A 72089-nucleotide genomic window follows, 5' to 3' on the forward strand; every position below is an offset into this window, starting at 1 on the left:
AACAGCTTTTGAACCATCCTTCCATTCCCATTTATACAGGTGGTTTGAAATCGGGTGACTGTGGGCTCTGCCATAGTTTGTTATGGTTGCACACAGGATCCTTTCTATAGTTTTTTTCTATTCACTGTACACTATTTCTCTTGCCCTGGATCATATAGAAGCTAAGCAGTACACAAACTTACTATTTATACCGACTCCCTTAACTCTCTACTGGTCCTGGAATTACTTCTCACCCTGTTCTTAACGATACTCGAAACCAACTGACTCATTTCTCTTTATCATCCATCTCTATCCAGTTCTGGATACTGGGCCACATTGGTATTTACAGGAATGAACTTGTTGATATCACAGCTAAGTGTATCTGCTCTGGCACTATCACTGCCGTGTCTGTTTCGTACATGGACTATGGTTCTGTATTCAAGGCTTGACTCTGTGCCAGTTGGCAATCGACTTGGAGTTAGCAATGTGGTAACAAGTTTTTTGAGATAAAACTATCTATTGAACTTTGGTCATTTGGTCATCTTGTTTCTGTAAGGATTAGAAGTTGTCCTAACTAGGCTGCACAGTGGTCACAGTTTTTAACTAATCATTTCTTCATCTGCGACTGACCCACCAATGTGTGACACTCAGGTCACAATAGCCTACATTTTACTGTCTTGTCATCGTTATGACCATGAGAGATTGAACCATTTTAGACGTGGTTTTACCCCTGACATTGTCATAGTTGATGATCACACTGTCCACCTTACAGATGGTGTTCATGTTTTTAGGACTATTGTAATTTTTAATCGTATTTAAGATTTTATCTGATATTGGCTACTGTTTTTAACTATAATACTCTCACGATTGTTTGGTGCAGATAGTGTAGTTACTTTGTACCAATAAACACCAAACAAATAACCCACCAACTGTTAATGTGATTACATACAATACTCAGTGATAAGACAAACTCTATAACTTTATTTCTTGTCTGTTCACACAAACTGTTATTGTGATAAGTTGGAAGTGGCAGTAGTGTCATGTACATTTAGAAGACAAAATTGTCATGCGGCATGTCTACGTCACCACAACTAACTTGTAGCTTGTGTTCTACATACTTTAGAACTTTTAGTTTATCCAGAAGTGTAACTTTCTGATTAATTGAGAAGGTTTAGTATATCATCATAACAGGAACTTATAAACTCAAACATCTTCAAGACTTACTGGTTCTTACAAAGTACTTGTTTCGGGGTTACATTCAGATGTCCTGACGGTATTTACCTTTTAAAGAGTTAGACGGTCCATCAAAGTATCTTTACTTAGATTCTCTGTTTTTCAATTCTTTATAAAAAAAAAACATTATTTTCAAACATAAATATTAATTTTTCAGAGAGAAAAATGTTAACCATCTTTGGCAAATGGAAAATTAAAGAACAGAAAGAAAGTTGGAAAATATAGTTTATTAAATAAATACACTGTATATCATCAGGATATAAAATATAGTTTATTTAATAAATACACTGTATATCATCAGAATATAAAATATAGATTATTAAATAAATACACTGTATATCATCAGGATATAAAATATAGTTTATTAAATAAATACACTGTATATCATCAGGATATAAAATATAGTTTATTTAATAAATACACTGTATATCATCAGAATATAAAATATAGATTATTAAATAAATACACTGTATATCATCAGAATATAAAATATAGTTTATTAAATAAATACACTGTATATCATCAGAATATAAAATATAGTTTATTAAATAAATACACTGTATATCACCAGGATATAAAATATAGTTTATTAAATAAATACACTGTATATCATCAGGATATAAAATATAGTTTATTAAATAAATACACTGTATGTCATCAGAATATAAAATATAGTTTATTAAATAAATACACTGTATATAATCAAAATATAAATAATTTTTATTTTTGTTAAATAAGTATTTCTAGAACTCTAAACATGGAGGGATTCTAGAGATGATCGTTTGTAGTTTTAATATTATTCAATATTCGACGTGTTTTATTTTTGAAAAAAAAAATGCTGAAGTGGAAGTTGAGATAGTTATAAGTGTATTGAAGGATAAAATAGTTATAAGGGTGTTGAAGGGTAAGATAGTTATAAGGGTGTTGAAGGATAAGATAGTTATAAGGGTGTTGAAGGATAGTTATAAGGGTGTTGAAGGGTTAATCTAATGATCTTTAAAATTTTTTATCGGACATTTCGGTACAAGACGTGTATAAATTATGATTGGTTCTTACTGTTTTAGTTACTATTCATGGATATTTCATGATATCCTACATGAGTTACAACTAACACTGTAACAATATCCCACATGAGTAAATAAGTTACAACTAACACTATGTAACAAAATTCTTACTTTTTCTTGTTCCTGGACAGAAAGTGTTATTTCCCAATTGCTTATGTCTAAAGTAAATAGAAAAGACTTATTTGTCTCTTCAAACTTTGTTTTTGTGACCTGGGAGCGTATAACGAAAACATGATGGGAGACTATGTTTGAGGGTTGATAGGTGAAAGTGATTTATATTATAGTCGCAAATCTCGAAAAACTACTCACTTCTAAACATTTTTGTATAACTTTAGTATAAATACATGTAAATCTTGATTCATATGTTGTTTTATTCAGACCTTATGTAAATGAAAATGTTCAAATTTACCCGTTTTTACATATAAAATAGGTTAATTTTTAAATTTCATTATCCGGGTCACAAAAGTAAAGTTTGAAGGGAATAATGGCCATTTTCTGTACTTTTACAACATAAGTAATTAAGAAATAACACATACTATCCAGGAACAAAATTTGTGTTACGTAGTGTTATTGGTGTAAGTTCAATATTAACATCTGATCAAAGCAAGCTACCTACACATAAGATAAACTCTGTGAGGTATTACCAACTGAAAGAAGCGATACAAGAATAGTATGTTTTAAAGAAACGCTATCATTGGTATATACGTGATTAGAGGGTTAACTCCATGAAAAGTCTAATTAAAAATTGAACTTAACATTTATACTATGAAAAAGATGCCTATTTCGCATGAAGAAATTTCCACAATGTACTGCAGTGATGTGAACAGATAAAATGAATCACAAACAACTACTGTAAACCACACACTAATGTTGTTCCCTGAAGGACGTTATGTGTCAGTTAACCTACTCGGATTGTAAATACTGATTACGTGACAAATTATTTGAAAGCTTCTGGCTTTGGTGATTACAAATGAACTTTAACATAGGCTGCAATTTTCCTCTTTGCCCGGCATGACGAGGTGGGTTTAGGCATTCGACTTGTAATCTGAGGGTCGCGGGTTAGAATCCCCGTTGTACCAAAGATGCCATTTCAGTCGTGGGGGCGTTATAAAGTGACGGTCAATCGCACTATTCGTTGGTAAAAGAGTAGCCCAAGAGTTGGCGGTGGGTGGTGATGACTAGCTGCCTTCCCTCTAGTCTTACACTGCTCAATTAGGGACGGTTAACGCAGATAATCTTCGTGTAGCTTTGCGCGAAATTAGAAAAACGTTTGCCTCACTAATTGCTGCTGGGTTCATACATAACTTACGTAGACTTTCATTCAATATTTTATCACTAGGTGTTTTAACAAATAAAATGATTGTCATATATGAAGGATATTTAATGTTGGTTGTAGTAACTTATTTTGAGTTAATTTTTCGTGGCTGTTTAGTTGTTTTAATAATAAGATAGTTAAAAGCAGACGATTATCAGAAGTTGTGTGTAAATTTTTGGTGAAAAGGTTATTGAACTTTGCGTGCAGTCCATTGATGTTGAGTACACAGAGGTTTTAAAAATGTCTAAGTGACAGGCGTATAAATAGCAGCAAGCAGTCGAAGAAAAAAATAATGAAAGAGAAAATCAGAGTAACTAGTAGTCCAACAGTTAGCATATGTTAACTGTGGTAGAACTAGTAATCCAACAGTTAACACAAAGTTAACTGTGGTAGAACTAGTAATCCAACAGTTAACACAAAGTTAACTGTGGTAGAACTAGTAATCCAACAGTTAACATAAAGTTAACTGTGGTAGAACTAGTAATCCAACAGTTAGTATATGGTAACTGTGGTAGAACTAGTAGTCCAACAGTTAACACAAAGTTAACTCATGAGGCAAAGAAAATTATACATCAATGCTATTATGATAAAAAAAGGAACAAGTGAATAACACAGTTACAGTGTTTAAAAACAGTTTGGCTTGTCATCTGAATTCTTAAACAATTTAATTTGTGTAAGGGAATTTTTGACAAGCAAAGACAATTGTATACTATTTAAGATACAACTATGATATACATTGCGTAAAGAATTTTTAATACATGCTTAACTTGTTTTGAATATATTATTTTAAGATAAACAGAGTGCGTGCTGTTCAATTATCGTCGATTTTATCGCCAACAAGACACAGACACCTACCGTAAAAGAATCCTTGACAGAACATACTCATATATATTAATTTACTATGTATATGTCGGTATTACATGAATGTTTGACAAATACGTTTAATCTAATGCAATTATTGTTGAATTGTCAACGTCAAAAAACAGGGTATGATTGCATGGAAAAACTCTTCAGTTCAGGTATATCATCATTTTGAACAATGCGTAAGTATTTTTAATATGTGTGAAACACGTGGATTAGACACTTAGGTTATCAATACTTAAAGCTTAGTAATATTGTATTGTAACGTAGGACAGAGCTGACCAGAGGAGTGACAAATGGTAAACAATACATGCCGTCTCTCTGGCTGTTCCAACTAAAAACAGGACTATCTTCCACAGTTACAAAGTCTCCACAGCTGAAAATACAACTACCTTCTACTGCACATCATATTTTTGACCTTATGGTCTACAGTCAAGTATGCTCCAAAGAAGTGCAAATTTCTGTTGTATGGACTTGTAACTATTCCACAGATGTCAGGAAATGACTGAGTTGATACATTTATTAAAACACTATATATAATAATTTATGTGCAAGTTTTAACATCTTACAGTCTACTAAACCGTGTAAGCAGTACCATAAACTTGCAAGTGGTAAATTTGTAGCTGAAGCCATATTGATACAGCCAATTACATCCGAACATAACCAGTCACCCACTGACTAGATATTTTGAATGGCCAGGTACTTAAGGCACTCGACTCAAAATCTGAAGGTTGCGGGTTTGAATTACTGTCACACCAAACATGCTCACCCTTTCAACCGTGGGGGCGTTATAATGTGACAGTCAATCTTACTATTCGTTGGTAAAAGAGTAGCCCAAGAGTTGGCAGTGGGTGGTGATGATTAGCTGCTATCCCTCTAGTCTTACACTGCTAAATTAGGGACAGCTAGCGAAGATAGCCCTCGCGTAGCTTTGCGCGAAATTCAAAACAAACCAAACATATTTTGAACACCTGCAATGTAGACAACCAATGTTAACTTCTTGCTTTGTAATCTAGATGGACATTTAAACACCAATATTGTAGAATTTTAATTACTGACTTTTTATATCGTTAATAAAAAGGTTTCATTCAATATACGTAATAAGTTTGAAATTCATTTTATACACATTTATACACAAGTGTATGTACAAAATAAATAAGCAAAGCCTAACTTGGTACGATCAAGTACTAAATAATTAAACTAAACCTGTTTCATTTTCTTCCACAAAAACATTTATTTTTATATAATAACATGCGTTTTGGGACAACATGGAACTGATTTGTCTGTCTTGGCTGTTTCATTATATAAACTAAACTAATGGTCAGAGGGTATGGGTGTTCGACTCGCTATCTGAGGGTCGCGGGTTCGATTCTTTATTCTACCAAACATACCCTTTCAGCCGTGTGGGCGTTATAAAGTACAGTCAGTCCCAGTATTCGTTGGTAAAAGAGTTGGCAGTGGGTGGTGATGACTGTCTTTCCTGTAGCTTTTCACTGCTCAACTAGGGACGGCTGGCGCAGATAGCTCTCATGTAACTTTGAGCTGAATTGAAAATAAAGTAAACTAAAGTTATTAATAAATATATATATTTATATATGTAAAGGAAAGTATAAAATATTAAAACATATAACAAAGGAAACAACCAACTTATAAAAGTTGTTAGACTTAATAGAACAAAGCGTCCACCAGAGGGACAGCTGTAAGTCGTCAGATTTGTTTCTTTATGCTAAAGAAGTGTAACTAAAATATTGTAAATCTAACTGATAATAATAAGAAAAAATTACTGAGAAGGACAAGACTTCCTGCTAAATCGTATTGTGACAACTGGTGGAGAATATCTAAGTTATTAATATAAATTATTTATACATTAAAAATGTTATATTTATTAATTACATTATGACTTATGGAGAGTACCTAAACTATTAATATAAATTATTTTTAGATTAATTATATTATATTTATTATCAATGTAAATAAATTATAATTACTATAAATATCGAATTTTGTCAATAAAAGTATTACGGGTTTTTCACAGCTAAATAACAGGTTGTTTGCGTGATACTTTGAGTATCGATCTATGATTTTTTTAAATATTTTTAAATACCCTCAATTTCATTTTGGAGAGGTGGGAGAATTGAAAAAAAAACGTTTTAGAGTAAAACAGTCCAAACCTTATAAACTTAAATAGGTCTAGTGTTCAGCTTCATGGTTCATACTTTAACTAAATCATTTATATTAAATATTATTATTTCTGGTGTCTTACACAATAATGTATTTAATTTAAATAATGATAAGTTGTTTGCTCGTGTTCAACTATTTTGTTGACTTAAGAATATCAAAATGTTCCCTTGAGTGACAACCTCTTCTGATATTCACGAGTATTCAAATAATTGTTACAACTAAAAGAAGCGCCATCTATACAGTTTATACAACATCACTAAATCTCTAATTATGAGATACAGTAATAAACTGGTATTCACTGAAGTTGTTTGAACGACATTTGGAATTTTTTCTGGTTATTTTAATTGAAATTTCGAATACACATTGACTGAAGAAGACAACATTTAGTTATGCGTTATATAATAATTAATTAACGGATTGGATAACTTTATTTTGTTGTTGTTTTTTATAATAACACTGCTTTGTACTAATAGAGAATTAATTATTTAAAAACTACGTATAGGGAAATTTAGCTTGTCGTCCTATAGTTTTCTGAGTAGTACCACGATAGAGATCGAACCCCGAATTTTAATATTGTAAATCCCCTTGCTTATCGTTTACAAAATTAGAAGTACTATATTTCACCATTCCTGGTATTCAACAGCTGATAACATCCGCCGTATAGACAGCTACGTGTCTTCTAATCGTATAATTAACTATCGCTTATAATGCAACCTTATTCAAAATTGCAAAATGTGCTTTAATTCAGGACTTTATAACATGCATAGTGGCATGCTAACCATTAGACCACACCAGAACTAGAAATACCGATAAATATCTTTAAACCATCTTAATAAAGCTATTTGTTGTTATCGCTCAACAACAGTTACTGGTTTTTACAAGTTATATACAGTTTAGGTCACGCAGTTTTACTCATAACCATTGTGGGCCCGGCATGACCAGGTGGGTTAAGGCGTCAGATTCTTAATCCAAGGGTCGTGGATTTGAATCCCAGTCGTACCAAACATGCTCGTCCCTTCAGCCGTGGGGGTGTTATAAGTTCAGTCAATCCCACTATTCGTTGGTAAAAGAGTAGTCCAAGAGTTGGCGGTGGGTGGTGATGACTAGCTGCCTTCCCTCCAGTGTTACACTGGTAAATTAGGGACGGCTAGCGCAGATAGCCCTCTTGTAGCTTTGCGCGAAATTAAAAACAAACAACCATTTTGAAGCGAATTGTTTGGTTGTTGCCTAATGTAAAGTTCCTCAAGGCTTAGCGACGATCTTTCTTCTCTTTTCCTCTTATTTACATTAACGACTGGGCAAACCAATTAATATTACATAATTTATGGGTGTAGAGGCAGGGGTGACTTACTAGGGAAACGACATAGAGCCAATTTAATTTTCTGCAACATACACTCATATTTTTACATTAGATACAAGCTATAACGTGAAAACTCTACACTTGGTCTTAGCAACTGAAAGTACGACAATGGACCAACAAAATAATCTCTCTTGTAACTTCCCGTGACTTCACGTGAAAACTTTGCTTTGAGATCAATGGCCTGTCGCCCATCTACTTGGTTTGCAGACGACGTTCAGTGATACATAGAGAAACCACGAACGCTCGCGAATTGAACGAGATTATACGATATTTTACAGTTCGTTCAATGCAAACGAATTACTCGATACTCACCAGAGCTGGCACTAATTTTACGAAGTTTACTGGAGAAATAAAGGTCCTTAAATATTTCCTTCTTCTACATACACGTAAGAACAATCTATTTATTATTTTCTAGAGACGTTAAATACCAGTTTTGATTATAGAACTAAACAATACTGTACTTGTATAACTGTATCTAATGGTTAACTGGTGTGTCATAATTAGTAATGATAATATTAGAATATATTTTCTTTAAAACCTCTGAACCGTTAATTACAGCTATAGTCTGATAAAGTGTGTTTTTAAAACTTTCAAGGACAACCTAACTCCAAGGTGTATCACACGCATACAGTATGGACACCTCATCAGTGGAATTCATCGATTACTATGGTTACGATATGGATCACGTAGAGATGTTCTTGGATCCAAAGGACTCAGATTTTGCTCCAGAATTTCAGTCCGACAGCTTCGGTAAGTTCTGTGTTTAATTTTACTCTGAACAGATATAAGAACATAAATTTATATTAAATGATTCGTTGGTGTGAGATAAACAATTGAGGTTTTATCAAATAATCTTGTCTTGACGTGGAATAACAGGTTTATATATAAAAGTGATTTTTCCAGCTGTTGCCTGGAGATCCGAAATTCTACTGTTATAAATGACGTCATTATTATTTAATGTTTAGTCGCATCACTAAACTGAAACCTATATAAGCTAACTTACCTTTATTTATTCTTAGATTTTAATCTTTTCTTGTGAGAAATATTTTAATGTGCATTCCTTCACCGCAGAAAGTGTGCAGGTGTTTAATTACGATGTATTAATAAGTATATTCAATCAATTTATGCTGACTTTTTTTAATTGATGTTCTTAAAGATGGTGCTTCTTTACCAAGAAAACACACCAGAACATGATGCTATGTACCTCTGAACGGACAGTCTGTCTAACAGTGTCACATCATGACAAAACAACATACCAGAACATGATGGTGTGTACCTCTGAACGGACAGTCTGTCCAACAGTGTCACATCATGACAAAACAACATACCAGAACATGATGGTGTGTACCTCTGAACGGACAGTCTGTCTAACAGTTTAACATCATGACAAAACAACATACTAGAACGTGATGCTACGTACCTCTGAACGGACAGTCTGTCTAACAGTTTAACATGATGACAAAACAACATACCACAAGATGATAGTGTGTACCTCTGAACGGACAGTCTGTCTACAGTGTCACATCATGACAAAACAACATACCAGAACATGATGGTGTGTACCTCTGAACGGACAGTCTGTCTAACAGTGTCACATCATGACAAAACAACATACCAGAACATGATGATGTGTACCTCTGAACGGACAGTCTGTCTAACAGTTTAACATGATGACAAAACAACATACCAGAACATGATGATGTGTACCTCTGAACGGACAGTCTGTCTAACAGTTTAACATGATGACAAAACAACATACCAGAACATGATGATGTGTACCTCTGAACGGACAGTCTGTCTAACAGTGTCACATCATGACAAAACAACACACCAGAACATGATGGTGTGTACTTCTGAAAGGACAGTCTATTTTGAAAAACTAGCGACATTTTCGAATTTTTGCGTCATCCATGTTCAACCAATGCCTTACAATCTATCAACAAATTCGAGAAAACCATTTTCAAAAAGTTATTGAACTATAACAAGGATGAAATATTAAGGTAATCGTGAATGGTATTGATGCGCTTCCAATACTCGACAATTCATTTACCATTGAACAAAGACTTTGTACTGAAGAGATGCGTTAGTTTAATATGTATATCGTAAGCCAGGTTTCTATTGGCACAATATACTTTAATTAAGCAAAATATCTTACATTTAAAAGAGCGAAGGCCGAGCACGGTCAGGTGGTTAAGGCACTCGACTCGTAATCTGTGGGTTGCGGGTTCGAATCCCAGTCAACCAAGCATGCTCACCCTTTCGGCCGTGGGGGCGTTATAATGTAACGGGCAACCCTACTATTCGTTGGTAAAAGAGTAGCCCAAGAGTTGGCGATAGGTGATGATGAATAGCTGCCTTCCCTCTTGTCTTCCACTGCTAAATTAGGGACAGCTAGCGCAGATAGCCCTTGTGTAGTTTTACGCGACATTTAAAACAAACAAACCACACCAGAGGTCGCAGTTTTTAGCTTTATTACTATTATTTTTTATTCTGTACCAGAAATACCAAAAGTATCACATACTCCTAGTTTATCTTAGTTTGTTCGATGTGTACATTTTTTCTTTTATATTTGCTTTGAAGAATCGTCAGACATGACACCACAAGTTTTTTTAGCCTAACCTATCACCAACTAGGCAACCAAAGGAGCTAATATTTGAGGGCGAACTCACTGTAGAAGTAAACGGAGACACAACATTTTTTTAGTAGATTTGAAACAACTTATACCTAGTTGATTTTATTCATTTTGTAATTATATTAGCCGTTAATTAATATTGTTTGTCTGTGAGCTTAAAACGTGGTCCAATGCACATGGAATTATTTAGAAACTGTAAAAAAAAAAAGAAAAAAGAAAGCGTGCTGTTGAAATTTAAACTGTTTCCCAGATGTCGCTGTGTATTGCGAAATAATCCCAAGTTTTTCCTCTGGAGATATGGTAACCCTAATCCGACCGATGGAGAAATAGAGATATGTATGTTAACGTTTGAGAAAAATCCGGAAGCAAGTCTCGCAACTTCATGAGCTGCACGTGTATGGCTCATTTACGTCATCGGGTGTAAAGATATTCAATGGCTCATTCTTATTTGTATCGAAGCCAAATTTATGACGAGATGTCTCCCTTACGCCTTCTCTACGTGACAAACATATTTTATGTGAATTTTCTTTAATGATTCCCCTAGTGGGAAAATGGTACATTTATGGGCTTCCAATACTAAAATCCTGGGTTCGATTCCCCATGGTGGAAACAGCACATAGTCTCATTTGACTTTGCTCTAGAACAAACAGACATTGTTAATGACTCACTAATTGGCGTTATACAATGTGTAGTATGGAATAATGATCAGTTTGGAAGCTGTAGTCATAGTATTGTGTGTATATTTTACATAATGTAGAGTGTCGGCCATTGTACATGTGCGCAGTGCATGTTGTGGGCCAGAAGCCACCATCAATGTACATATAAACACACGAACGTGCATCACATACTTCAGAACAAACAGATTTGTATTCAACAAAATGATCGAGTCCATATGCATGGAGTTGTTCCCCGAGGGTGCTCCCTTGTTTATGTTTTTGTATTGTATTAATTCACGCCATGGATTACAATTCTAAGTCGTTCGAAATATAGGAAGATTTTAGGAATACCAACTTCCAACTTAACAAGCATTTTCTAAAAATGTAACTGTTGTTGGTAAGGAGAAATTATAAATTACAGATATTACAAAAAATTGTTACTTTGTAAAAAATGTTAGAAACACGATAATACCAAAATACATTTTTAATTACAGAACTGTTTCAAATTCCAACATCGGTTTAAAACTCAAAAGGTTTAGTTCACAATATTACAATTACAAAACGTTATTTATTTAAGTGAGTTTGGTTTGAATTTCGCCCAAAGTTACACGAGGACTATCTGCGCTAGCTATCTCTAATTTAGCAAGGTAAGATTAGAGGGAAGGCAGCTAGTCATCACCACCCACCGCCATCTCTTGAGATACTCTTTTACCAACGAATAGTGGGGGTAACCGTCACATTACAACGCCTCCACAGCTGAAAGAGCGAGCATGTTTGGTGTGATACGGATTCGAACTCTCGACTCTCGGATTACGAGTCGAGTGCCTCAACAACTTGACCACGCCGCGCCTTTATTTAAGAGAGGTTTTGGATACTACCAAATGTTTAGAAATAATATTTATACGATAACGATATACATTTATTAAATAACATTGTTAAGAAAAACAAACATTATCAACACAAACTTCAAAATAAATATCGGTTTATAGATAAACATCCATACGAAAGATGTTTTTCATATTATCGTGTATATAATATTTATTGTATTTCTTTTTCACTTGACAAATTAGTCGCTAATGTAAAGCTAGTCGCAAACAGCGCCACTGACGTTATCCAAGTGTCTGTGCCTTTGATAATAAAGTTTAAGCCTTTTTTTTCGTCTCAGAAAACTTAAGAACTTTATTGTATTACATGTATTAGCCTTACGTTAGGCTAAACGCCATATATATTTTACAGTTAAGCATAAAAAACTGCTGAGGCCTTTATTTTTTTTAGAGCACAAGATTAGGAACTCCCAAAGTAGCACACACCTTTACAGATTCCTGTCTACGCGTCCGAAAATGTCAGCAAATTTATAGTAACTGTTTCAAAACTTCTGTTTGACTGCAACGAAAAGTCGTTGAGAATTCCAAAAGCAGCCCTCAGAGGTGAAGCTGAAATTTTGAAATTGTAGTTAAAAATAAATGATAAGTTGGGTTAAATTAAAACAATGTTTTATTTGATTTTTTTTATATCTTTATATCACTGCAGTACCATTTTTCTGCCGATAGAACTATCTGCGTGTCAGTATTCGCAAGATTGTGTTTGGTTCATGAATGGAAGGGTGTGTGAACCCCTCTAAAGCAGCCACCTTCGGGACTGAGACAAACTGGCCTGATTAGAGGGGTTCCACTGTACTGGATTAGAGTCTTATTTAAGACTGAGTAAAATCCCATAATTCCTCCAGGTGTAACTAAAGCGACGTAACAATGTATCTCACGACGGCTGGTATGGGTATTAAAGCCTTTGTTAAAATAAAGTAAAGAAATGTTCTTTAAACCTCGTGCGAAGCAACACGTGGATCTGGCCAGGCTCGCATTAAGGACTAGAAACAATCTATGTAGGGGGCCTCAGAACAAATATCTTTAAATGCTATTTATTACCGTTCAGCATGGCCAGGTGGTGAGGGAGCTCGACTCGTAATCTGAAGGTTGTGGGTTGGAATCCCCGTTACACCAAGCATGCTCGCCCTTTCAGCCGTCGGGACGTTGTAAAATTACGGTCAATCCCACTATTCGTTGGTAAAAGAGTAGCCCAAGAGTTGGCGGTGGGTGGTGATGACTAGCTGCCTTCCTTCCAGTCGTACACTGCTAATTTAGGAACGGCTAGCGCAGGTAGCCTTCGTGTAGCTTTGCGCGAAATTCAAAACAAACAGACACTCTAGTCTATCATTTCTAAATTAGGGACGGTTAACATTCATAGCTCTTGAGTAGTTTAGGGTATAATATAACAAAACAAAGTGTGATTACTTTTATTTTATGTCTTCACCAATATTTGCTTTCAATTCAGTTTCTATTTCATTTAAATTTGGAGAAAAATCAAAATGTAGACATTTAAAAAATCATAACACATATCGCTTTTGTGTTTTTATATTGTAATTAAGTTTCGTTTCTTTCATTAAATGTATGTTATTATATCACTCGAGCCCGGCATGGCCAAGCGTGTCCTCGAGTAGCTTTGTGTGAAATTCAAAAGCAAACAAACAAAAAGTTATATTACTTTTTAAAATTTTTTATTAAGTCCCGTATTCGAAAGTACAAAGGCTTGGTGTGAGGCTTAGTGAGCGCAAGATGGACCCGCTGTATCGTTTGTAACCAACGATATATTTATATCTTTACAACACGTTTGTAACTGTTTTCATCTTGTTGATTTCGTCATAGGTGAGTTTTGTCATGATTTTTAAATTATTATTATTGATAAGGGCCATAAACTAAAAACTGTGTGATATTGTCTCGAGGTTCGCATAAAGCTTAAAAGTAAAAAAAAACAAAATCGCCTAACTCCTGAGCGTAAACACTTGTTCGGAAATTCCCCGAAAGCAGAACCCAGACATGGCAATATAATATTTGATTTTTTTTTTTTTCTTTTCATTTTATTCGCACCAACTACTGAGGTCATTACGAATACGAATAAAGTAGACTAAAAATAACCTTGAACTTGCATGAGTTTCCCAACGTAAAAGTTCACTTATTTCTTAACTGGTTTCAAGAAGCTGTTTGGCCTAAAAATGGACCTTGTAATATCGGTTACAGATACATATAAGTTTAACTATAAAGTAAGACAGAAGTGAATGGAAGCAGTATTTTATGTACAGTATTATACATATAAGCATAATTAACCATGTTTTTGTTGAAAGTTATTGATAATAAATTTCACACACTCTTAACATTTTTATGATGTATCTTTAAAAAAGCTTCTTTCATTCCAACACTCAGACACGTTTTGGTATTCAAATAATAACTGTTACTGACGTCACTGATGGCGATTCTATGATAGTAAAACATGTGACATTCAAATATTAAATCTTGATTTTATGTAACTGGTTTACGTTAGACACATAAAAGAATACTTGTTATATAAAATGTCTACCACAGCTATACATGTCTAAATATGTTGACTCAAGTGTTGGAAGTATAAATTGTGTATATTTATAACAGTTTCGTTGCTGTGAGATCGGCATGGCCTAGCGATTAGCGTGCTGCGTACCAGTGGAACCAGTGCTCAATACATTCTGCCGATGGCGGTATAATCCTGCTATTCTGTTAAAAAAAACGAGGGACAAATCCACCGTGGCGACGAGTGATAGTGTTTAGTGGATTTCACAAAAAAACCAAAACTCGAGCGATTTCGTCAGATATTCGAAAGTTCTCTAGTTTTTATCTTTTTTTAAAAATTTTAAACAACAATATATAAAAAATATTGATTTAAAAATTTTGTAGATAGTTTATATTTCGACAAAAAAGGTCACATTTTAGGCCTAATTTGAAAGTTTCTTTTTTGACATACACATTTAATAATAATAATTTACTTTGTTAAATCTTGTTTCGGGGTTAATTAATATTGACTTCTTTTGTTAAATTTCATGTTACGTATTGTGGTGCTCGTGCATTTGTCGTAAAGCCTAGAGCTGCACAATGGTCTAGTCCAGGCACAAATTTTAAATTTTAGTGATTGTTGGTTCCTAGACTTAGCGATAAGCCACAATTTATATTAATATTTGTTTTTAACTGTACGTGATATGTTTCATTTTGTCACACGGTGGTTGAGCTATAAATCTGCTGGCTTATCACGCTAAAAACCGGGTTTCAGTACCCGCGGTTGGTTCACTACAGATAGTTCATTGTGTAGCTTTGTGCTTAACAGTGAACAAAACGTTTTTGATTTGTAAGACTGCTGAACATTGTCGTTTGTTACATGAAAAATTTCACTGTTTACCCACATCTCAAGCCCGATGTGTTGATCATAGTTAGAGATTAGCGACTTAGCTAGTTCATGTTCAGATTAGGTTTTAGGCTACGAATTAGAAGTGCTTCCTTTTTTCTTAATGTCCATTCAACTCTCGCTGACTATTATTTTAAAGTGTCGAGTGTTAGGTTTTTCTATACAGCTTTACTTTTGAATTTCGCGCAAAGCTACACGAGGGCTACCTGCGCTAGCTGTCCCTAATTTAGCAGTGTAAGACCAGAGGGAAAGCAGCTAGTCATCACCACCCACCACCAACTCTTGGGCTATTCTTTTACCAACGAATAGTGGGATTGACCGTCACATTATAACTCCATAGCTGAAAGGGCGAGTATGTTTGGTGCGACAGGGATTCGAACCTTCGACCCTCAGATTATCAGTTGAGCGCCTTAACCACCTGGCCATGCCGGGTCCAGCCTTTTCTTAGGTGGTTGTAAGTTCCAGAGTTATTGAAGGGGCTCTTATGCGCATACTTCTCGTTTCTAGTAGTTAAGATTCGAGTTGTTGAACTAATATAGACTTGCCTGCAGTAAGGACATTTGTATACAACCAGTGACCAAAGTTTTAAGATATTTTGATGAAATATCAGTGATTGATATTATTGTATTTCTAACAGACTGTAAATAAGTGTTTTGTGTGGTCAAATAATTCGACTAAATCCAGTCCGTCTAGTATAGCTTTTGATACAATTGGCTTGAATAACATGTTTAACTTTTTATTTTATACGACAGAAATATCTATAGACAGCACGCGTTGAGAGAGTGGCCACCAGTTTCGCTACTGTCACTAACCCTAGTCGTTAATCTTTTATAGACATCTTTTAAAAGAGATAGCTGCCTATCGTGTGAAAACAAACAGCTGCAGGTGTTGCGAAATATCAGATACTGTCTTTTGGCCAACGTTACAAAATGCACTAATTTAATATTTGTTGGGTTATTGGTATAGTTTGTCAAAATATTAAAGGGCATGTTTGAGAGTCTTCCCCATTTTATGTCGCTGGTGGTTGCCCTTGTACTCATGATTGTAAACCCGTACGCGACACTGTTGGATTCGATGCGTATGAGTTGTTACTAGCAGGCGTTGTGCAATTCAACTAGGGTTAATGCTCAGCAGGAGTCTCATGTTTCAGCCGATAGTCTATTTGGGATTATGTTCTTTAGTTGACAGTGTAATCTCTTATAACTTGGATATTGGACTATTTTCAAATTTATAGCGTAATATTTCTACATACTTTATTTCTAAGAATAAACCAGTTACCGGTTATGATAAATTCATAACTTGTTTCATTGAAAGGCTTAACTACGACATTTTCTCAAATGGTAAAATTAAGAACGAATGGGATTCGAACCAGCAAATTTGTCGTGCTAATGCATCTGGGAAGTCTCAGTTTTCATATCACTGATTAGTAAGAACCGACTTTGGCAGGCTAAGAATCTCACTGAAATTATATTAACTATTTACAGAATTTGATACTTGAAAATTAAAACTAATCCACATTTTAGTGGGGTTGGGATCGTCTTCCTCTCATTTTATATTGGGATCACTGTAAAAAACGTATTCCATTGACAATTTTGAATAGTTTTACGAAATGAAATTTTGTACACAGGAACACACGCACATGCACATATTAGCAAAACATTATGCAGTTAGATTGATATCTTTATTACAACAGTACGTCTTTAAATACAGAATTTTTTGAAAAATAAAAAATATATATTTCTAATAGCAGACGTAAAAATCTAAGCCCACTCGTCTTAGGCTTAACGTTAGTTAAGCCTTATTGAGTACAGCTTATATTTGATAAAGAGATAAACTAATACTGTAACTTGTGTTCGTGTATTTTATTTTTTCTTTCTCTTTAGTTAAGGCTTAGATTTACTGTACTATGAATAAATAAACTTATAATGCTACTCAACAACCTAACTGTAGGTATTTTTAAAAACTGGTACGCTTTTAATATAGTGTATATAATGTCTAATAAAGTATATTTATTAAAACCGCCTTTTGTTATACATGCTTTGAAATGAAGTGTGCGCGTATTTCCAAGACAGATAACAACTGAGTATTATTATACGACATTCAGCATCACCATGTTAATTCACGTCGTAAAATCCAAGTTATTAATTGCACATTTTAGCGGGTTTACTACGGTATTGCGTCGTTTTAAAGGCTAATTTATACCAATTACCCTGAAAAAATGAAACATTTAATTCAGTATACTAGTAGGGTCTTAACACTAAAGTCAAGTATTTGTATACTTGTTACTTACTACCACAGAGAAGATATTATTGAAGATATTGAAATCGGGTCCTTTTGTGTTGTGTGCATGCGTGAATCTGTTTGTATTTTCGCGTGTGTATATTGAAAACTAATACACAAATGTATGCAAAAGTTTTACACAAGATAAGAAATCATCATGGGACTATCCTTCTTAACTTTGGCCCAGATCCAAATCTGGATCTCTTTGTAGCATTTTTTTTAAAACGATGAGATAGGGCATTTTTTGTAATATTGTAAAGTTTGATCGGATCTGTACAAAATTTCATGGATACATTAAGGTAGGGACTCTTCGCCACACTTCACAGAAGAAAAATCTGGATCGTTAAAATTTCCGGATCCGAAGATGATTTTCTGAGTTTTCAAAGGTGAAAAAAAGGTATTAGGGTATGAAACCTCTCTGATTGATCTGGTGAAATTAATATATTGTTTTTTTGCTTGTTTCAACATCTTTGTAGAGAACGTACTAAAATGTTCGATAAAATCAATATATTTTTTTCTGCAAAATATATAGTCCGGGTTTCAATACCCTTGGTGGGCAGAGTACAGACAGCCCATTGTGTTATTTTGTGCTTAATTTCTAACAAACAAAGAACAACAACAAAACTAAAATATATAGAAACTGTTTTCATACACTGTTGTTAACTGCAACACTGAAGTTATTTTGTATTTTTTACTTAACTGTTGTTAAGATCCCTATGACCAACATACTCGTTGACGAACTTGTACATAAGTAGTTTTCAGATAAATGTATTTAAAAGGTCATACGGACGACTTCGATAATTCTAGGGTTAAGGCACACTTTTTATGTCTTTTTTTTTTTTTTTTTTACTCAGTTGTGTTTATGTAACCACTAATGTTTGGTGGGGAACTATATCTTGAACTTTGTGGGTGAACAACCCTAAACTAACTTGAGGTGACAAGGGTGAAAGCATCGTGGAGGATATTTTATTGTAGGGAGGAGATATATTTATACATATTTGACTGCGTTACGTCCTAAAATATCAGGCTTCGTGCGCTTTCTAGGTCTGTATGTGGGTCGTCGTATAGACAAACGTGTTAGATACTCGAGAAGCACTGTGTAAGACTTAACAGTTTACTAAAAGGATTAAAGAGTGCTTCCTTTTACGGTGAAGTTGGAAAATTTTGAAACAAAATCGTCCTTTTCAGAATAACTGTGACACTCTTAATGTAAAAGGCGCCACAGTAATCTTGCTATATTGTTCTTGTATAGTCACGTGGTTTCCGAATCTAACGCGTCTGTATATATCATCTAATCTACATCTCTAGTTGTTGTTGTTTTTTTATTGCGGTGCGCTATGTTCTCTTTGTGTTTAATTTATGTAGTCGTAACTACTATTGTTATTTTTTTACTTTTGAAGATCGTGTAACTTTCATATTTTAGCTTAGAAGTTTCAGCTTTTTTTTTCTAGAGGGAGTTAGTTGTTCTAATTTGAAACAATATATGTGGTTAATTTAATAGTTGCTTGTGGTTTTAATGCAATTAAGAGTAGCATTTTCTGAGCAATGGTGGTTGTGTATACTGAATGTTAAAGACTTTTGCATAAAGTAACATGATAAGCTAACATTCTCAAGAGTTTTTTGCTTCAACTCACCAAACGTGGATTTTTTTAGTCAAACTTTTTACGTTCTAAATTTGTAAGTTTACAGTTATTGGAATTTAGGCGTACAAGACGATGTGTGTTGGAGATTTTAAGGTTTTCGTGTTTTGTTTTTAAAAAGGTTTTAAACACTGAGATCATGTAAACACTTGTTATTGTCGGTTGTCCCGTGGAAACTACAATAAAGGTTCGGATTAAGTCAACGAAAACTGCGAAACAATAGAATGTTTTAAATAAAACAAACGAGGTGGTTAAAATAGCTTGTGAAGAGCTGTCCTGTTTATTTATACATTTCACTGAAATTAACTCACTTCCAATTACAAGATATAGTAAAGCTTCCGTTATTTAATACTGGATTTCCATAACCTGGTTATGAAACACAAGTCGATCAGGAAAAAAATCTGGGTGAAAGAGATTTTTTAAAGCACTCTTGAGGGTAATGAGTGGGAATGGTAGGCTTATCTCCTGTTTAGACCTACAAGTTAAGACTAACGCCCAGAGATATGTTTAAAGAGTGTTTATAACTCTGTAAACCTGTAGCCATATTTTTATTTTCATCTATCCAAAGTGCTTACTAATTAGTTTTAAACGTACTACTACTTATAATGTGTTAGTTATACCAGATTTTTACAGGAGTCTGAAATGGTGATTTAATCTATCTTAACCCTAGGGGTTCTTAGACGTCTTGCAAAGTACGAGCGGGTAATTCTAATAGTTACTCAAAACACATCATGTATTAATTTGTGTATTTTATTGACGTTAGTAGGTAATGACACATGTATACTATGTCAGTAGGGAGAAACACAGATGTATCACATTAAGTAGTGAAGGCATGGACGTATCACATTAAGTAGTGAAGGCATGGACGTATCACATTGAGGAGTTAAGATATGGATGTATCACATTAAGAAGTGAAGACATTGGATATATCACGTTAAGGAGTTCAGACATGGATGTACCACATTAAGTAGTGAAGATGATGGATATATCATTTAGGAGTAAAGATAGATTTATGACAATTAAGGGGAAAGACATTTGATATGTTACATTGAGGAGTGGAGTCATTGGATATGTCACATTGAGGAGTGAAGACATTGGATATACCACATTAAGTAGTGAAGACGTTGGATGTACCACATTAAGGAGTAAAGACATTGGATTTATCACATTTAGGAGTAAAGATAAATTTATCACATTTAAGAGTGAAGACATTGGATATACCACATTAAGTAGTGAAGACGTTGGATGTACCACATTAAGGAGTGAAGACATTGGATTTATCACATTTAAGAGTGAAAACATTGGATATGTCACATTAAGGAGTAGGAACAGGTGTACCACATTAAGGAGTTAGGACATGGACGTACCACATTAAGTAGTGAAGATATGGACGTATCACATTAAGGAGTTAAGATATGGATGGTTTGTTTTCTGTTTACCGTTTAACTCAACGTTCTCACTTGTTTCTCGTCTTTAAAAAATTTTCATTCACCAAAGATATATTTTATTCAGTACTGTAAGGGGACAATCGAAAATTTTCGTCCAGACATTCCATTTGTTTTTTAGTCATTAGATTCACATTTGACAGTAAGAGATTCTTACATTACATTAGTTAATATTTAGATGTAAGAACAGCCACCAAGGTACTGCACCCACAAATTAACATATACATAGTTTAGTTACTTAAGAAGAGACCATTGGAGAACTTATTTCTTTTGAATTTAACAGAAATATTATTGATTTTTAGCTTAACAAAATTCAAGTACCCCCAAACTGTATATTGAAACAGTTTAGAACGAACATACGTTAAAGATATGTTTGTTTTACTCAACGTTTTTGTATCACTTGTCGCGAGTACTTTCATTTCGTAGCAAAAAACAAACAAACAAACAAACAGAACCATGTTAGGTACTTAGTTTAAGGTTTTTCACTCTCCCAAACTGGGATATGATTATCCCTCTTCGATCCGCACGCGAATATGTCATAGAAATAATGTCAAGAAGTTTAATGATTAGAATGTGTTGATTGAATGATCAGGTGAGTGTCTGCCACGAAATCTGATGAACCTCTGGTGGAGACTGGGTGAAGTTCAAGGCTGTTGGCGACTGTCTTAGTGATGACAACTTTCCTGATGCGTGGCTAGAGAGGAGATGAGAAGAAGCAGACGAAACGAACCCTCTAGCGGCGCCATCTGGTGGCAGAGATATGTAAATTTAATGCTGTGGCAAGCATCAACACAACGAGCCTGTGAATTAGTTGTGGGGGGTGTACCCCGAGAAAACCCACTTTTACAGGACAGGCGCCGAATAGCTTACCTTTCCTATGCCCAGAACTGGAAATGAAAACATGTATAAATTATTCTCACTTGAATGTGTTTATGATTCGTTCATAGATAGATATGTATTATATGAGAGTGTTATTTGATATGGTGCACTTGTCGCTGTGTGTAGAGCAGCCATAAGGGAGTTTCGTTTTTCTGCTTTGTTATAGTATTTAAGTGCTAGGAAGGTGTGGGAATTTCAATTTTTCATATTTCGTGTTGAATTTGGGTTTCGTTTTGAATTTCGCGCAAAGCTACACGAGGGCTATCTGCACTAGCCGTCCCCAATTTAGCAGTGTAAGACTAGAGGGAAGGCAGCTAGTCATCACCACCCACCGCCAAGTTTTGGGCTATTCTTTTATCAACGAATAGTAGGATTGATCGTCACATTATAATGCCCCCACGGTTGAAAGGGCGAGCATGTTTGGTGGGACGGGGATTTGAACCCCTCAACCCTCAGGTTACGAGTCAAATACCTTAAGCACCTGGTCATGTCGAGCCTTAAATTTAGTAAGTCTCACACCGAGTCTTAAGGCTCTGTTCTGTTCTATTTGAATCTTGTTTTTAACTCTATTTGAACAGTTGAAGGTGATTTTACACCCATACTCTATTAGGTGGTGAATAAAAGCGAAGTAAATTTGGATAAGCATGTGAGGTTTGCACCCCTTATTAATTCCTGTGACGATGTTCAGGTGGGCTTATTTATGGATTTGTTTATGTGTTTGAAATGCTCGGCCCATGTGAGACGAGTGTCGAAAATAATAGTGAGAAAGTTGGTTTATTTTTATTTCATTATTACCTAGCTTGATTTTGTCTTTTTTAACATTTTTAAAGTGTTTATTGGAGCTACACCGAAAATGACACCTGTTGTTTTGAGAGGGTTTAGAATTACCCTCCAATCATTACACCATTTGATAATGGTATCCAGAGAGTTTTGAATTCTAGAATAAAGGGGTTCCGCGAGATGTTCCAATCAGCAATGTTATTTGCATATTGTGAAAGTAATGTGTTTGGTAGATTCGGGAAAGGTATGTTACTGACAAAGAAAATGTAATGTGGTGGTGACAGAAACATTATGGTTATTTATTAGATCAGTAAAGCTCCAACTGGTGGTAGGAACTGTTACTTCCTGGTGTCTGTAAGAGAGGTGAAACGTAACTGTATTCAGGTGCTTAATACACTTGCGATGTGTTGACAGGTTAGGTTTCCCGATTAAAAATATTTTCAATTATTGACTTTTAACCAATTGTTTCAGTAAAGCATGACAGAATCTTTGTAATATCAACCTTCACGTGGACTTTTATTTTGTTTTACTTGTTATGTTCAAACAAAGGTATATTAGGGTTATATGTGTTAGCCATTCTTAATACTGAACTGATATGTTACAGGAAAGGTTGCACTCATTTTCAACTGTTGTATTACTCCAAGCAAATACTGGGATTTGTTTCCGTCATCCACAAGTGTGATATTGCTCCATATCTCTCATATCCATAATCCAATACGCTAGCCTTTAGGATACGTGTTTCTTTTGTTTGTTTTTTCAGACAGATAATGTTATTTTACATGTTTTTCTGGACAAGTCGTGGGTTAGTGGTCAACATGCTCGGACTGTGGATTCGAGTATTCGTTGTTAGTGACCCATTGCTTTTAAAAAAAAACGCGCTCTGCAGTGTGGGGCGGTGTGTACTCTATAAGTGACAATTATTCGATCAGACAAGAGTAGAACAAGAGTTGGCGGTGGGTGCTTTGGACTAATAACTTCACTTCTTAGTATATCAGTTCAAAATTAGAGAAGCCTGTGTGTCGATATCCCTTCGAAATTACGAAACAAGGACAGCATCTACTAAACCCGCTTAACACAAGTCTTCTGTTTATATATCTCTGTTAGTGCCCTCTATCTTCTGAACGGTTAACCATATCTATACACACACAAATACTTGTTTGTTTGTTTTGTTTTTAGAGCAAATTCACACTGGGTTATCTGCTGTGTCTACCGCTGAGAATCGAACCACGAGTTTTAGCAATGTAAGTTCGTGAACTTCCGGCTGCCCCAACGGGTGGAAAGCTTATTTTCAAGATTATGTTACATAAAAATTATTCGTACTTTGTAATTCCTAACATTTCCTACCAATATTAATATGAATCACCACGTTTTGTACGTGCTGAACAAGTATTAAGAACAAAAATGTTCCTTTTGATGAGTGAATTTCACGAAAAAAAACGGTACCAGCCAACTATAATCAAACAATAACAGTATTAACAGTACCAGCCAACTATAATCAAACAATAGCAGGTATTAACTACCAGGCAACTATAATCAAACAATAACAGTATTAACAGTACCAGCCAACTATAATCAAACAATAACAGTATTAACAGTACCAGCCAACTATAATCAAACAATAACAGTATTAACAGTACCAGCCAACTATAATCAAACAATAGCAGGTATTAACTACCAGGCAACTATAATCAAACAATAACAGTATTAACAGTACCAGCCAACTATAATCAAACAATAACAGTATTAACAGTACCAGCCAACTATAATCAAACAATAACAGTATTAACAGTACCAGCCAACTATAATCAAACAATAACAGGCATTAACAGTACCAGCCAACTATAATCAAACAATAACAATATTAACAGTACCAGCCAACTATAATCAAACAATAACAATATTAACAGTACCAGGCAACTATAATCAAACAATAACAGTATTAACGGTACCAGCCAGCTATAATCCAGCAATAACAGTATTAACGGTACCAGCCAACTATAATCAAACAATAGCAGGTATTAACAGTACCAGCCAACTATAATCAAACAATAACAGTATTAACAGTACCAGCCAACTATAATCCAACAATAACAGTATTAACAGTACCAGCCAACTATAATCAAACAATAGCAGGTATTAACAGTACCAGCCAACTATAATCAAACAATAGCAGGTAATAACAGTACCAGGCAACTATAATCAAACAATAACAGTATTAACAGTACCAGCCAACTATAATCCAACAATAACAGTATTAACAGTACCAGCCAACTATAATCAAACAATAGCAGGTATTAACAGTACCAGCCAACTATAATCAAACAATAGCAGGTATTAACAGTACCAGCCAACTATAATCAAACAATAACGGGTATTAACAGTACCAGGCAACTATAATCAAACAATAACTGTATTAACAATACCAGGCAACTATAATCAAACAATAACTGTATTAACAATACCAGGCAACTATAATCAAACAATAACAGCATTAACAATACCAGGCAACTATAATCAAACAATAACAGATATTAACAGTACCAGCCAACTATAATCAAACAATAACAGGTATTAACAGTACCAACCAACTATAATAAAACAATAACAGTATCAACAGTACCAACCAACTATAATCAAACAATAACAGTATTAACAGTACCAGCCAACTATAATCAAACAATAACAGATATTAACAGTACCAGGCAACTATAATCAAACAATAACAGTATTAACAGTACCAGGCAACTATAATCAAACAATAACAGTATTAACAGTACCAGCCAACTATAATCAAACAATAACAGTATTAACAGTACCAGCCAACTATAATCAAACAATAACAGTATTAACAGTACCAGCCAACTATAATCAAACAATAACAGTATTAACAGTACGAGCCAACTATAATCAAACAATAACAGGTATTAACAGTACCGGCCAACTATAATCAAACAATAACAGTATTAACAGTACCAGCCAACTTTAATCAAACAATAACAGTATTAATAGTACCAGCCAACTCTAATCCAACATTAACAGTATTAACAGTACCAGGCAACTATAATCAAACAATAACGGGTATTAACAGTACCAGGCAACTATAATCAAACAATAACTGTATTAACAATACCAGGCAACTATAATCAAACAATAACAGTATTAACAGTACCAGCCAACTATAATCAAACAATAACAGTATTAACTGTACGAGCCAACTATAATCAAACAATAACAGGTATTAACAGTACCAACCAACTATAATCAAACAATAACAGTATTAACAGTACGAGCCAACTATAATCAAACAATAACAGGTATTAACAGTACCAACCAACTATAATCAAACAATAACAGTATTAACAGTACCAGCCAACTTTAATCAAACAATAACAATATTAACAGTACCAGGCAACTATAATCAAACAATAACAGTATTAACAGTACCAGCCAACTATAATCCAACAATAACAGTATTAACAGTACCAGCCAACTATAATCAAACAATAACAGATATCAACAGTACCAGCTAACTATAATCAAACAATAGCAGGTATTAACAGTACCAGCCAACTTTAATCAAACAATAACAGTATTAACAGTACCAGCCAACTATAATCAAACAATAACAGTATTAACAGTACCAGGCAACTATAATCAAACAATAACAGTATTAACAGTACCAGCCAACTATAATCAAACAATAACAGTATTAACAGTACCAGGCAACTATAATCAAACAATAACAGGTATTAACAGTACCGGCCAACTATAATCAAACAATAGCAGGTATTAACAGTACCAGCCAACTTTAATCAAACAATAACAGTATTAACAGTACCAGCCAACTATAATCAAACAATAACAGTATTAACAGTACCAGCCAACTATAATCAAACAATAACAGGTATTAACAGTACCGGCCAACTATAATCAAACAATAGCAGGTATTAACAGTTCCAGCCAACTTTAATCAAACAATAGCAGATATTAACAGTACCAGCCAGCTTCAATCAAACAATAACAGTATTAACAGTACCAGCCAACTATAATCAAACAATAACAGGCATTAACAGAACCAGGCAACTATAATCAAACAATAACAGTATTAACAGTACCAGCCAACTATAATCCAACAATAACAGTATTAACAGTACCAGCCAACTATAATCAAACAATAACAGATATCAACAGTACCAGCTAACTATAATCAAACAATAGCAGGTATTAACAGTACCAGCCAACTTTAATCAAACAATAACAGTATTAACAGTACCAGCCAACTATAATCCAACAATAACAGTATTAACAGTACCAGCCAACTATAATCAAACAATAACAGATATCAACAGTACCAGCTAACTATAATCAAACAATAGCAGGTATTAACAGTACCAGCCAACTTTAATCAAACAATAACAGTATTAACAGTACCAGCCAACTATAATCAAACAATAACAGTATTAACAGTACCAGGCAACTATAATCAAACAATAACAGTATTAACAGTACGAGCCAACTATAATCAAACAATAACAGTATTAACAGTACCAGCCAACTATAATCAAACAATAACAGTATTAACAGTACCAGCCAACTATAATCAAACAATAACAGTATTAACACTACCAGGCAACTATAATCAAACAATAACTGTATTAACAATACCAGGCAACTATAATCAAACAATAACAGCATTAACAGTACCAGCCAACTTTAATCAAACAATAGCAGGTATTAACAGTACCAGCCAACTTTAATCAAACAATAACAGTATTAACAGTACCAGCCAACTATAATCAAACAATAACAGTGTTAACAGTACGAGCCAACTATAATCAAACAATAACAGGTATTAACAGTACCAACCAACTATAATCAAACAATAACAGGTATTAACAGTACCGGCCAACTATAATCAAACAATAGCAGGTATTAACAGTACCAGCCAACTTTAATCAAACAATAACAGTATTAACAGTACCAGCCAACTATAATCCAACAATAACAGTATTAACAGTACCAGCCAACTATAATCAAACAATAACAGTATTAACAGTACCAGCCAACTATAATCAAACAATAACAGTATTAACAGTACCAGCCAACTATAATCAAACAATAACAGATATCAACAGTACCAGCTAACTATAATCAAACAATAGCAGGTATTAACAGTACCAGCCAACTTTAATCAAACAATAACAGTATTAACAGTACCAGCCAACTATAATCAAACAATAACAGTATTAACAGTACGAGCCAACTATAATCAAACAATAACAGGTATTAACAGTACCAACCAACTATAATCAAACAATAACAGGTATTAACAGTACCGGCCAACTATAATCAAACAATAGCAGGTATTAACAGTACCAGCCAACTTTAATCAAACAATAACAGTATTAACAGTACCAGCCAACTATAATCCAACAATAACAGTATTAACAGTACCAGCCAACTATAATCAAACAATAACAGGTATTAACAGTACCGGCCAACTATAATCAAACAATAGCAGGTATTAACAGTACCAGCCAACTTTAATCAAACAATAGCAGGTATTAACAGTACCAGCCAACTATAATCCAACAATAACAGTATTAACAGTACCAGCCAACTATAATCAAACCATAACAGTATTAACAGTACGAGCCAACTATAATCAAACAATAACAGGTATTAACAGTACCAACCAACTATAATCAAACAATAACAGGTATTAACAGTACCGGCCAACTATAATCAAACAATAGCAGGTATTAACAGTACCAGCCAACTTTAATCAAACAATAACAGTATTTACAGTACCAGGCAACTATAATCAAACAATAACGAGTATTAACAGTACCAGCCAACTATAATCAAACAATAACAGTATTAATAGTACCAGCCAACTCTAATCCAACAATAACAGTATTAACAGTACCAGCCAACTATAATCAAACAATAACAGTATTTACAGTACCAGGCAACTATAATCAAACAATAACTGTATTAACAGTACCGGCCAACTATAATCAAACAATAGCAGGTATTAACAGTACCAGCCAACTATAATCAAACAATAGCAGGTATTAACTACCAGGCAACTATAATCAAACAATAACAATATTAACAGTACCAGCCAACTATAATAAAACAATAACAGTATTAACAGTACCAGCCAACTATAATAAAACAATAACAGTATTAACAGTACCAACCAACTATAATCAAACAATAACAGTATTAACAGTACCAGCCAACTATAATCAAACAATAACAGGCATTAACAGTACCAGCCAACTATAATCAAACAATAACAATATTAACAGTACCAGCCAACTATAATCAAACAATAACAATATTAACAGTACCAGGCAACTATAATCAAACAATAACAGTATTAACAGTACCAGCCAACTATAATCCAACAATAACAGTATTAACAGTACCAGCCAACTATAATCAAACAATAGCAGGTATTAACAGTACCAGCCAACTATAATCAAACAATAACAGTATTAACAGTACCAGCCAACTATAATCAAACAATAACAGTATTAACAGTACCAGCCAACTATAATCAAACAATAACTGTATTAACAATACCAGGCAACTATAATCAAACAATAACTGTATTAACAATACCAGGCAACTATAATCAAACAATAACAGCATTTACAATACCAGGCAACTATAATCAAACAATAACAGATATTAACAGTACCAGCCAACTATAATCAAACAATAACAGGTATTAACAGTACCAGCCAACTATAATCAAACAATAACAGGTATTAACAGTACCAACCAACTATAATAAAACAATAACAGTATTAACAGTACCAACCAACTATAATCAAACAATAACAGTATTAACAGTACCAGCCAACTATAATCAAACAATAACAGGTATTAACAGTACCGGCCAACTATAATCAAACAATAGCAGTATTAACAGTACCAGCCAACTATAATCCAACAATAACAGTATTAACAGTACCAGCCAACTATAATCAAACAATAACAGATATCAACAGTACCAGCTAACTATAATCAAACAATAGCAGGTATTAACAGTACCAGCCAACTTTAATCAAACAATAACAGTATTAACAGTACCAGCCAACTATAATCAAACAATAACAGTATTAACAGTACCAGGCAACTATAATCAAACAATAACGGGTATTAACAGTACCAGGCAACTATAATCAAACAATAACTGTATTAACAATACCAGGCAACTATAATCAAACAATAACTGTATTAACAATACCAGGCAACTATAATCAAACAATAACAGCATTAACAGTACCAGCCAACTTTAATCAAACAATAGCAGGTATTAACAGTACCAGCCAACTTTAATCAAACAATAACAGTATTAACAGTACCAACCAACTATAATCCAACAATAACAGTATTAACAGTACCAGCCAACTATAATCAAACAATAACAGTATTAACAGTACGAGCCAACTATAATCAAACAATAGCAGGTATTAACAGTACCAGCCAACTATAATCCAACAATAACAGTATTAACAGTACCAGCCAACTATAATCAAACTATAACAGTATTAACAGTACGAGCCAACTATAATCAAACAATAACAGGTATTAACAGTACCAACCAACTATAATCAAACAATAACAGGTATTAACAGTACCGGCCAACTATAATCAAACAATAGCAGGTACTAACAGTACCGGCCAACTATAATCAAACAATAGCAGGTATTAACAGTACCAGCCAACTTTAATCAAACAATAGCAGGTATTAACAGTACCAGCCAACTATAATCCAACAATAACAGTATTAACAGTACCAGCCAACTATAATCAAACCATAACAGTATTAACAGTACGAGCCAACTATAATCAAACAATAACAGTTATTAACAGTACCAACCAACTATAATAAAACAATAACAGGTATTAACAGTACCGGCCAACTATAATCAAACAATAGCAGGTATTAACAGGTACCAGCCAACTTTAATCAAACAATAACAGTATTAACAGTACCAGCCAACTATAATCAAACAATAACAGTATTAACAGTACCAGCCAACTATAATCAAACAATAACAGTATTAACAGTACCAGCCAACTATAATCAAACAATAACAGTATTAACAGTACGAGATAACTATAACCAAACAATAAGAGGTATTAACAGTACCAGCCAACTATAATCAAACAATAGCAGGTATTAACAGTACCAGCCAACTATAATCAAACAATAACAGTATTAACAGTACCAGGCAACTATAATCAAACAATAACAGCATTAACAGTACCAGCCAACTTTAATCAAACAATAGCAGGTATTAACAGTACCAGCCAACTTTAATCAAACAATAACAGTATTAACAGTACCAACCAACTATAATCCAACAATAACAGTATTAACAGTACCAGCCAACTATAATCAAACAATAACAGTATTAACAGTACGAGCCAACTATAATCAAATAATAACAGTTATTAACAGTACCAACCAACTATAATAAAACAATAACAGGTATTAACAGTACCGGCCAACTATAATCAAACAATAGCAGGTATTAACAGTACCAGCCAACTTTAATCAAACAATAACTGTATTAACAATACCAGGCAACTATAATCAAAGAATAACAGCATTAACAGTACCAGCCAACTTTAATCAAACAATAGCAGGTATTAACAGTACCAGCCAACTTTAATCAAACAATAACAGTATTAACAGTACCAACCAACTATAATCAAACAATAACAGGTATTAACAGTACCAACCAACTATAATAAAACAATAACAGTATTAACAGTACCAACCAACTATAATCAAACAATAACAGTATTAACAGTACCAGCCAACTATAATCAAACAATAACAGGTATTAACAGTACCGGCCAACTATAATCAAACAATAGCAGTATTAACAGTACCAGCCAACTATAATCCAACAATAACAGTATTAACAGTACCAGCCAACTATAATCAAACAATAACAGATATCAACAGTACCAGCTAACTATAATCAAACAATAGCAGGTATTAACAGTACCAGCCAACTTTAATCAAACAATAACAGTATTAACAGTACCAGCCAACTATAATCAAACAATAACAGTATTAACAGTACCAGGCAACTATAATCAAACAATAACGGGTATTAACGGTACCAGGCAGCTATAATCAAACAATAACTGTATTAACAATACCAGGCAACTATAATCAAACAATAACTGTATTAACAATGCCAGGCAACTATAATCAAACAATAACAGCATTAACGGTACCAGCCAACTTTAATCAAACAATAGCAGGTATTAACGGTACCAGCCAACTTTAATCAAACAATAACAGTATTAACAGTACCAACCAACTATAATCCAACAATAACAGTATTAACAGTACCAGCCAACTATAATCAAACAATAACAGTATTAACGGTACGAGCCAACTATAATCAAACAATAGCGGGTATTAACGGTACCAGCCAACTATAATCCAACAATAACAGTATTAACAGTACCAGCCAACTATAATCAAACTATAACAGTATTAACGGTACGAGCCAACTATAATCAAACAATAACAGGTATTAACAGTACCAACCAACTATAATCAAACAATAACAGGTATTAACAGTACCGCCAACTATAATCAAACAATAGCAGGTACTAACAGTACCGGCCAACTATAATCAAACAATAGCAGGTATTAACAGTACCAGCCAACTTTAATCAAACAATAGCAGGTATTAACGGTACCAGCCAACTATAATCCAACAATAACAGTATTAACAGTACCAGCCAACTATAATCAAACCATAACAGTATTAACAGTACGAGCCAACTATAATCAAACAATAACGGTTATTAACAGTACCAACCAACTATAATAAAACAATAACAGGTATTAACGGTACCGGCCAGCTATAATCAAACAATAGCAGGTATTAACAGTACCAGCCAACTTTAATCAAACAATAACAGTATTAACAGTACCAGCCAACTATAATCAAACAATAACAGTATTAACAGTACCAGCCAACTATAATCAAACAATAACAGTATTAACGGTACCAGCCAACTATAATCAAACAATAACAGTATTAACGGTACGAGATAACTATAACCAAACAATAACAGGTATTAACAGTACCAGCCAACTATAATCAAACAATAGCAGGTATTAACAGTACCAGCCAACTATAATCAAACAATAACAGTATTAACAGTACCAGGCAACTATAATCAAACAATAACAGCATTAACAGTACCAGCCAACTTTAATCAAACAATAGCAGGTATTAACAGTACCAGCCAACTTTAATCAAACAATAACAGTATTAACAGTACCAACCAACTATAATCCAACAATAACAGTATTAACAGTACCAGCCAACTATAATCAAACAATAACGGTATTAACGGTACGAGCCAACTATAATCAAATAATAACAGTTATTAACAGTACCAACCAACTATAATAAAACAATAACAGGTATTAACAGTACCGGCCAACTATAATCAAACAATAGCAGGTATTAACAGTACCAGCCAACTTTAATCAAACAATAACTGTATTAACAATACCAGGCAACTATAATCAAAGAATAACAGCATTAACAGTACCAGCCAACTTTAATCAAACAATAGCAGGTATTAACAGTACCAGCCAACTTTAATCAAACAATAACAGTATTAACAGTACCAACCAACTATAATCCAACAATAACAGTATTAACAGTACCAGCCAACTATAATCAAACAATAACAGTATTAACAGTACGAGCCAACTATAATCAAACAATAGCAGGTATTAACAGTACCAGCCAACTATATTCCAACAATAACAGTATTAACAGTACCAGCCAACTATAATCAAACTATAACAGTATTAACAGTACGAGCCAACTATAATCAAACAATAACAGGTATTAACAGTACCAGCCAACTATAATCAAACAATAGCAGGTATTAACAGTACCAGCCAACTATAATCAAACAATAACAGTATTAACAGTACCAGGCAACTATAATCAAACAATAACAGCATTAACGGTACCAGCCAACTTTAATCAAACAATAGCAGGTATTAACGGTACCAGCCAACTTTAATCAAACAATAACGGTATTAACAGTACCAACCAACTATAATCCAACAATAACAGTATTAACGGTACCAGCCAACTATAATCAAACAATAACAGTATTAACAGTACGAGCCAACTATAATCAAATAATAACAGTTATTAACGGTACCAACCAACTATAATAAAACAATAACAGGTATTAACGGTACCGACCAACTATAATCAAACAATAGCAGGTATTAACGGTACCAGCCAACTTTAATCAAACAATAACTGTATTAACAATACCAGGCAACTATAATCAAAGAATAACAGCATTAACGGTACCAGCCAGCTTTAATCAAACAATAGCGGGTATTAACGGTACCAGCCAACTTTAATCAAACAATAACAGTATTAACAGTACCAACCAACTATAATCAAACAATAACAGGTATTAACGGTACCAGCCAACTATAATAAAACAATAACAGTATTAACAGTACCAACCAACTATAATCAAACAATAACAGTATTAACGGTACCAGCCAACTATAATCAAACAATAACAGGTATTAACGGTACCGGCCAGCTATAATCAAACAATAGCGGTATTAACAGTACCAGCCAACTATAATCCAACAATAACAGTATTAACGGTACCAGCCAACTATAATCAAACAATAACAGATATCAACAGTACCAGCTAACTATAATCAAACAATAGCAGGTATTAACGGTACCAGCCAACTTTAATCAAACAATAACAGTATTAACAGTACCAGCCAACTATAATCAAACAATAACAGTATTAACAGTACCAGGCAACTATAATCAAACAATAACGGGTATTAACAGTACCAGGCAACTATAATCAAACAATAACTGTATTAACAATACCAGGCAACTATAATCAAACAATAACTGTATTAACAATACCAGGCAACTATAATCAAACAATAACAGCATTAACAGTACCAGCCAACTTTAATCAAACAATAGCGGGTATTAACGGTACCAGCCAACTTTAATCAAACAATAACAGTATTAACAGTACCAACCAACTATAATCCAACAATAACAGTATTAACGGTACCAGCCAACTATAATCAAACAATAACAGTATTAACAGTACGAGCCAACTATAATCAAACAATAGCAGGTATTAACAGTACCAGCCAACTATAATCCAACAATAACAGTATTAACAGTACCAGCCAACTATAATCAAACTATAACAGTATTAACAGTACGAGCCAACTATAATCAAACAATAACAGGTATTAACAGTACCAACCAACTATAATCAAACAATAACAGGTATTAACAGTACCGGCCAACTATAATCAAACAATAGCAGGTACTAACAGTACCGGCCAACTATAATCAAACAATAGCAGGTATTAACGGTACCAGCCAACTTTAATCAAACAATAGCAGGTATTAACGGTACCAGCCAACTATAATCCAACAATAACAGTATTAACAGTACCAGCCAACTATAATCAAACCATAACAGTATTAACAGTACGAGCCAACTATAATCAAACAATAACAGTTATTAACAGTACCAACCAACTATAATAAAACAATAACAGGTATTAACAGTACCGGCCAACTATAATCAAACAATAGCAGGTATTAACAGTACCAGCCAACTTTAATCAAACAATAACAGTATTAACAGTACCAGCCAACTATAATCAAACAATAACAGTATTAACAGTACCAGCCAACTATAATCAAACAATAACAGTATTAACAGGTACCAGCCAACTATAATCAAACAATAACAGTATTAACAGTACGAGATAACTATAACCAAACAATAACAGGTATTAACAGTACCAGCCAACTATAATCAAACAATAGCAGGTATTAACAGTACCAGCCAACTATAATCAAACAATAACAGTATTAACAGTACCAGGCAACTATAATCAAACAATAACAGCATTAACAGTACCAGCCAACTTTAATCAAACAATAGCAGGTATTAACAGTACCAGCCAACTTTAATCAAACAATAACAGTATTAACAGTACCAACCAACTATAATCCAACAATAACAGTATTAACAGTACCAGCCAACTATAATCAAACAATAACAGTATTAACAGTACGAGCCAACTATAATCAAATAATAACAGTTATTAACAGTACCAACCAACTATAATAAAACAATAACAGGTATTAACAGTACCGGCCAACTATAATCAAACAATAGCAGGTATTAACAGTACCAGCCAACTTTAATCAAACAATAACTGTATTAACAATACCAGGCAACTATAATCAAAGAATAACAGCATTAACGGTACCAGCCAACTTTAATCAAACAATAGCGGGTATTAACAGTACCAGCCAACTTTAATCAAACAATAACAGTATTAACGGTACCAACCAACTATAATCCAACAATAACAGTATTAACAGTACCAGCCAACTATAATCAAACAATAACAGTATTAACAGTACGAGCCAACTATAATCAAACAATAGCAGGTATTAACAGTACCAGCCAACTATATTCCAACAATAACAGTATTAACAGTACCAGCCAACTATAATCAAACTATAACAGTATTAACAGTACGAGCCAGCTATAATCAAACAATAACAGGTATTAACGGTACCAACCAGCTATAATCAAACAATAACAGGTATTAACGGTACCGGCCAACTATAATCAAACAATAGCAGGTACTAACGGTACCGGCCAACTATAATCAAACAATAGCAGGTATTAACAGTACCAGCCAACTTTAATCAAACAATAGCAGGTATTAACAGTACCAGCCAGCTATAATCAACAATAACAGTATTAACAGTACCAGCCAACTATAATCAAACCATAACAGTATTAACGGTACGAGCCAGCTATAATCAAACAATAACAGTTATTAACAGTACCAACCAACTGTAATAAAACAATAACAGGTATTAACAGTACCGGCCAACTATAATCAAACAATAGCGGGTATTAACAGTACCAGCCAACTTTAATCAAACAATAACAGTATTAACAGTACCAGCCAACTATAATCAAACAATAACAGTATTAACGGTACCAGCCAACTATAATCAAACAATAACAGTATTAACAGTACCAGCCAACTATAATCAAACAATAACAGTATTAACGGTACGAGACAACTATAACCAAACAATAACGGGTATTAACGGTACCAGCCAGCTATAATCAAACAATAGCGAGGTATTAACGGTACCAGCCAACTATAATCAAACAATAACAGTATTAACGGTACCAGCCAACTATAATCAAACAATAGCAGGTATTAACAGTACCAGCCAACTATAATCAAACAATAACAGTATTAACGGTACCGGCCAGCTATAATCAAACAATAGCAGGTATTAACAGTACCAGCCAACTTTAATCAAACAATAACAGTATTAACAGTACCAGCCAACTATAATCAAACAATAACAGTATTAACAGTACCAGCCAACTATAATCAAACAATAACAGGTATTAACAGTACCGGCCAACTATAATCAAACAATAGCAGGGTATTAACGGTACCAGCCAACTTTAATCAAACAATAACAGTATTAACAGTACCAGCCAACTATAATCCAACAATAACAGTATTAACAGTACCAGCCAACTATAATCAAACAATAACAGGTATTAACAGTACCGGCCAACTATAATCAAACAATAGCAGGTATTAACAGTACCAGCCAACTTTAATCAAACAATAGCAGGTATTAACAGTACCAGCCAACTATAATCCAACAATAACAGTATTAACAGTACCAGCCAACTATAATCAAACCATAACAGTATTAACAGTACGAGCCAACTATAATCAAACAATAACAGGTATTAACAGTACCAGCCAACTATAATCAAACAATAACAGGTATTAACAGTACCGGCCAACTATAATCAAACAATAGCAGGTATTAACAGTACCAGCCAACTTTAATCAAACAATAACAGTATTTACAGTACCAGGCAACTATAATCAAACAATAACGGTTATTAACAGTACCAGCCAACTATAATCAAACAATAACAGTATTAATAGTACCAGCCAACTCTAATCCAACAATAACAGTATTAACAGTACCAGCCAACTATAATCAAACAATAACAGTATTTACGGTACCAGGCAGCTATAATCAAACAATAACTGTATTAACAGTACCGGCCAACTATAATCAAACAATAGCAGGTATTAACAGTACCAGCCAACTATAATCAAACAATAGCAGGTATTAACTACCAGGCAACTATAATCAAACAATAACAATATTAACAGTACCAGCCAACTATAATAAAACAATAACAGTATTAACAGTACCAGCCAACTATAATAAAACAATAACAGTATTAACAGTACCAACCAACTATAATCAAACAATAACAGTATTAACAGTACCAGCCAACTATAATCAAACAATAACAGGCATTAACAGTACCAGCCAACTATAATCAAACAATAACAATATTAACAGTACCAGCCAACTATAATCAAACAATAACAATATTAACAGTACCAGGCAACTATAATCAAACAATAACAGTATTAACAGTACCAGCCAACTATAATCCAACAATAACAGTATTAACGGTACCAGCCAACTATAATCAAACAATAGCAGGTATTAACAGTACCAGCCAACTATAATCAAACAATAACAGTATTAACAGTACCAGCCAACTATAATCAAACAATAACTGTATTAACAATACCAGGCAACTATAATCAAACAATAACTGTATTAACAATACCAGGCAACTATAATCAAACAATAACAGCATTAACAATACCAGGCAACTATAATCAAACAATAACAGATATTAACGGTACCAGCCAACTATAATCAAACAATAACAGGTATTAACGGTACCAGCCAGCTATAATAAAACAATAACAGGTATTAACGGTACCAGCCAACTATAATAAAACAATAACGGTATTAACGGTACCAACCAACTATAATCAAACAATAACGGTATTAACGGTACCAGCCAGCTATAATCAAACAATAACAGGTATTAACAGTACCGGCCAACTATAATCAAACAATAGCAGTATTAACAGTACCAGCCAACTATAATCCAACAATAACAGTATTAACAGTACCAGCCAACTATAATCAAACAATAACAGTATTAACAGTACCAGCCAACTATAATCAAACAATAACAGATATCAACAGTACCAGCTAACTATAATCAAACAATAGCAGGTATTAACGGTACCAGCCAACTTTAATCAAACAATAACAGTATTAACGGTACCAGCCAACTATAATCAAACAATAACGGTATTAACGGTACCAGGCAACTATAATCAAACAATAACGGGTATTAACGGTACCAGGCAGCTATAATCAAACAATAACTGTATTAACAATACCAGGCAACTATAATCAAACAATAACTGTATTAACAATACCAGGCAACTATAATCAAACAATAACAGCATTAACAGTACCAGCCAACTTTAATCAAACAATAGCAGGTATTAACAGTACCAGCCAACTTTAATCAAACAATAACAGTATTAACAGTACCAACCAACTATAATCCAACAATAACAGTATTAACAGTACCAGCCAACTATAATCAAACAATAACAGTATTAACAGTACGAGCCAACTATAATCAAACAATAGCAGGTATTAACAGTACCAGCCAACTATAATCCAACAATAACAGTATTAACAGTACCAGCCAACTATAATCAAACTATAACAGTATTAACAGTACGAGCCAACTATAATCAAACAATAACAGGTATTAACAGTACCAACCAACTATAATCAAACAATAACAGGTATTAACAGTACCGGCCAACTATAATCAAACAATAGCAGGTACTAACAGTACCGGCCAACTATAATCAAACAATAGCAGGTATTAACAGTACCAGCCAACTTTAATCAAACAATAGCAGGTATTAACAGTACCAGCCAACTATAATCCAACAATAACAGTATTAACAGTACCAGCCAACTATAATCAAACCATAACAGTATTAACAGTACGAGCCAACTATAATCAAACAATAACAGTTATTAACAGTACCAACCAACTATAATAAAACAATAACAGGTATTAACAGTACCGGCCAACTATAATCAAACAATAGCAGGTATTAACAGTACCAGCCAACTTTAATCAAACAATAACAGTATTAACAGTACCAGCCAACTATAATCAAACAATAACAGTATTAACAGTACCAGCCAACTATAATCAAACAATAACAGTATTAACAGTACCAGCCAACTATAATCAAACAATAACAGTATTAACAGTACGAGATAACTATAACCAAACAATAACAGGTATTAACAGTACCAGCCAACTATAATCAAACAATAGCAGGTATTAACAGTACCAGCCAACTATAATCAAACAATAACAGTATTAACAGTACCAGGCAACTATAATCAAACAATAACAGCATTAACAGTACCAGCCAACTTTAATCAAACAATAGCAGATATTAACAGTACCAGCCAACTTTAATCAAACAATAACAGTATTAACAGTACCAACCAACTATAATTCAACAATAACAGTATTAACAGTACCAGCCAAATATAATCAAACAATAACAGTATTAACAGTACGAGCCAACTATAATCAAATAATAACAGTTATTAACAGTACCAACCAACTATAATAAAACAATAACAGGTATTAACAGTACCGGCCAACTATAATCAAACAATAGCAGGTATTAACAGTACCAGCCAACTTTAATCAAACAATAACTGTATTAACAATACCAGGCAACTATAATCAAAGAATAACAGCATTAACAGTACCAGCTAACTATAATCAAACAATAGCAGGTATTAACAGTACCAGCCAACTATAATCAAACTATAACAGTATTAACAGTACGAGCCAACTATAATCAAACAATAACAGGTATTAACAGTACCAACCAACTATAATCAAACAATAACAGGTATTAACAGTACCGGCCAACTATAATCAAACAATAGCAGGTACTAACAGTACCGGCCAACTATAATCAAACAATAGCAGGTATTAACAGTACCAGCCAACTTTAATCAAACAATAGCAGGTATTAACAGTACCAGCCAACTATAATCCAACAATAACAGTATTAACAGTACCAGCCAACTATAATCAAACCATAACAGTATTAACAGTACGAGCCAACTATAATCAAACAATAACAGTTATTAACAGTACCAACCAACTATAATAAAACAATAACAGGTATTAACAGTACCGGCCAACTATAATCAAACAATAGCAGGTATTAACAGTACCAGCCAACTTTAATCAAACAATAACAGTATTAACAGTACCAGCCAACTATAATCAAACAATAACAGTATTAACAGTACCAGCCAACTATAATCAAACAATAACAGTATTAACAGTACCAGCCAACTATAATCAAACAATAACAGTATTAACAGTACGAGACAACTATAACCAAACAATAACAGGTATTAACAGTACCAGCCAACTATAATCAAACAATAGCAGGTATTAACAGTACCAGCCAACTATAATCAAACAATAACAGTATTAACAGTACCAGCCAACTATAATCAAACAATAGCAGGTATTAACAGTACCAGCCAACTATAATCAAACAATAACAGTATTAACAGTACCGGCCAACTATAATCAAACAATAGCAGGTATTAACAGTACCAGCCAACTTTAATCAAACAATAACAGTATTAACAGTACCAGCCAACTATAATCAAACAATAACAGTATTAACAGTACCAGCCAACTATAATCAAACAATAACAGTATTAACAGTACCAGCCAACTATAATCAAACAATAGCAGGTATTAACAGTACCAGCCAACTTTAATCAAACAATAGCAGGTATTAACAGTACCACATGGGTGGTTTGAGTTTATTTTTGAGTTAAATGTTCAGTTACTAAATATATACCTCGATAGTTATTGTAATTTTTGCATTTTCTTTTTGTTTTGTTTTTACTTTAAATTACATCATAGTTTTAGAACATATCGGACATTGGGTCAAAATATGGAGTTTGTTTTTGGATAACTGTCCAGTATGTTAGAATATGGGTTTTGTTTTTGGATAACTGTCCGGTGTGTCAGAATATGGGTTTTGTTTTTTGGATAACTGTCCGGTGTGTGTGTGTTTTTGGTTATTCCAAACACAGCAAAAAGAAAGTAGGGCTGAACATGAATAGTTCTAATCACGTGATATTTGTTCGCTATGCGTCGCAAACTACATCAAGGAACTGAAAATATTGTAGTTTGTTTGGTTTGTGCTGAGTTTCGCGCAATGCTACACGAGAGCTATCTGCGTTAGCCGTCCCTAATTTAGCAGCGTAAGACTAGAGGGAAGGCAGCTAGTTATCACTATCCACCTCCAATTTTTGGAATACTCTTTTACCAACGAAGAGTGGGATTGATCGACACTTTATAACGCCCCCATGGCTGAAAGGGCGAGCATGTTTAGTGCGACGGGAATTCGAAACCGCGACCTTCGGATTACAAGTCGAGTGCCTTAATCACCTTGCAATGCCGGGCCACGGATGGGTTCGTAATATGTCAAATGTATGCGTTATCAGAGACTTAGGAAACAAATATTTTACCAGGAGGTATCGAATAAACATACTTCCAAAATTAATTTCTTACATATGAATTTAGGGTTAACATACATATCGTTATGAGTCAGACTCTTGAACAACCATCCGTTTAGGGTCAGGTTGTAAAGGCATTTTAGCATTTTGTTACAACGATATCGTTGTGCATTATTTGCCATTTTTAAAATTTAGAATAAATGAACAATGAGGCCTGCAGTTTTAACACTAAATTATCCAGTGTGCTTTGATGTATGTTAACGCATTTCACGTGTGCATGAACTCACCCAGTCAACAGGGTCACATTTCTGATGAGCTAAGAAACGTCATGCACGTGTGCTTTTGCGATCACGTGACGAACTACGTCAGTTTCACGGCCACTGACGTTTTGTTCACACAGAGGTTTCAGACCAGTTTTAAATCAGTATCTGTAAACAGTCAGGAAAGTCCCGTCAGATTTTGGGATAAAGATGGCGTTGTTCGGAGCAACAACCTTGGCCTCCAAAGGTAGGCTTCAGTAAGGACAGATAACTTAATTAAATCGTTCGATATACTGTAAAACTATCGCTACTATCTTCTCCAAGTCTTACCCTTTGACTGCAATGCGCATGTGCCATCTTGCGAAAACCTACCATTTGTCTACTATGTGTATTTGTCATCCTGTTCAGGTTTTATCACATGACTGTAAGTGTTCGCTGTCTTGTCTGAGTGTTAATATCTGACTGTGATACGCATGTGCCATCTTGCGAAAACCTACCATTTGTCTACTATGTGTATTTGTCATCCTGTTCAGGTTTTATCACATGACTGTAAGTGTTCGCTGTCTTGTTTGAGTGTTAATATCTGACTGTGATACGCATGTGCCATCTTGCGAAAACCTACCATTTGTCTACTATGTGTATTTGTCATCCTGTTCAGGTTTTATCACATGACTGTAAGTGTTCGCTGTCTTGTCTGAGTGTTAATATCTGACTGTGATACGCATGTACTATCCTTTACCAAGTTTTGTCATTTGACTGTGATACGCATGTACTATCCTTTACAGGTATCGCTATTTGACTGTGATATGCATGTACTATCCTTTATCAAGTTTTGTCATTTGACTGTGATACGCATGTACTATCCTTTACAGGTATTGCTAGTTGACTGTGATACGCATGTTCTATCCTTTCCAAGTATTGCTATTTGACTGTGATACGCATGTTCTATCCTTTACAGGTATTGCTATTTGACTGTGATACGCATGTTCTATCCTTTCCAAGTATTGCTATTTGACTGTGATACGCATGTTCTATCCTTTACAGGTATTGCTATTTGACTGTGATACGCATGTTCTATCCTTTACAGGTATTGCTATTTGACTGTGATACACATGTACTATCCTTTACAGGTATTGCTATTTGACTGTGATACGCATGTTCTATCCTTTACCAAGTTTTGTCATTTGACTGTGATACGCATGTACTATCCTTTATCAAGTTTTGTCATTTCACTGTGATACACATGTACTATACTTTCCAGGTATTGCTATTTGACTGTGATACACATGTTCTATCCTTTCCAGGTATTGCTATTTGAGTGTGATACACATGTACTATCCTTTCCAGGTATTGCTATTTGAGTGTGATACACATGTTCTATCCTTTCCAGGTATTGCTATTTGACTGTGATACACATGTACTATCCTTTCCAGGTATTGCTATTTGACTGTGATACACATGTACTATACTTTACAGGTATTGCTATTTGACTGTGATACACATGTTCTATACTTTACAGGTATTGCTATTTGAGTGTGATACGCAACATCAACCACCATCAGCTTTTGACCTGCGCTTTACCGACAAAATAAGATTCACGAAATTACAGTGCGCGCACGCGTGCGTGGGGGGAGGTCTGAATTCTCAACACTTTAGACATTTTCGGTAAAGATAACTTCAAATCTCTTTTGTAAAAGTTACATGTTCGTGTCAATTGAGTTCATAGTTTGTCAGAAGTTTGCATATTTTATTTAAAATTAGCCCCATTAGCCCCATATATATATATATCTGCACCCATCCTATCTTTATTGATGACGAGAAAGTATAAACAAACGCAAAATCAAAGAAACCCTACTTATACAACAACTAAAACCAATATAAAGGAACATCTTTATACCTATATTAATTAATAACCTAACATCCAACTGCAACACTTACAACCACAACATATTATCACTGAACTTGTGGATTGTTGAAACATCTTGACCACACTTATAACCACAACAGATTATCACTGAACTTGTGGATTGTTGAAACACCTTGACCACACTTATAACCACAACAGATTATCACTGAACTTGTGGATTGTTGAAACACCTTGACCACACTTACAACCACAACAGATTATCACTGAACTTGTGGATTGTTGAAACACCTTGACCACACTTATAATCACAACAGATTATCACTGAACTTGTGGATTGTTGAAACACCTTGACCACACTTATAATCACAACAGATTATCACTGAACTTGTGGATTGTTGAAACACCTTGACCACACTTACAACCACAACAGATTATCACTGAACTTGTGGATTGTTGAAACACCTTGACCACACTCACAACCACAACAGATTATCACTGAACTTGTGGATTGTTGAAGCACCTTGACCACACTTACAACCACAACAGATTATCACTGAACTTGTGGATTGTTGAAACACTTTGACCACACTTACAACCACAACAGATTATCACTGAACTTGTGGATTGTTGAAACACCTTGACCACACTTACAACCACAACAGATTATTACTGAACTTGTGGATTGTTGAAACACCTTGACCACACTTATAACCACAACAGATCATTACTGAACTTGTGGATTGTTGAAACACCTTGACCACACTTACAACCACAACAGATGAATACTTAGACCAAAGGGCAGGAGGTTGTACCAATACACCGTATTACAGCGGTAAGTCTACGGATTTACAATGCTAAAATCAGGGGTTCGATTCCCCTCGGTGGGCTCAGCAGATAGCCCTATGTGAGTTTGCTATAAGAAAACACACACATACACACTATACACCATAGGCACGTGATCACGTTATTTGTCCAATGGAGTTGGAGTTGGAGTTGTCGTATAGACTAGGTGTTCTTCTGTAGCGTTCCCGAAGGTGTTTTGTTTTGAGACTAAATAACACCAAATTTATGTTTATTTCTTGCTTGTTTGTTTGTTTGTTTTGAATTTCGCACAAAGCTACTCGAGGACTATCTGTGCTAGCCGTCCCTAATTTAGCAGTGTAAGGCTAGAGGGAAGGCAGCTAGTCATCACAACCCACCGCCAACTCTTGGGTTACTCTTTTAACAACGAATAGTGGGATTGGCCGTCACATTATAACGCCTCCACGGCTGAAAGGGCTTATTTCTTGCTGTTTAAATTCATGTCATATATGGTGTAGTGTACAGAGTGCATCATTCTTTTCGTGATTCATGGCATGCGCCATGTCCTCATGACAGTACAAATTGCGACTTCAGGTGTCTCTTTCATTTTCGAATTCACAAAGTACATCTATAGTGTCGCAACGTGTCACAAGATACAACAACTAAAATGAACATTACTCTCTGTAAATGCGACAATAAGTAAGTTTAAAGTTTCACATTATAAATTATTATTTGTTACTTAATTTATTATTTCATATCTCGATAAAACTTTCACCAGTTTTAATTTATTGTAAACTATTATAACGATTTTGTGAAAAATCGTGGCTCGCGTTGAAGAAAAAATGCGGCCTAATTAATTAATATTTGATGAAGAATTCTTATCGTGGTTTGATTGTAGCTACCAGTTTTGGTTTTATTACTTTATGTCCACATTCAATTATTTTTAGGGCGCACCTTTTTATCACACCTGAGGTGTTTTTAATACTAGAAGACTCCCAGTCGCACCAAACATGCTCGCCCTTTCAACCGTGGGAGCGTTATAATGTAACGGTCAATCTCACTATTCGTTGGTAAAAGAATAGCCCAAGAGTTGGCGGTGGGTGGTGATGACTCGCTGCCTTCCCTCTAGTCTGATACTGCTAAATTAGGGACGGCTAGCACAGATAGTCCTTGAGTAGCTTTGCGCGAAATTAAAAAGCAAACAAACTTATTTCTTTATGTCCAAATTCAATCTTTTTTAGAGCGCACCTTTTTTTTTACACCTAAGGTGTTTTTTATTAGATTGTAGAACACTAGAAGACACTTGAAAGACAAATATAAGGGATAATTGTCTCAGAGATTGTTAAAATGCTATTGAGATTATGTTCACATAGTAATAAATAAGTCACAGATAATTATCTGTAGAATAACTTAGTGATATGTTGTCAAATTTCAGGCTTAGTTAATATTTGTTACCTTGGTAACCATAGATGGCGCTATATGTCTACTGAAATTTTAAAATTTATACCTTACAAAATTCGCTTGTTGAAAAATTATTTTACATTGTGAAAATTATTAAATGAATTTTATTGTGTAGGCAACGTTTATTTTTGTACTTGGAGATAAATATCTGATTCAAAACCAAAGACTTTCAACTCGGCTGTCCTTCCACTCATAGTCTGTCTAAACTTTTAAAATCTTTCTTTGTCGTAGTTGGGGTGGCGTTACCTATCGTATTAAACTGGTTTTGTCGTCGTACAAGAATTGAAAGGACACGACTCTGTAAATTAAAGTTGTATGGTGTTTACTGTTTTATGACAACAGGAAGGACATAGGATAGTTTAAATGTCCATAGTAAAACAATGTTATATTTTCTGTTCTTGTTCTGGAACAGACGACAGTTCGTATAAAACAATTTGTACAGCTTTGTTTTTGATGTTGGAGGTTATTTCAGTTACATTGATTGTTTCAAACAATTGCAACAAGATAGAGAAGTCTCGTTCCTTTTATAAATGTCATCTTCTGTTCCTTGGGGACCAACTCCATGAACACCCACTGAAATATTTTCGGAGGATGACACGTACAGTACTGTGTAAAAGTGCTAGGACAAAGTAAAAAAAAAATAGATTTCAGGTCACTTTCTAAGAACAATGGAAGATAAATCACAGATGAAACACAAACTTTGTGGAATATTTGAGTTCATCAAACAGTTAATATTTTGTATGTCCCTTTTACTGTAATAAATACAGAAAGTATTTCAAACATTGTTTTAACATATTTAATCAAAGTGTCTTTTGTGATTTTACTCCAAGTGTCTCCAATATACTTCCATACATTATCTTTAGAAGCAAATTTTGATTTGTCAGGTTTGTTTGTTTTGAATTTTGCTCAAAGTTACACGAGGGCTATTTGCACTGACTTTCCCTAATTTGGTAATGTAAGACTAGAGGGAAAGCAGCTAGTCATCATCACCCACCGCCAACTCTTGGGCTACTCTTTTACCAACAAATAGTGGGATTGATCGTACCATTATAACGCCCCCACGGCTGAAAGGGCGAACATGTTTGGTGTGACAGGAATTCGAACCCGCGACCCTCAGGTTAAGGTCGAACGCCTTAACCCACCTGGCCATGCGGGGCCGTGATTTGTCAAGTTTTTGATGTATCAAATCCCAGATCTGGTAAATTTGGTTCAGATCAAAGCTGTATGGGGACCATTGTATCATTTGAATGACTCCAGCAGTTTCTTTCTTAGCTAATTAATTTCTGTATAGGTTGGATGAATGTTTGGGGTTATTATCTTCTTTTCCCTCGGTGGTCTCAGCAGATAGCCCGATGTAGCTTTGCTGTAAGAAAACACACACACATCATCATCTTGGTAGTAGAATCCTTTACAAATAATACAGAAACCACTGGGTATACCACGACAGTATCTGATGGTACTTACATTGGTACATTATTCTATTTATGTTGTAAGTACTTACTGTCACCTCAGCAGAAAAACACCCCGAATCCATCACTGCCTTCCCCCGTGTTACAGTGGGTGCTCTCAGCAGAAAAACACCCCGAATCAGTCACTGCCTTCCCCCGTGTTACAGTGGGTGCTCTCAGCAGAAAACCCCCGAATCCATCACTGCCTTCCCCCGTGTTACAGTGGGTGCTCTCAGCAGAAAAACCCCCCGAATCCATCACTGCCTTCCCCCGTGTTACAGTGGGTGCTCTCAGCAGAAAAACACCCCGAATCAGTCACTGCCTTCCCCCGTGTTACAGTGGGTGCTCTCAGCAGAAAAACACCCCGAATCCATCACTGCCTTCCCCCGTGTTACAGTGGGTGCTCTCAGCAGAAAAACACCCCGAATCCATCACTGCCTTTCCCCGTGTTACAGTGGGTGCTCTCAGCAGAAAAACACCCCGAATCCATCACTGCCTTCCCCCGTGTTACAGTGGGTGCTGTGCATTAGGTATTTTTTATCTTTCTTACACCAGAAGTACATCTTACGCTTTGAACCAGATACTTCAAACGTGGACTCATCTGTCCATAACATCATTTTCAAATCATCGACAGTCCAGTTTTTGTATTTTTTAGTAAATGTCGGTTTCGTGACAATATCTGCAGATCAAAGTAAAGTTGTTTGTTTTAACTATATCACCACATAGTCCATTCTTGTTGAGTGTCTGTGATACTGTAGATCTGGACACTTTTCTGTCATTTGGTACATGGTTGTTTATCTCATGCTTGAGATCAGTAGCAGTCTTCCTTCTGTCCTGAAGGCTACATAAACAAAGATATTTAACATCATTATCGTTTAGTTTAGGTGTTCTGTCTCTTCTATTTTTAAATTTACTTGTCTTGGTCTCACGATCTAGGGTGTACTTGACAGTAGTTGGGGTCCATTTCAAGTCTGTAGTAATTTGTCCAAGTCCAACTTTTACATCAACTCTGTGCTGTACTGGAAGTTCGCTATGTTATTTAGGCCATGGCACGACAGTACCACGTAATACATATTATTAAACACTGTTTCTATTAACGTTTATTTGTGGAGTGTTATTAACTTGATTTCTTCTAGTACGTACCGTTTGGCTCCTTGTTAGCTTCTTTCCACATAGTTAAGCCACTATATGAGGTACCATGACAAGCTAAGCCACTACATGAGGTGACATGACAAGCTAAGCCACTACATGAGGTGACATGACAAGTTAAGCCACTATATAAGGTAACATGACAAGTTAAACCACTACATGAGGTACCATAACAAGTTAAGCCACTATATGAGGTACCATGACAAGTTAAGCCACTACATAAGGTGACATGACAAGTTAAACCACTACATGAGATGACATGACAAGTTAAACCACTACATAAGGTGACATGACAAGTTAAGCCACTACATGAGATGACATGACAAGTTAAACCACTACATGAGGTGACATGACAAGTTAAGCCACTACATAAGGTGACATGACAAGTTAAACCACTACATGAGGTGACATGACAAGTTAAGCCACTACATGAGGTACCATGACAAGTTAAGCCACTACATGAGGTGACATGACAAGTTAAGCCACTACATGAGGTGACATGACAAGTTAAGCCACTACATGAGGTGACATGACAAGTTAAACCACTACATGAGGTGACATGACAAGTTAAACCACTACATGAGGTGACATGACAAGTTAAGCCACTACATGAGGTAACATGACAAGTTAAACCACTACATGAGGTAACATGACAAGTTAAACCACTACATGAGGTGACATGACAAGTTAAGCCACTACATGAGGTGATATGACAAGTTAAGCCACTACATGAGGTAACATGACAAGTTAAACCACTACATGAGGTGACATGACAAGTTAAGCCACTACATGAGGTGATATGACAAGTTAAGCCACTACATGAGGTAACATGACAAGCTAAACCACTACATGAGGTGACATGACAAGTTATTTCAGACCCTAAATTTGATCGCTATGCTCATTCGAACAAAACCCGTATGACATGTCCTTCATACAACTATATGGTAGTTCTAAAGAATGGTGAGTGTTCTCACTCTGTAATAGAATGTAAGAATTAGTGTGATGAATAACAAAATAATATGTTATCTTAATATATTTATACAATACTGTACGTATGGAATCAACTTGTACATTGTAAGTCAACAGACTAGAAGGATGTGTTATATGTTTATATGTACTTAAACACAAACACAAATGTGCAGTTTGAATTCTAATTACTAAACACATTTAGTTTAACTACGACGTTTAGTTTACTTTATAATATGTACATTTTTTTTTGTAATGTAAGTGGGGACAAATACCCCATTCTTTTTCCTACGGGTACCCATACTCAAACCTGATATTTGTTTTAATGTCTACTTGTAATAAACAAAACCTTACGGACATCCATAATCAAACCTGATATTTGTTTTAATGTATACTTGTAATAAACAAAACCTTACGGACACCCATACTGAAACCTGATATTTGTTTTAATGTCTACTTGTAATAAACAAAGCCTTACGGGCACCCATACTCAAACCTGATATTTGTTTTAATGTCTACTTGTAATAAACAAAATCTTACGGTCACCCATACTCAAACCTGATATTTGTTTTAATGTCTACTTGTAATAAACAAAACCTTACGTTCACCATACTCAAACCTGATATTTGTTTTAATGTCTATTTGTAATAAACAAAACCTTACGGTCATCCATACTCAAACCTGATATTTGTTTTAATGTATATTTGTAATTAACAAAACCTTACGTTCACCATACTCAAACCTGATATTTGTTTTAATGTCTATTTGTAATAAACAAAACCTTACGGTCATCCATACTCAAACCTGATATTTGTTTTAATGTATACTTGTAATAAACAAAACCTTACGGTCACCCATACTCAAACCTGATATTTGTTTTAATGTATATTTGTAATAAACAAAACCTTACGGTCATCCATACTCAAACCTGATATTTGTTTTAATGTCTACTTGTAATAAACAAAACCTTACGTTCACCATACTCAAACCTGATATTTGTTTTAATGTCTATTTGTAATAAACAAAACCTTACGGTCATCCATACTCAAACCTGATATTTGTTTTAATGTATATTTGTAATAAACAAAACCTTACGTTCACCATACTCAAACCTGATATTTGTTTTAATGTCTATTTGTAATAAACAAAACCTTACGGTCATCCATACTCAAACCTGATATTTGTTTTAATGTATACTTGTAATAAACAAAACCTTACGGTCACCCATACTCAAACCTGATATTTGTTTTAATGTATATTTGTAATAAACAAAACCTTACGGACATCCATACTCAAACCTGATATTTGTTTTAATGTCTACTTGTAATAAACAAAACCTTACGGTCATCCATACTCAAACCTGATATTTGTTTTAATGTCTACTTGTAATAAACAAAACCTTACGGGCACCCATACTCAAACCTGATATTTGTTTTAATGTCTACTTGTAATAAACAAAACCTTACGGTCACCCATACTCAAACCTGATATTTGTTTTAATGTCTACTTGTAATAAACAAAGCCTTACGGACACCCATACTCAAACCTGATATTTGTTTTAATGCGTACTTGTAATAAACAAAACCTTACGGACATCCATACTCAAACCTGATATTTGTTTTAATATCTACTTGTAATAAACAAAACCTTACTGTCATCCATACTCAAACCTGATATTTGTTTTAATGTCTACTTGTAATAAACAAAACCTTACGTTCACCCATACTCAAACCTGATATTTGTTTTAATGTATACTTGTAATAAACAAAACCTTACGGACACCCATACTCAAACCTGATATTTGTTTTAATGTATACTTGTAATAAACAAAACCTTACGGGCACCCATACTCAAACCTGATATTTGTTTTAATGTATACTTGTAATAAACAAAACCTTACGGTCACCCATACTCAAACCTGATATTTGTTTTAATGTATACTTGTAATAAACAAAACCTTACGGACATCCATACTCAAACCTGATATTTGTTTTAATGTCTACTTGTAATAAACAAAACCTTACGGTCACCCATACTCAAACCTGATATTTGTTTTAATGTCTACTTGTAATAAACAAAACCTTACGGACACCCATACTCAAACCTGATATTTGTTTTAATGCGTACTTGTAATAAACAAAGCCTTACGGTGAACCATACTCAAACCTGATATTTGTTTTAATGTATACCTGTAATAAACAAAACCTTACGGACATCCATACTCAAACCTGATATTTGTTTTAATGTCTACTTGTAATAAACAAAGCCTTACGGTCACCCATACTCAAACCTGATATTTGTTTTAATGTATACCTGTAATAAACAAAACCTTACGGACATCCATACTCAAACCTGATATTTGTTTTAATGTCTACTTGTAATAAACAAAGCCTTACGGACATCCATACTCAAACCTGATATTTGTTTTAATGTCTCCTTGTTATAAACAAAACCTTACGGGCACCCATACTCAAACCTGATATTTGTTTTAATGTCTACCTGTAATAAACAAAGCCTTACGGACATCCATACTCAAACCTGATATTTGTTTTAATGTCTACTTGTAATAAACAAAACCTTACGGACACCCATACTCAAACCTGATATTTGTTTTAATGTCTACTTGTAATAAACAAAACCTTACGGACATCCATACTCAAACCTGATATTTGTTTTAATATTTACTTGTAATAAACAAAACCTTATTTGTTCCAGAAACAATATCCTTAAAATGAAGTGTTTGAATTCATGTTTGATTTTAAAATATACATTTTTCTTGGTTAACAATAAAAACTACTTTTGATTTAAGTTTTTTCGTTTCGTTTCAAGTTCGGTATGTTTGGTTGACTTTATTAGGAAGTCTAACTTATGTATTTTAACATTTAGGTTTACACATCCGCCAATCAAAGTCCGACCCTTCAATTCTGTCAAAATCCAACTGCCAACAGTATGGTTACGATAACATAAGCTTACACGAAGCATTGTTTCTGTGCGAGTGGAAGCAGCAGGTGGGATTCTGGGATTCTGTGGAGAACATCCATGTTGAGCATGACTGCAGTATGCTGACACTAGAGGGCCTGCGCAGCCATTATAATTCGTGCTTCTCGTAAGTCTTTAGGCAAAATGATAATAAGGTTTGTCGTCATTGTCAAAATTGTATACTTTAGCATGAAAGAAGCGAGAGTGTATTGAGTTACAGCAATTCTAGTTTCTTTTACGAGTAATCGTAGATAAAAGTAAACTTAAGACATTTTGTGGTAATAACCCTTAGCCTGGAGTTTAAATTATCTAAAGATTCGTTATGAACTTTTGAATATTAGTATATTTTAACTTTGTTGTTTACTTCTCGTGTGCAAACCATATTTTTCGTCGTGCATAGGAATCGGAAGAATGACATTCATGCTACTAATATATTACAGACGGTTGAGTATGGTATATTAAAATAATTTGGAATATGCAAACCAGTAAGGGACGTGACAACCAAAGCCAATTTAAAGTAAAATTGAGATGGCGTTTAATAGAACCGTATTTTGACACTGATTAGCATCATGTAGGTAATGAAAACTGACTGCCTTTGGGAAGGACATCTGTCAGCCCGTTTCACACAAATTATTCATAATTCACTCCATGACTATTTAATCACAATGGGGATTTACAATTTCCAAGATGAGAATAGCCTCTGTAATTAAAACCATTGGAAAATAAAGAAGTATGGATTATTTTGGGAATCCAGGACCATCAAGAAAAAGATCTGCAACAAGTCGTGTCCCAACTCTGGTATGTTACAGGCTGTGTCGTGTAACAGCATGAATTATATGAACACAAAGACAAGTGTAAAAGCAAAATGAACTGTGACAATGTGGTGGTTGGCTCCAAAATTGGGCTAATGTTATTATTATAGTCAGTCTCTGTATTCAGTGAACAATCTGTTTCAAAGAATTCAAAAGTTTTCCTTCATCATCAAAAATATGAATTGAATTGAAAAAGTGGCTAGAGGTTATATCATTTCTTTAAGTTAGTTTAACTTAAACACCATACACATTGCAACAGATCTGTTTTGATAATAACAATTTGGCAATGACCCGAAAATGCATTTTATTTAAAAACAATTAATAAAACTTTCAACAACTATTTAATTTCCTGCTTATATCACATTGTAAGGAAATATAAGACGAGAAAATATGAAGAATTAATGATGAGCTTAATTACTGATACGACTGTTGATGAACCATTATATTGATAGTATTGTACACTACTGTTGATGAACCATTATATTGATAGTACTGTACACTGTTGATGAACCATTATATTGATAGCACTGTACACTGTTGATGAACCATTATATTGATAGTACTGTACACTGTTGATGAACCATTATATTGATAGTACTGTACACTGTTGATGAACCATTATATTGATAGTACTGTACACTGTTGATGAACCATTATATTGATAGTACTGTACACTGTTGATGAACCATTATATTGATAGTACTGTACACTGTTGATGAACCATTATATTGATAGTACTGTACACTGTTGATGAACCATTATATTGATAGTATTGTACACTGTTGATGAACCATTATATTGATAGTACTGTACACTGTTGATGAACCATTATATTGATAGTACTGTACACTGTTGATGAACCATTATATTGATAGTACTGTACACTGTTGATGAACCATTATATTGATAGTACTGTACACTGTTGATGAACCATTATATTGATAGTACTGTACACTGTTGATGAACCATTATATTGATAGTACTGTACACTGTTGATGAACCATTATATTGATAGTACTGTACACTGTTGATGAACCATTATATTGATAGTACTGTACACTGTTGATGAACCATTATATTGATAGTACTGTACACTACTGTTGATGAACCATTATATTGATAGTACTGTACACTGTTGATGAACCATTATATTGATAGTACTGTACACTGTTGATGAACCATTATATTGATAGTACTGTACACTACTGTTGATGAACCATTATATTGATAGTACTGTACACTACTGTTGATGAACCATTATATTGATAGTACTGTACACTGTTGATGAACCATTATATTGATAGTACTGTACACTGTTGATGAACCATTATATTGATAGTACTGTACACTGTTGATGAACCATTATATTGATAGTACTGTACACTGTTGATGAACCATTATATTGATAGTACTGTACACTACTGTTGATGAACCATTATATTGATAGTACTGTACACTGTTGATGAACCATTATATTGATAGTACTGTACACTGTTGATGAACCATTATATTGATAGTACTGTACACTGTTGATGAACCATTATATTGATAGTACTGTACACTACTGTTGATGAACCATTATATTGATAGTACTGTACACTACTGTTGATGAACCATTATATTGATAGTACTGTACACTGTTGATGAACCATTATATTGATAGTACTGTACACTACTGTTGATGAACCATTATATTGATAGTACTGTACACTACTGTTGATGAACCATTATATTGATAGTACTGTACACTACTGTTGATGAACCATTATATTGATAGTACTGTACACTGTTGATGAACCATTATATTGATAGTACTGTACACTGTTGATGAACCATTATATTGATAGTACTGTACACTGTTGATGAACCATTATATTGATAGTACTGTACACTGTTGATGAACCATTATATTGATAGTACTGTACACTACTGTTGATGAACCATTATATTGATAGTACTGTACACTGTTGATGAACCATTATATTGATAGTACTGTACACTGTTGATGAACCATTATATTGATAGTACTGTACACTGTTGATGAACCATTATATTGATAGTACTGTACACTACTGTTGATGAACCATTATATTGATAGTACTGTACACTACTGTTGATGAACCATTATATTGATAGTACTGTACACTGTTGATGAACCATTATATTGATAGTACTGTACACTGTTGATGAACCATTATATTGATAGTACTGTACACTGTTGATGAACCATTATATTGATAGTACTGTACACTACTGTTGATGAACCATTATATTGATAGTACTGTACACTACTGTTGATGAACCATTATATTGATAGTACTGTACACTGTTGATGAACCATTATATTGATAGTACTGTACACTGTTGATGAACCATTATATTGATAGTACTGTACACTGTTGATGAACCATTATATTGATAGTACTGTACACTACTGTTGATGAACCATTATATTGATAGTACTGTACACTGTTGATGAACCATTATATTGATAGTATTGTACACTGTTGATGAACCATTATATTGATAGTACTGTACACTGTTGATGAACCATTATATTGATAGTACTGTACACTGTTAATGAACCATTATATTGATAGTACTGTACACTGTTGATGAACCATTATATTGATAGTACTGTACACTACTGTTGATGAACCATTATATTGATAGTACTGTACACTGTTGATGAACCATTATATTGATAGTATTGTACACTGTTGATGAACCATTATATTGATAATACTGTACACTGTTGATGAACCATTATATTGATAGTACTGTACACTGTTGATGAACCATTATATTGATAGTACTGTACACTGTTGATGAACCATTATATTGATAGTACTGTACACTACTGTTGATGAACCATTATATTGATAGTACTGTACACTGTTGATGAACCATTATATTGATAGTACTGTACACTGTTGATGAACCATTATATTGATAGTACTGTACACTACTGTTGATGAACCATTATATTGATAGTACTGTACACTACTGTTGATGAACCATTATATTGATAGTACTGTACACTGTTGATGAACCATTATATTGATAGTACTGTACACTGTTGATGAACCATTATATTGATAGTACTGTACACTGTTGATGAACCATTATATTGATAGTACTGTACACTGTTGATGAACCATTATATTGATAGTACTGTACACTACTGTTGATGAACCATTATATTGATAGTACTGTACACTGTTGATGAACCATTATATTGATAGTACTGTACACTGTTGATGAACCATTATATTGATAGTACTGTACACTGTTGATGAACCATTATATTGATAGTACTGTACACTACTGTTGATGAACCATTATATTGATAGTACTGTACACTACTGTTGATGAACCATTATATTGATAGTACTGTACACTGTTGATGAACCATTATATTGATAGTACTGTACACTGTTGATGAACCATTATATTGATAGTACTGTACACTGTTGATGAACCATTATATTGATAGTACTGTACACTACTGTTGATGAACCATTATATTGATAGTACTGTACACTACTGTTGATGAACCATTATATTGATAGTACTGTACACTGTTGATGAACCATTATATTGATAGTACTGTACACTACTGTTGATGAACCATTATATTGATAGTACTGTACACTGTTGATGAACCATTATATTGATAGTACTGTACACTGTTGATGAACCATTATATTGATAGTACTGTACACTACTGTTGATGAACCATTATATTGATAGTACTGTACACTGTTGATGAACCATTATATTGATAGTACTGTACACTACTGTTGATGAACCATTATATTGATAGTACTGTACACTACTGTTGATGAACCATTATATTGATAGTACTGTACACTGTTGATGAACCATTATATTGATAGTACTGTACACTACTGTTGATGAACCATTATATTGATAGTACTGTACACTGTTGATGAACCATTATATTGATAGTACTGTACACTGTTGATGAACCATTATATTGATAGTACTGTACACTGTTGATGAACCATTATATTGATAGTACTGTACACTGTTGATGAACCATTATATTGATAGTACTGTACACTGTTGATGAACCATTATATTGATAGTACTGTACACTGTTGATGAACCATTATATTGATAGTACTGTACACTGTTGATGAACCATTATATTGATAGTACTGTACACTGTTGATGAACCATTATATTGATAGTACTGTACACTGTTGATGAACCATTATATTGATAGTACTGTACACTACTGTTGATGAACCATTATATTGATAGTACTGTACACTGTTGATGAACCATTATATTGATAGTACTGTACACTGTACACTGTTGATGAACCATTATATTGATAGTACTGTACACTGTTGATGAACCATTATATTGATAGTACTGTACACTGTTGATGAACCATTATATTGATAGTACTGTACACTGTTGATGAACCATTATATTGATAGTACTGTACACTGTTGATGAACCATTATATTGATAGTACTGTACACTGTTGATGAACCATTATATTGATAGTACTGTACACTGTTGATGAACCATTATATTGATAGTACTGTACACTGTTGATGAACCATTATATTGATAGTACTGTACACTGTTGATGAACCATTATATTGATAGTACTGTACACTGTTGATGAACCATTATATTGATAGTACTGTACACTGTTGATGAACCATTATATTGATAGTACTGTACACTGTTGATGAACCATTATATTGATAGTACTGTACACTGTTGATGAACCATTATATTGATAGTACTGTACACTGTTGATGAACCATTATATTGATAGTACTGTACACTGTTGATGAACCATTATATTGATAGTACTGTACACTGTTGATGAACCATTATATTGATAGTACTGTACACTGTTGATGAACCATTATATTGATAGTACTGTACACTGTTGATGAACCATTATATTGATAGTACTGTACACTGTTGATGAACCATTATATTGATAGTACTGTACACTGTTGATGAACCATTATATTGATAGTACTGTACACTGTTGATGAACCATTATATTGATAGTACTGTACACTGTTGATGAACCATTATATTATGTTGATGAACCATTATATTGATAGTACTGTACACTGTTGATGAACCATTATATTGATAGTACTGTACACTGTTGATGAACCATTATATTGATAGTACTGTACACTGTTGATGAACCATTATATTGATAGTACTGTACACTGTTGATGAACCATTATATTGATAGTACTGTACACTGTTGATGAACCATTATATTGATAGTACTGTACACTGTTGATGAACCATTATATTGATAGTACTGTACACTGTTGATGAACCATTATATTGATAGTACTGTACACTGTTGATGAACCATTATATTGATAGTACTGTACACTGTTGATGAACCATTATATTGATAGTACTGTACACTGTTGATGAACCATTATATTGATAGTACTGTACACTGTTGATGAACCATTATATTGATAGTACTGTACACTGTTGATGAACCATTATATTGATAGTACTGTACACTGTTGATGAACCATTATATTGATAGTACTGTACACTGTTGATGAACCATTATATTGATAGTACTGTACACTGTTGATGAACCATTATATTGATAGTACTGTACACTGTTGATGAACCATTATATTGATAGTACTGTACACTGTTGATGAACCATTATATTGATAGTACTGTACACTGTTGATGAACCATTATATTGATAGTACTGTACACTGTTGATGAACCATTATATTGATAGTACTGTACACTGTTGATGAACCATTATATTGATAGTACTGTACTGTTGATGAACCATTATATTGTAGTACTGTACACTGTTGATGAACCATTATATTGATAGTACTGTACACTGTTGATGAACCATTATATTGATAGTACTGTACACTGTTGATGAACCATTATATTGATAGTACTGTACACTGTTGATGAACCATTATATTGATAGTACTGTACACTGTTGATGAACCATTATATTGATAGTAACACTGTTGATGAACCATTATATTGATAGTACTGTACACTGTTATATTGATGAACCATTATATTGATAGTACTGTACACTGTTGATGAACCATTATATTGATAGTACTGTACACTGTTGTTGATGAACCATTATATTGATAGTACTGTACACTGTTGATGAACCATTATATTGATAGTACTGTACACTACTGTTGATGAACCATTATATTGATAGTACTGTACACTGTTGATGAACCATTATATTGATAGTACTGTACACTGTTGATGAACCATTATATTGATAGTACTGTACACTGTTGATGAACCATTATATTGATAGTACTGTACACTGTTGATGAACCATTATATTGATAGTACTGTACACTGTTGATGAACCATTATATTGATAGTACTGTACACTGTTGATGAACCATTATATTGATAGTACTGTACACTGTTGATGAACCATTATATTGATAGTACTGTACACTGTTGATGAACCATTATATTGATAGTACTGTACACTGTTGATGAACCATTATATTGATAGTACTGTACACTGTTGATGAACCATTATATTGATAGTACTGTACACTGTTGATGAACCATTATATTGATAGTACTGTACACTGTTGATGAACCATTATATGATAGAACACTTATATTGTTGTTGATGAACCATTATATTGATAGTACTGTACACTGTTGATGAACCATTATATTGATAGTACTGTACACTGTTGATGAACCATTATATTGATAGTACTGTACACTGTTGATGAACCATTATATTGATAGTACTGTACACTGTTGATGAACCATTATATTGATAGTACTGTACACTGTTGATGAACCATTATATTGATAGTACTGTACACTGTTGATGAACCATTATATTGATAGTACTGTACACTGTTGATGAACCATTATATTGATAGTACTGTACACTGTTGATGAACCATTATATTGATAGTACTGTACACTGTTGATGAACCATTATATTGATAGTACTGTACACTGTTGATGAACCATTATATTGATAGTACTGTACACTGTTGATGAACCATTATATTGATAGTACTGTACACTGTTGATGAACCATTATATTGATAGTACTGTACACTGTTGATGAACCATTATATTGATAGTACTGTACACTGTTGTTGATGAACCATTATATTGATAGTACTGTACACTGTTGATGAACCATTATATTGATAGTACTGTACACTGTTGATGAACCATTATATTGATAGTACTGTACACTGTTGATGAACCATTATATTGATAGTACTGTACACTGTTGATGAACCATTATATTGATAGTACTGTACACTGTTGATGAACCATTATATTGATAGTACTGTACACTGTTGATGAACCATTATATTGATAGTACTGTACACTGTTGATGAACCATTATATTGATAGTACTGTACACTGTTGATGAACCATTATATTGATAGTACTGTACACTGTTGATGAACCATTATATTGATAGTACTGTACACTGTTGATGAACCATTATATTGATAGTACTGTACACTGTTGATGAACCATTATATTGATAGTACTGTACACTGTTGATGAACCATTATATTGATAGTACTGTACACTGTTGATGAACCATTATATTGATAGTACTGTACACTGTTGATGAACCATTATATTGATAGTACTGTACACTGTTGATGAACCATTATATTGATAGTACTGTACACTGTTGATGAACCATTATATTGATAGTACTGTACACTGTTGATGAACCATTATATTGATAGTACTGTACACTGTTGATGAACCATTATATTGATAGTACTGTACACTGTTGATGAACCATTATATTGATAGTACTGTACACTGTTTGATAGTACTGTATGAACCATTATATTGATAGTACTGTACTGAACCATTATATTGTACACTGTTGATGAACCATTATATTGATAGTACTGTACACTGTTGATGAACCATTATATTGATAGTACTGTACACTGTTGATGAACCATTATATTGATAGTACTGTACACTGTTGATGAACCATTATATTGATAGTACTGTACACTGTTGATGAACCATTATATTGATAGTACTGTACACTGTTGATGAACCATTATATTGATAGTACTGTACACTGTTGATGAACCATTATATTGATAGTACTGTACACTGTTGATGAACCATTATATTGATAGTACTGTACACTGTTGATGAACCATTATATTGATAGTACTGTACACTGTTGATGAACCATTATATTGATAGTACTGTACACTGTTGATGAACCATTATATTGATAGTACTGTACACTGTTGATGAACCATTATATTGATAGTACTGTACACTGTTGATGAACCATTATATTGATAGTACTGTACACTGTTGATGAACCATTATATTGATAGTACTGTACACTGTTGATGAACCATTATATTGATAGTACTGTACACTGTTGATGAACCATTATATTGATAGTACTGTACACTGTTGATGAACCATTATATTGATAGTACTGTACACTGTTGATGAACCATTATATTGATAGTACTGTACACTGTTGTTGATGAACCATTATATTGATAGTACTGTACACTGTTGATGAACCATTATATTGATAGTACTGTACACTGTTGATGAACCATTATATTGATAGTACTGTACACTGTTGATGAACCATTATATTGATAGTACTGTACATTACTGTTGATGAACCATTATATTGATAGTACTGTACACTGTTGATGAACCATTATATTGATAGTACTGTACACTGTTGATGAACCATTATATTGATAGTACTGTACACTGTTGATGAACCATTATATTGATAGTACTGTACACTGTTGATGAACCATTATATTGATAGTACTGTACACTGTTGATGAACCATTATATTGATAGTACTGTACACTGTTGATGAACCATTATATTGATAGTACTGTACACTGTTGATGAACCATTATATTGATAGTACTGTACACTGATGATGAACCATTATATTGATAGTACTGATGAACCATTATATTGATAGTACTGTACACTGTTGATGAACCATTATATTGATAGTACTGTACACTGTTGATGAACCATTATATTGATAGTACTGTACACTGTTGATGAACCATTATATTGATAGTACTGTACACTGTTGATGATATTGATAGTACCACACTTATGAACCATTATATTGATAGTACTGTACACTGTTGATGAACCATTATATTGATAGTACTGTACACTGTTGATGAACCATTATATTGATAGTACTGTACACTGTTGATGAACCATTATATTGATAGTACTGTACACTGTTGATGAACCATTATATTGATAGTACTGTACACTGTTGATGAACCATTATATTGATAGTACTGATAGTACACACTGTTGATGAACCATTATATTGATAGTACTGTACACTGTTGATGAACCATTGATAGTGATGTTGTACCATTATATTGATAGTACTGTACACTGTTGATGAACCATTATATTGATAGTACTGTACACTGTTGATGAACCATTATATTGATAGTACTGTACACTGTTGATGAACCATTATATTGATAGTATGTACACTGTTGATGAACCATTATATTGATAGTACTGTACACTGTTGATGAACCATTATATTGATAGTACTGTACACTGTTGATGAACCATTATATTGATAGTACTGTACACTGTTGATGAACCATTATATTGATAGTACTGTACACTGTTGATGAACCATTATATTGATAGTACTGTACACTGTTGATGAACCATTATATTGATAGTACTGTACACTGTTGATGAACCATTATATTGATAGTACTGTACACTGTTGATGAACCATTATATTGATAGTACTGTACACTAGATACTGTACACTGTTGATGAACCATTATATTGATAGTACTGTACACTGTTGATGAACCATTATATTGATAGTACTGTACACTGTTGATGAACCATTATATTGATAGTACTGTACACTGTTGATGAACCATTATATTGATAGTACTGTACACTGTTGATGAACCATTATATTGATAGTACTGTACACTGTTGATGAACCATTATATTGATAGTACTGTACACTGTTGATGAACCATTATATTGATAGTACTGTACACTGTTGATGAACCATTATATTGATAGTACTGTACACTGTTGATGAACCATTATATTGATAGTACTGTACACTGTTGATGAACCATTATATTGATAGTACTGTACACCACTGTTGATGAACCATTATATTGATAGTACTGTACACTGTTGATGAACCATTATATTGATAGTACACTGTTGATGAACCATTATATTGATAGTACTGTACACTGTTGATGAACCATTATATTGATAGTACTGTACACTGTTGATGAACCATTATATTGATAGTACTGTACACTGTTGATGAACCATTATATTGATAGTTGATGAACCATTGATACACTGTTGATGAACCATTATATTGATAGTACTGTACACTGTTGATGAACCATTATATTGATAGTACTGTACACACTGTTGATGAACCATTATATTGATAGTACTGTACACTGTTGATGAACCATTATATTGATAGTACTGTACACTACTGTTGATGAACCATTATATTGATAGTACTGTACACTGTTGATGAACCATTATATTGATAGTACTGTACACTGTTGATGAACCATTATATTGATAGTACTGTACACTGTTGATGAACCATTATATTGATAGTACTGTACACTGTTGATGAACCATTATATTGATAGTACTGTACACTGTTGTTGATGAACCATTATATTGATAGTACTGTACACTGTTGATGAACCATTATATTGATAGTACTGTACACTGTTGATGAACCATTATATTGATAGTACTGTACACTGTTGATGAACCATTATATTGATAGTACTGTACACTGTTGATGAACCATTATATTGATAGTACTGTACACTGTTGATGAACCATTATATTGATAGTACTGTACACTGTTGATGAACCATTATATTGATAGTACTGTACACTGTTGATGAACCATTATATTGATAGTACTGTACACTGTTGATGAACCATTATATTGATAGTACTGTACACTGTTGATGAACCATTATATTGATAGTACTGTACACTGTTGATGAACCATTATATTGAGTAGTACTGATGAACCATTATATTGATAGTACTGTACACTGTTGATGAACCATTATATTGATAGTACTGTACACTGTTGATGAACCATTATATTGATAGTACTGTACACTGTTGATGAACCATTATATTGATAGTACTGTACACTGTTGATGAACCATTATATTGATAGTACTGTACACTGTTGATGAACCATTATATTGATAGTACTGTACACTACTGTTGATGAACCATTATATTGATAGTACTGTACACTGTTGATGAATTATATTGATAGTACCATTTGATGAACCATTATATTGATAGTACTGTACACTGTTGATGAACCATTATATTGATAGTACTGTACACTGTTGATGAACCATTATATTGATAGTACTGTACACTGTTGATGAACCATTATATTGATAGTACTGTACACTGTTGATGAACCATTATATTGATAGTACTGTACACTGTTGATGAACCATTATATTGATAGTACTGTACACTGTTGATGAACCATTATATTGATAGTACTGTACACTGTTGATGAACCATTATATTGATAGTACTGTACACTGTTGATGAACCATTATATTGATAGTACTGTACACTGTTGATGAACCATTATATTGATAGTACTGTACACTGTTGATGAACCATTATATTGATAGTACTGTACACTGTTGATGAACCATTATATTGATAGTACTGTACACTGTTGATGAACCATTATATTGATAGTACTGTACACTGTTGATGAACCATTATATTGATAGTACTGTACACTGTTGATGAACCATTATATTGATAGTACTGTACACTGTTGATGAACCATTATATTGATAGTACTGTACACTGTTGATGAACCATTATATTGATAGTACTGTACACTGTACCGTGATGAACCATTATATTGATAGTACTGTACACTGTTGATGAACCATTATATTGATAGTACTGTACACTGTTGATGAACCATTATATTGATAGTACTGTACACTGTTGATGAACCATTATATTGATAGTACTGTACACTGTTGATGAACCATTATATTGATAGTACTGTACACTACTGTTGATGAACCATTATATTGATAGTACTGTACACTGTTGATGAACCATTATATTGATAGTACTGTACACTGTTGATGAACCATTATATTGATAGTACTGTACACTGTTGATGAACCATTATATTGATAGTACTGTACACTGTTGATGAACCATTATATTGATAGTACTGTACACTGTTGATGAACCATTATATTGATAGTACTGTACACTGTTGATGAACCATTATATTGATAGTACTGTACACTGTTGATGAACCATTATATTGATAGTACTGTACACTGTTGATGAACCATTATATTGATAGTACTGTACACTACTGTTGATGAACCATTATATTGATAGTACTGTACACTGTTGATGAACCATTATATTGATAGTACTGTACACTGTTGATGAACCATTATATTGATAGTACTGTACACTGTTGATGAACCATTATATTGATAGTACTGTACACTGTTGATGAACCATTATATTGATAGTACTGTACACTGTTGATGAACCATTATATTGATAGTACTGTACACTGTTGATGAACCATTATATTGATAGTACCATTGATAGTACTGTACACTGTTGATGAACCATTATATTGATAGTACTGTACACTGTTGATGAACCATTATATTGATAGTACTGTACACTGTTGATGAACCATTATATTGATAGTACTGTACACTGTTGATGAACCATTATATTGATAGTACTGTACACTGTTGATGAACCATTATATTGATAGTACTGTACACTGTTGATGAACCATTATATTGATAGTACTGTACACTGTTGATGAACCATTATATTGATAGTACTGTACACTGTTGATGAACCATTATATTGATAGTACTGTACACTGTTGATGAACCATTATATTGATAGTACTGTACACTGTTGATGAACCATTATATTGATAGTACTGTACACTGTTGATGAACCATTATATTGATAGTACTGTACACTGTTGATGAACCATTATATTGATAGTACTGTACACTGTTGATGAACCATTATATTGATAGTACTGTACACTGTTGATGAACCATTATATTGATAGTACTGTACACTGTTGATGAACCATTATATTGATAGTACTGTACACTGTTGATGAACCATTATATTGATAGTACTGTACACTGTTGATGAACCATTATATTGATAGTACTGTACACTGTTGATGAACCATTATATTGATAGTACTGTACACTGTTGATGAACCATTATATTGATAGTACTGTACACTGTTGATGAACCATTATATTGATAGTACTGTACACTGTTGATGAACCATTATATTGATAGTACTGTACACTGTTGATGAACCATTATATTGATAACCATATATTGTACACTGTAGTACTGTATGAACCATTATATTGATAGTACTGTACACTGTTGATGAACCATTATATTGATAGTACTGTACACTGTTGATGAACCATTATATTGATAGTACTGTACACTGTTGATGAACCATTATATTGATAGTACTGTACACTGTTGATGAACCATTATATTGATAGTACTGTACACTGTTGATGAACCATTATATTGATAGTACTGTACACTGTTGATGAACCATTATATTGATAGTACTGTACACTGTTGATGAACCATTATATTGTTGATGAACCATTATATTGATAGTACTGTACACTGTTGATGAACCATTATATTGATAGTACTGTACACTACTGTTGATGAACCATTATATTGATAGTACTGTACACTGTTGATGAACCATTATATTGATAGTACTGTACACTGTTGATGAACCATTATATTGATAGTACTGTACACTGTTGATGAACCATTATATTGATAGTACTGTACACTGTTGATGAACCATTATATTGATAGTACTGTACACTGTTGATGAACCATTATATTGATAGTACTGTACACTGTTGATGAACCATTATATTGATAGTACTGTACACTGTTGATGAACCATTATATTGATAGTACTGTACACTGTTGATGAACCATTATATTGATAGTACTGTACACTGTTGATGAACCATTATATTGATAGTACTGTACACTGTTGATGAACCATTATATTGATAGTACTGTACACTGTTGATGAACCATTATATTGATAGTACTGTACACTGTTGATGAACCATTATATTGATAGTACTGTACACTACTGTTGATGAACCATTATATTGATAGTACACTGTATGAACCATGTACACTGTTATATTGATAGTGAACCATTATATTGATAGTACTGTACACTGTTGATGAACCATTATATTGATAGTACTGTACACTGTTGATGAACCATTATATTGATAGTACTGTACACTGTTGATGAACCATTATATTGATAGTACTGTACACTGTTGATGAACCATTATATTGATAGTACTGTACACTGTTGATGAACCATTATATTGATAGTACTGTACACTGTTGATGAACCATTATATTGATAGTACTGTACACTGTTGATGAACCATTATATTGATAGATGTACACTGTACTGTACACTGTTGATGAACCATTATATTGATAGTACTGTACACTACTGTTGATGAACCATTATATTGATAGTACTGTACACTACTGTTGATGAACCATTATATTGATAGTACTGTACACTGTTGATGAACCATTATATTGATAGTACTGTACACTGTTGATGAACCATTATATTGATAGTACTGTACACTGTTGATGAACCATTATATTGATAGTACTGTACACTGTTGATGAACCATTATATTGATAGTACTGTACACTGTTGATGAACCATTATATTGATAGTACTGTACACTACTGTTGATGAACCATTATATTGATAGTACTGTACACTGTTGATGAACCATTATATTGATAGTACTGTACACTGTTGATGAACCATTATATTGATAGTACTGTACACTGTTGATGAACCATTATATTGATAGTACTGTACACTGTTGATGAACCATTATATTGATAGTACTGTACACTGTTGATGAACCATTATATTGATAGTACTGTACACTGTTGATGAACCATTATATTGATGACTGTACACTGTTGATGAACCATTATATTGATAGTACTGTACACTGTTGATGAACCATTATATTGATAGTACTGTACACTGTTGATGAACCATTATATTGATAGTACTGTACACTGTTGATGAACCATTATATTGATAGTACTGTACACTGTTGATGAACCATTATATTGATAGTACTGTACACTGTTGATGAACCATTATATTGATAGTACTGTACACTGTTGATGAACCATTATATTGATAGTACTGTACACTGTTGATGAACCATTATATTGATAGTACTGTACACTGTTGATGAACCATTATATTGATAGTACTGTACACTGTACACTGTTGATGAACCATTATATTGATAGTACTGTACACTGTTGATGAACCATTATATTGATAGTACTGTACACTGTTGATGAACCATTATATTGATAGTACTGTACACTGTTGATGAACCATTATATTGATAGTACTGTACACTGTTGATGAACCATTATATTGATAGTACTGTACACTGTTGATGAACCATTATATTGATAGTACTGTACACTGTTGATGAACCATTATATTGATAGTACTGTACACTGTTGATGAACCATTATATTGATAGTACTGTACACTGTTGATGAACCATTATATTGATAGTACTGTACACTGTTGATGAACCATTATATTGATAGTACTGTACACTGTTGATGAACCATTATATTGATAGTACTGTACACTGTTGATGAACCATTATATTGATAGTACTGTACACTGTTGATGAACCATTATATTGATAGTACTGTACACTGTTGATGAACCATTATATTGATAGTACTTTGTACACTGTTGATGAACCATTATATTGATAGTACTGTACACTGTTGATGAACCATTATATTGATAGTACTGTACACTGTTGATGAACCATTATATTGATAGTACTGTACACTGTTGATGAACCATTATATTGATAGTACTGTACACTGTTGATGAACCATTATATTGATAGTACTGTACACTGTTGATGAACCATTATATTGATAGTACTGTACACTGTTGATGAACCATTATATTGATAGTACTGTACACTGTTGATGAACCATTATATTGATAGTACTGTACACTGTTGATGAACCATTATATTGATAGTACTGTACACTGTTGATGAACCATTATATTGATAGTATGCGTAACTGTTGATGAACCATTATATTGATAGTACTGTATGAACACTGTTGATGAACCATTATATTGATAGTACTGTACACTACTGTTGATGAACCATTATATTGATAGTACTGTACACTGTTGATGAACCATTATATTGATAGTACTGTACACTACTGTTGATGAACCATTATATTGATAGTACTGTACACTGTTGATGAACCATTATATTGATAGTACTGTACACTGTTGATGAACCATTATATTGATAGTACTGTACACTGTTGATGAACCATTATATTGATAGTACTGTACACTGTTGATGAACCATTATATTGATAGTACTGTACACTGTTGATGAACCATTATATTGATAGTACTGTACACTGTTGATGAACCATTATATTGATAGTACTGTACACTGTTGATGAACCATTATATTGATAGTACTGTACACTGTTGATGAACCATTATATTGATAGTACTGTACACTGTTGATGAACCATTATATTGATAGTACTGTACACTGTTGATGAACCATTATATTGATAGTACTGTACTGTTGATGAACCATTATATTGATAGTACTGTACACTGTTGATGAACCATTATATTGATAGTACACTGTACACTGTACACACTGTTGATGAACCATTATATTGATAGTACTGTACACTACTGTTGACCATTATATTGATGAACCATTATATTGATAGTACTGTACACTACTGTTGATGAACCATTATATTGATAGTACTGTACACTGTTGATGAACCATTATATTGATAGTACTGTACACTACTGTTGATGAACCATTATATTGATAGTACTGTACACTGTTGATGAACCATTATATTGATAGTACTGTACACTACTGTTGATGAACCATTATATTGATAGTACTGTACACTGTTGATGAACCATTATATTGATAGTACTGTACACTGTTGATGAACCATTATATTGATAGTACTGTACACTGTTGATGAACCATTATATTGATAGTACTGTACACTGTTGATGAACCATTATATTGATAGTACTGTACACTACTGTTGATGAACCATTATATTGATAGTACTGTACACTGTTGATGAACCATTATATTGATAGTACTGTACACTGTTGATGAACCATTATATTGATAGTACTGTACACTGTTGATGAACCATTATATTGATAGTACTGTACACTGTTGATGAACCATTATATTGATAGTACTGTACACTGTTGATGAACCATTATATTGATAGTACTGTACACTGTTGATGAACCATTATATTGATAGTACTGTACACTGTTGATGAACCATTATATTGATAGTACTGTACACTGTTGATGAACCATTATATTGATAGTACTGTACACTGTTGATGAACCATTATATTGATAGTACTGTACACTGTTGATGAACCATTATATTGATAGTACTGTACACTGTTGATGAACCATTATATTGATAGTACTGTACACTGTTGATGAACCATTATATTGATAGTACTGTACACTGTTGATGAACCATTATATTGATAGTACTGTACACTGTTGATGAACCATTATATTGATAGTACTGTACACTGTTGATGAACCATTATATTGATAGTACTGTACACTGTTGATGAACCATTATATTGATAGTACTGTACACTGTACACTGTTGATGAACCATTATATTGATAGTACTGTACACTGTTGATGAACCATTATAGTACTGTACACTGTTGATGAACCATTATATTGATAGTACTGTA

At 33.6% G+C, this 72089-nt stretch overlaps 1 protein-coding gene across 3 annotated transcripts; it reads left to right on the forward strand.

Annotated features, from left to right (window-relative positions):
- Positions 1–7980: 7980 nt before the first annotated feature.
- LOC143246050 (uncharacterized) lies at positions 7981–53309 on the forward strand. 3 transcript variants are annotated; one of them, XM_076492283.1, is made up of 3 exons: positions 7981–8379; positions 8589–8743; positions 12557–12779. In XM_076492283.1, the coding sequence occupies exons 2-3, from the start codon at positions 8626–8628 to the stop codon at positions 12637–12639; spliced, it is 201 nt and encodes a 66-aa protein (XP_076348398.1). In that variant the 5' UTR covers positions 7981–8379; positions 8589–8625; the 3' UTR covers positions 12640–12779. The 3 variants fall into 3 exon arrangements, with proteins under 3 accessions (XP_076348398.1, XP_076348396.1, XP_076348397.1); XM_076492281.1 differs by lacking the exon at positions 12557–12779 and adding an exon at positions 53065–53303 and having other exon boundaries at positions 8196–8379; XM_076492282.1 differs by lacking the exons at positions 7981–8379; positions 8589–8743; positions 12557–12779 and adding exons at positions 42450–42733; positions 53065–53309.
- Positions 53310–72089: the final 18780 nt, after the last annotated feature.

Source organism: Tachypleus tridentatus, chromosome 3 (genome assembly GCF_004210375.1).
Source record: "Tachypleus tridentatus isolate NWPU-2018 chromosome 3, ASM421037v1, whole genome shotgun sequence".
Taxonomy (NCBI): Eukaryota; Metazoa; Arthropoda; class Merostomata; order Xiphosura; family Limulidae; genus Tachypleus; species Tachypleus tridentatus.

Excerpts from the sequence above, each read along its gene's own strand:
- LOC143246050 (XM_076492281.1), top strand. The coding sequence starts at position 8,626 with ATGGACACCTCATCAGTGGAATTCATCGATTACTATGGTTACGATATG. Across the intron at positions 8,744-53,064 it reads ATTTCAGTCCGACAGCTTCG|GTTTACACATCCGCCAATCA; the intron begins GTAAGTTCTGTG and ends TTTAACATTTAG.